The 66,927-nt window shown below is 50.4% G+C and overlaps 1 protein-coding gene and 1 long non-coding RNA gene across 2 annotated transcripts; both read right to left on the bottom strand.

The window, feature by feature from the left end:
* Positions 1-18,696: 18,696 nt before the first annotated feature.
* PEG3 (paternally expressed 3) lies at positions 18,697-39,454 on the bottom strand. Its single transcript, XM_070451650.1, has 10 exons — positions 39,299-39,454; positions 37,828-37,903; positions 34,855-34,930; positions 32,648-33,123; positions 32,356-32,445; positions 31,515-31,661; positions 31,333-31,433; positions 29,222-29,324; positions 28,655-28,747; positions 18,697-28,407 (listed from the first exon to the last, which is right to left on the bottom strand). Exons 1-10 carry the CDS (start codon positions 39,398-39,400, stop codon positions 22,199-22,201), a joined length of 7,473 nt encoding a protein of 2,490 aa, XP_070307751.1. The 5' UTR covers positions 39,401-39,454; the 3' UTR covers positions 18,697-22,198.
* A 10,315-nt stretch (positions 39,455-49,769) lies between these two features.
* On the bottom strand, positions 49,770-58,239 carry LOC139029999 (uncharacterized). The gene is made up of 3 exons (XR_011482339.1): positions 57,752-58,239; positions 51,745-51,875; positions 49,770-50,620 (listed from the first exon to the last, which is right to left on the bottom strand). It is a non-coding gene; the product is annotated as an uncharacterized lncRNA (long non-coding RNA).
* Between the last annotated feature and the right edge of the window lie 8,688 nt (positions 58,240-66,927).

Here is a 66,927-nt window from a genome sequence, read left to right as displayed (position 1 = left end):
TGAAAGTCGTTCAGTCGTGTCCAACTCTTTGCAACCCCATGGACTATACAGTCCATGGAATTCTCTAGGCCAGAATACTGGAGTGGGTAGCCTTTCCCTTCTCCAGGGGATCTTCCCAACCCGGGAATTGAACCTGGGTCTCCTGCATTGCAGGCGGATTCTTTACCAGCTGAGCTATCAGGGAAACCGTAGGGGCTCTGGTGTGATAATTCTGATAACCTAAGCCATCTAAGCCAGTCCTGACATAGACCCTCCAGGGACCATAGAAATGTTCTTTATCTACCGTGTTCAGCGTGGTAGCCACTGGCCACATCTGGCCACTGAAATGTAGCTGGCGGGGCTAAGAAATTGTTTGGAACTTAATGTTTAATTCATTTACATAGAAATGTCTTTTTTTGACAATCACAGGTTTCTGATAATCTTCAACTCATACCACTGAACTGAGTAAGAAATTGAAGAATTCTAATGGAGAAGCTGATGGCTTCATAAACTGCTAACAGAAGTTTAAGATCAACAAGGATTCATTACACAGGACCGAGTGAAGGGATGAATATCCTTTCAATTTTTACGGCTTTTTGTCTGAAATGCTGGCTTTAATCTTTGTTTTCTAGACGTAGGGAAACATTTCGCTTTCATTTAGTTATGACAGCAATTTGGTAAATTATACCTTTGTAAGCCAAAGTGAAACGTTTATATTGTCTCTCTACCTGATCCTTCCAGAATTTGGAAGCTCTTAGCAAGTATTCTTATCTGCATAAATTCAATAAGAATCTCTTCTTTAATAGGGTATAAATGGAAAAATAGTTGAGAATATGCATAGAGTATAACCAGACAGCTTTAAAGAACCTAGGTGAACTTTAAGGAGTCACAAAGCTCCTAGGAAACATAGCCTGGTACCTTGCTTCAGAGTTCCTAGCAGCACTCCCAGGTAAACAAGGAACGACAGCTGCTGGCAGACGCAGGAAACTCGGTGTATGTTGGAGGCCTTCCTTGAGAAGACAGGAAACCCCCCCAAATCTGAAGATTCTGCTATGAAATCTGACTCATCTATGGCGAGGACTGCTGGCCTCCAATCATCTCACAACCATGCTCAAGCGCAGGAGAAATTATTCTCAGACCAGGAAAAAAGGAGATGGCATCAGAAGTAGACAGCTATCCCAAGAGGCCAGACCTGACCCATGTGAGGTGAAAGTGTTAGTCACCCAGTCGTGCCTGACTCTCTGCGACCCCATGGACTGTAGCCCGCCAGACTCCTCTGTCCATGGAATTCTCCAGGCAAGAATACTGGAGTGGGTTGCCATGCCCTCCTCCAGGGGAGTCTTCCCCACCCCAGAATTCAAACCTGGGTCTCCTGCTTCAGAGGCAGATTCTTTACAACCTGAGCCCCCAGGGAAGCCCAGATCTGACCCATATAACTCTTTATCTTTTTTTTTTTTATTGTGAGGTCTTTTGCATGTGAATGAAATGTTTTTCTATCATGAGCAGAATCGTATGCAGAGTTTAGAAACTATTCCCGTTGTTGGGCTTATGGTCAGTTACCTATGTGGAGGAGGACTACTGGCTTACTTTGGTGGATTTCTCTTCGCCAGTGCTCTAATTGGATGGTCCTTGCGAAACTTATTCTAGAAGAAAGAAATTATTCTTCTGTTGGAGCCATTTTTTAAACTGAAGTATAGTTGGTTTATATTAGTTTTGGGTGAACAACATAGTGATTTAATATTTTTATAGATAATTTTATATTTGATTATTTATAGTAGATTATTTACGTGATTTAAAGTTATTAAAGTCATTGCAAACTAATGGCTTTATTTCACTGTGCTGCATAACACATCCTTGTTGCTTATTTGTTTCATACATAGTAGTTTGTGCTTCTTAATCAGATACCCCTCTCTTGGCCCTCCTCCCCTCCCAAGTAACCACTAGTTTATTCTCTACATCCATGAGTTTGTGTTAGTCGCTCAGTCATGTCCGACTCTTTGTCTCCCCATGGGCTGTAGTCCACCAGGCTCCTCTGTCCATGGAATTCTTCAGGCAAGAACACTGAAGTGGGTTGCCATGCCCTTCCCCAGAGGATCTTCCTGACCCAGGGATTGAACCCAGGTCTCCTGCACAGCAGGCAGATTATTTACCAACTGAGTTACCAGGGAAGCCTTGAGTCTGTTTCTATTTTGTTATATTCATTTGTTTGTTTTACTGTTTAGATGCCACATGTAAGTAATAATAGAGTATTTATCTGACTTATTTCACTAAGCCTAATACCTTCCATGTCCATCCACATTGTTGCAAATGGCAGAATTTCATTCTTTTTTTATGACTGAGTAGTATTTCAGTGTGTGTGTGTGTGTGTGTGTGAGATGTTATATGTGTAGGGATCCAACCCACAGCTCCTGCATTGGAATTTCAGAGTTTTAACCACTGGAGGAAGTCCCAAGAAATGTTCATTATTCTAAATATTTGCTTAAAGGAAGGAGATCCTCATCAATGGGAGAGAGACACAGAATTGAAGAGTAAATTTTTTTCACTCATGTGTTCATCACAGCCTCGTGCTGGGGATAAATGAACATACCAGACCCAGTCAGCAGTGAACACAATGGCCATTCTCCTTTGCTATAATAACAGGAGCTATTAGCTGACACAGGATTGCTCAGCTTCTCTTGCAGCTATGTATGGTCATGTGACTAGGCTCCAGTCAATGAGGCTTAAGGAAAAGTGGTCTGGGCATCTTGGAGGAGTTTCCCTTTGAGGGTCTAAAGTGTGTCTTCCCTTCCCCTCATTGCCTCCCTTCCCCCGAGCCGGAATGTGGACTTGGTGTTGGGGGGTGGGCCCTCTCCAGCACAGAGCCCCCAGGTCAGAGGGCCCTGGCCGCCCAGCTCCATGCGTGGCCACACCTTGGCCCCCGAGAGGTTGACACACAGACACCCACACGAGAGACGGCAAGTTGGGTTTATTGAAGCTGCTATTTGGGGGTTTCACATCACAGTAGCCCAGCAGGCGCCTCTCGGGAGAGCGCAGGTGCTCTGGGGCGGGAGGGGGCGGGGGGGCTCTCGGGATCTAGGAGAGGCAGAGGACGCTGAGACAGCACAGAGGACACCCCCACGCCTGGATGTCCTCCTGGTCCGCGCCAGGCTTGGAGGGGGAGGCGCAGCTCGAGCCGGGCTTCGAGGCGTCCGGGTCAGACTGCGAATCAGAGTCGGCGTCATCCGTTTCCAGGTAGTAAGCAAAGCAGACACTCGGCTGGAAGGAGAGAGAGCGGAGAAGCAAGAGGGGAATGCCACGCCCCGGGCATCCGCTTACCCTTAGTGTGGGAGCTGAGCCCCGGCACCCACGGGGGGACCACGGGGGGCTGGATTCCAACTTGATTACAAACAGCTGGGGGCTCTGGGGCAAGTGACCTGACCTTCCCCCACTTCCATTTACAGTTCTGTTTAATGAAATAAAAGTAACCGCGTCCTCAGGGCCGGCTGAGGACTGAACAGGATAATCTAAGAAAAGGATCGTGAATGTTTGATGCTTAGTGAGAGAGGGTTTTGCGCCTACTCAGTGTCCTCGTCTTGGCAAAACCATTCTGCCTCTCTTCCCGCGTGTCTCAGCCTCCACACTAAGGATATTTTGGGTCCAGATCATCCTTTGCAGTGGGGGGCAGGGGACCATGCTGGGCATTGCAGGGTGCTGAGAGAGATCTCTGGCCTCCACCCTTAGGGTTCCCTGGCGGCCCAGTGATAGAGTCCACCTACAATGCAGGAGACCCAGGTTCCATGCCTGGGTTGGATCTCTGGTTCAGGAAGATCCCCTGGAGAAGGGAATGCCTACCCAGTCCAGTGTTCTTGCCGAGAGAATCCCATGGACAGAGGAGCCTGGTGGGCTACAGTCCATGGGGTCGCAAAGAGTCGGACACAACTGAGCAACTAACATTTTCACACTTTCACACAAAGATACATTGCTAAGCACAATACCTGGCCCAGAATGGACCCTGTGGTCTGGGGAAAAGAATGAAAACAAGGGAGCATGTAGCTAATTCATGAAACAGGAATATGGACAGAGATTAGATGAAGGTGTGTCTCAAGGTGAAAAGCCTGGATGTTGCAACAGCCCACAGTTATGTAAGAGTATATTCTATGTCTAAGGTCATAAAGACTGAGGAATGCATGTATAAATATATTAGATAGAACATGGAAATAAAATATTAACAGTCGGTGAATCTGGATGAACCCGTGACTCTCACGTTCTTTTCTAATAAGATTTTCTAAAGAGTCCTCCCCGGGACTGCGGCAGGCACTAATAGGAAAGCCATTCTCGCAGGCATCTGACCCAGGGCCTCCCCTGACCTCTCCCCACGGGCCCCGCTGGTTCTCACCAGGGTCCCTCCAGCCTCGCGTCCTGCCTATTAAGACGCCCAGAGACAGAGCCGACGCCTCATTGGCCAAGGGTGAGTCACGTGCCAGCCCAGGACCAATCACAAGGAACCTTGGCACGGCCGGCTCTGATTGGTCAGGGGCGTACCTGGTGCTGGTCTGAGGATGAGATCAGATCCACCCGAAGTGCGTAGAGACACGTGGTCCCCCCAGAAAAGTCAAGGGGGGTTAGTAGGAGAAGGAGGACTGGTACCCAGGTGGACAAGGCCGCAGCTGCCTCCACAGGAGGGACCGTTCCCTAATTCATTGCTTCATTTAATCAGCCCGTGTGTATACAGTGCCAGACACGGGTTACATCTGCTAGGCAGAGGGGGATATGTCACTGAACAATGGAGGAGGGTCCTGCCCCCACAGAAGTCCTCTAGGAGGGGAGGCAGATGATGAACACACAGATACAAGTTATGTTCTCAGGCAGTAATAATAAAGCTGATGAAAATTCAGCAAGGCAGAGGGTTAGAGCCAGATGGGGAGGAAGTGTCTAAGGGAGGCTTCATGGAGGAGGTGACACTGGAAGTTGGAATTAGGAAAGAGAGGAGGCAGGAAAGAGGGCAGCATCTCCAAGAAAACCAGCCCCCAGAGGATGGGGCCACGTCGTCAAGGGTATAAGCGGTGCCTAGCCACCCACAGGTTCTCCTGGGCAGAGAGGGTGATGTATGTGCCTTTCTTCTCAGAACCAAGGGGGCTCCGGTAGAAGTGACAAAAGAAGCAGGCTTACCAAGGGACAGATGGGCAGGACCTTGGCTGACATCTTCCCCTCCTCTTTGTTTAGCAGATCATCAGGCTTCTCAGAAGGCAGGGCTGAGCAGGGAAGACAGAGGAGTGAGGCCATCGCACCCTATGAGGCTTGAGAAACTCAGTAGCTGGGCCTTCATCATGAAGCCAGTGATAAAAACTAACCCGTGCTGAGTACTTGTCATGTGCCAGGCACGCTTTTCAGCATTCTGTAAGCAGGGCAGTCACGGGACCTACTGCGTGAGGTCATGTCTGGGGGTTCATCCCCGGCACTGCTCAGGGCCCTCCCTCCTTTAGAGGAGCCAGGGACAGATATTTGGGGTTGGAGACCCATGGCCTGGACACTTCCCCACTCCCGCCTGCCCACACTTCCCACCCCACGTGGGTCTCACCTCCTTTCTCCGGAGGCTTGGTCTGCACCTCCTCGGTCTCCTGGCCCTCGATGGTGCTCAGAGGCAGCATCATGACACGGCAGGCCCTCCCTAGAAACAGGAGACACAGCAGTTAGTGCCTGGGCAGTGGAGCCAGGGGGCCCGGGTCTGGCTCTCGGAGGTCGGCTGGACTCAGACAGCCCCATCTCCTCTCCACGTCTCCAGATCCCCAGCATCCAAGGGGACGTGTTGGCAATGCCTCCTCCTGGTTTCCTCCAAGGCCCAGGGTGTGATCTGGGGAGAGCGGTTGTCATGGCACCCGGCAAGGACAAGGGCAGGGCTCGTGGTACCTGGGGCTTACCCCCTTTAAAACTAGAAAAACTGTGACATGAAGGGCCGGGACCAGGAAGCTGCAGCTCGGCTCACTGGGCACCAAAGGGGCCTCTGGGGCCTGGCATACAGCAGGCGCTCCGTAAGTGCACGCGTGAAGCAGTCCCAGTGCTGTGTTTCAGCTCCGCCCCAGGGTTACCAGGCAGCCTGACCCAGGGGTTCAGACAGGCCCGCTCCTCCTGTGCTCGGCCCATCCAGGTACAAAGCATCAGTCCCGCCCTCAGGGCCGAGGTGAAGGGGCGGGGCCCCAGACCCCCAGCACAGCCCCGGGGCGGGGCCAGCCCTGCAGGGAGGTGTCTCCTCACTGCCCCAGCATCACCCCCGGGCAGGCTGTGTGTCTCGGGTGAGAACTGGGGGATTCCACTCTTAACAGTCACCAGCTGGGAATCTCAAGGATCAAGTTCACCAGATTTAACATTATAACAAATATGCAGCAAACTGAGATTTGACTTTCAGACACACAAATCAGTTTGTAGTATGTCTCCAAACACTGCATGGGACGTGTCTACGTTTTAAAACTTCATTTTTTATTTATTTCAGTATATTACTTTTAAGTATAGGCAAATGCCATGAAATATTTGGGATGTACCTATACTAAAAGGTAATTTATTATTTGTTGAAAATCTAATGTAAGTATTCGTCCTGTGCCCCAGTTTGGGGGTATTTAACCTCTTGCGCTGTCCGCTTTCCCCTCCACAAAATGAGCAGAATGATGAAACGTGAGGATTAAGTAGGATTAAACGCATGTCAAGTATTGAGAACACAGTCTGACCCAGACTCAGGCAGTCTCGTGTTGGACCCAAGTCTATCGCTGTTGGGGGTGGTCAGGAGGCCTCCCCCCACCGCCTCCCACCCACCGTCCCTGAATCACTGTCTCTGACGCTGGGACCCTCCAGCCTGACCTCGGACCTCCCCAGCGCCCCTCCCCATCAGTCCAGGGCCTCGTCCTGGGCCAGGTGGTCCGGGGAGAGAAACCCTGCAGGAGGGAGAGGCCCGCGGGTCCGCTGAGGCCCAGGGGCAAGGGGCGGGTCACCGGGTCAGGGGGGTTCAGAACTGGGGCGGCCCTCCGGGGCCCGCAGAGCTGGGACGACCCCCCAGGAACGTGGTGGCCCCCTCGGGGAATCTCCCGCACTCCGGCTCTCCATGAGGCGCTCCAAGACTCTGAGGCACCCGGGGCGCCCAGAGGTGTGTTCGAAAGACGGAGTTACCAGAGGTGAAGACTCAAGCCGCCGTGTGCCCGCCGGCCCCGCCGGCCCACCCCGGACCCCCGGGCCCGGCGCCTCCCCGTAGGCCGCCCCCCTGGGAGGCGCTCCCCGGCCCAGGTGCGCGCGCAGGGCCCGCGGGGCCGGGGTCAGCCGGTGTCTCTCCTCAGGAAGCAGGCGGAAGCTCCCCGGCGCGCCCCCAAGCCCCACCACGCCCCGCACGGCCCCGGGCGCTCTCTGCGGCCCGCGCTGACCCCGCTGCCTGAGGTCCCCTGACCGCCTGGCGCTCACAGCACCCCCAGCCCATCTCTCCCATCTCCCATTTGCCGCCTCCAGCAAACCCCAGAGTCCCGGGTCCGCCCCCCGCCCCCCAGAACCTCGGGGGGCAGGACCTGAGCTCCCCTCCGCCTGCCCTGGAGGGGACCCCGCCTCCGGACACCCCAGCCTCCTGTGTCCCCTCCAGGCTCCCCTCCTCCCAGTGGCCAGACTCGAGTCGCCCCGCGGCTCACGAGGGTCTGAGGACGCCCCCCGCCCTCAGGGGAGACGGGGTTCCTGCAGGGCCCCCACCGCGCGCGCCCTAGGGTCTCGGGGGCCCCCAGGCAGCAGCCCAGAGCGCGCCCGCGCCTCCTCCCGGGGCGCCCCCGCCCTCCCCGTGGGGACCCCCTCGCCCCGCGCGGCGCCCCCTCCCCTTTGGCGCAGAGCCTTCGGAGCTGCGGCCCGCGGGACTGACCTCCGGACCCAGGGAACCCAGACTCTGTCCCGGCTGCTGGGCAGGGGCGGGCGGGCTTGCTCAGCGCGTGTCCTTGGCGCTGGAGCCACGCTGGCTCTGGAGATGCGAAGGGATGCTGTGGACAAACTCGCGGGAATGAACGCGGCTGAGTCGCTTACAGACACGCACAAACCCCCACCCCCGCCCCTAAACACAAGTCAGGTGGTTAACACGGTCTCTTGACATCCTCACAGGCGTTGGGATGTTCACCACAATTTCATTATTCATGGGGAGGGTCCCGTGCCTCTTCGTCCAGGAAGACCCCCAGCCTGCCAGCATCACTGTCCCTCTTCTGAGGCGTCCCTACTGGACCTCAGCGCACGGCCCCTCCCCCAGCGCCCCTCCCCCACTCTCCAGGCACAGAGGCTCAGGCTTCAGAGACCCAGGGGTGGGGGGCGCTGGGGACCCCTCGGGGGTGAGGGGAGGGGTGGGTCCTGCAGGATCACAGACACACAGTGACTCCCTCCTGCGAGCTGATCCCCTCCCTGGGACTCACAGACTCCCAACTCCTGGGACTCTCAACAACTCTCAGACACACCCCTGGCCCCAGAGCCCCAGGTGTGCAAATGAAGACGCACTTGTAGATCCTGAAACACACGCAGATGGGCAGTAACACACCCTGAGGCTCAGCGAAGCTCAGGCACATGCACACACACAAACACACACACAGATATGCAGATAGACACAGCTTCAAATACTGGGCACTTCTAGGCACACACACTGAGGACACACTTTTGCACACTTAGGACACCCTTTGCACTCAAAGGCACCCTATGGGACACTCAGACCACCTCTTTCTGACACCCCAGAGTCCACCCTCAGTCTCACCCGGGGGCCCATCTCCCCAGAGGCCGCCCCCTCTCAGACCCCCCCATCACTCCCCTTTACACTCTCTCCAGATGGTTTTCTTTAAACCTCAAAATCACTCGTTTGGGTTTATAGACTTGGAAAAAATTGAGACCTACTAGGAAATCAAATCAGACAGATATGCAAAATCCCATCCACAGAAATCCGGGCCTGCAGACACACACATACCTGGAAAATCAGTCACCCCCTTAGCCTTGCAGGCCTTTTAAAAACAGTAAAAGTCACTTGCGCCCCCACATACAAATATGTAGATTCAGATTCATACAACTTCAATCTGCATGGACACGTACACACACACTTGTAGAAACACACATTTTTCAGATAAACACTTTAGACACCTGGGCATAAAGACACAAAACGCACCAGCAGACATACCTCAGAAGCACCCCTAGAAACATGACCCCGTCTGGCTGACCCCCGGGCCCAACGTGGACCCAGCACCCAGGGCTGCCCCCTCTCACACGCGTGCACCAGCCAGGCTCCCAGCCCCCACCCTCAGCCCAGCACTCCTGGTCACACCCGCTGCAAGCTCAAAAACCCTTCTAATCCCCCAAACTTCACACCCACTCTGGGGAACACTCTGATGCCTCCTGAGGGTGTCTCTGCAGCTCCAATGCCCCCCACCAACTGCCTCAGGTGTTCCCTGCAAATCATTTATACTTGCCCCATCCTGCCAAGTTCATCACTGGCCCTCTTAACTCTCAATGCACCCCTCCAGCGTCCGGGAGGCCTGCCACCGCCATCAGATTAGCACGCCCTTCACAGAGTGAGCTGCCCGAATTCAGACACAGTCAGACTCTGCTCCACGCGCACACCCACACCCCCTAGGTGCCCACACACTCCACCTGTCAGAGCAGGTGCGGACTCTCACGGACGCCTCTCAAAGTCAGAATCCTTGCAGTGTGGAATCCCACGAAGTCTCCCGCCCTGGGACGCACGGGCAGGGCCACACACTCCGAGTCAGTCCCACGCACCCCGGGCACCCAGACAGCCCCCTCGCGCCCTGACACGCTCACCTCGCACCCTGACACGCTCACTCACTCACACCCACCACCCCAGACCCTTCACCCTCGGAGACACAACAGGTCAGGGAGGGCTGGCCCTAGACCCAGCCGCTGTCACCCCACCCCAGAGCGCGCAACTGAGCCACACCGCTTCCTCCAACCCTCTCCCCACGCCCCCGGACAGAGACGGAGCACCCCAAAACACACACACTCTCTCTCCCTTTGCCCTCCCCCCGCACCAGCCCACCTCCCATCCTCTCCGGCCGCAAACTCACCGCTCGCCCGCACTCCTGGCCTCGGCTCTGAGCCTAATGCAGGTGGGCGGAATTAAAACCTGGACTTAAGCGCGCCCAGCACCGCCCACCGAACTACAAGTCCCAGAAGGAACCGCGCCTCGCCGCCGCCAGCCTCTCTGTGTCTGCTAAGGAACCCGAGGCAGGGTGGCGCGCGAGGGACGCTGGGAAATGTAGTCCTGAAACCGAAGGCGTGGCGGAGGTGGTGGGGAGGAGGACCTTGTGGCTTGCCTCACTCCCTTCACCCTAGCCCTGGGTTCCTGCAGCTGGAGAGAGCTTTACCTTCATCTGCAGGTATGAAGGGGTAGGGAGGTGGGGGACTTCATGCTTAGTACCTCATCCGCTTCAGTTCAGTTCAGTTCAGTCGCTCAATCATGTCTGATTCTTTGCGACCCCATGAATCGCAGCACGCCAGGCCTTCCTGTCCATCACCAGCTCCCGGAGTTTACCCAAACTCATGCCCATAGAGTCGGTGACACCATCCAGCCATCTCATCCTCTGTCTTCCCTTCCTCCTGCTGCCCCCAGTTCCTCCCAGCATCAGGGTCTTTTCCAATGAGTTAACTCTTCACATGAGGTGGCCAAAGTGGAGTTTCAGCTTCAACATCAGTCCTTCCAATGAACACCCAGGACTGGTCTCCTTTAGGATGGACTGGTTGGATCTTCTTGCAGTCCGAGGGACTCTCAAGAGTCTTCTCCAACACCACAGTTCAAAAGCATCAATTCTTCGGCGCTCAGCCTTCTTCACAGTCCAACTCTCACATCCATACGTGACCACTGGAAAAAACCATAGCCTTGACTAGACGGACCTTTGTTGGCAAAGTAATGTCTCTGCTTTTTAATATGCTGTCTAGGTTAGTGATAACTTTCCTTCCAAGGAGTAAGCGTCTTTTAATTTCATGGCTGCAATTACCATCTGCAGTGATTTTGGAGCCCCCCCAAAAATAAAGTCTGACACTGTTTCCACTGTCTCCACATCTATTTCCCATAAAGTGATGGGACCAGATGCCATGATCTTAGTTTTCTGAATGTTGAGCTTTAAGCAAACTTTTGCACTCTCCTCTTTCACTTTCATCAAGAGGCTTTTTAGTTCCTCTTCACTTTCTGCCATAAGGGTGGTGTCACCTGCATATCTGAAGTTGGTGATATTTCTCCCGGCAATCTTGATTCCAGCTTGTGCTTCTTCCAGCCCAGCGTCTTTCATGATATACTCTGCATATAAGTTAAATAAGCAGGGTGACAATATACAGCCTTGATGTACTCCTCCACTTACCAGAGAGTAAAGTAGCATCACAGACTCAATGGACGTGAGTTTGAACAGAATCTGTGAGATGGTGAAGGACAGGCAAGCGTGGCAGGCTACTGTCCACAGGATCGCAAAGAGTCGGACACGACTGAGCGACTGACCAACAATGACAAAAGTATCATAGAAGTCCCTAGAGACCCTGCCTCAAAACTTTCAGCAACCCTGAGCAGCCTTGCCACCGCCAAGGGCAGTGTGTATCCAGTAAAAAGCAAAAACTGCATTCAACAAGATCACAAGTTTATGCAGATTTTGTATGAGAGTAATTTTAAAATAGATTTCAAACAGTACTTTAAAAATAGATGGTCGTATCTGATGTAGACATTTGAACACTTGGTATCTGGCAATATTAAGAAATTATTTTAAGGGTAATAGTGGTATTGGGAATAGTTTTTTAAAAACAGTTGTCTGGTGAATATGTCCTGGGATTCGAGGATGGTTTAACACATGCAAATCAATAAATTATACAACATTAAGAGACAAAGATAAAGATCATATTATCATCTCAATAGATGAAGAAAAAGCTCTGGACAAAATTTAATATCCTTTCATGATAAAAAGTCCCAATACACTGGCTATAGAAGGAATGAACCTTAACTTAGTAAAGGCCATTTATGACAAGCCAACAGCTAACATCCCTTAAGTGGTGAATGGCTGAAAGGTTTTCCTGTAAGATCTGAAATAAGACATGCATGCTAATTCTTACCAATCCTGTTCTACACAGGACTGGGAGCACTGGCCAGAGCAATGAGGCAAGAAAAAAGAAACAAAAGGCATTCAGATCAGAAAGGAAGAAGTGAAATAGATGTTTAAATGAAAGTCCTGAATACTCCACCAAAAATCTGTTAGAACCAACACACAAATTCAGTAAAGTTGCAGGGTACAAACATCAACATTAAAAAATCAATGGCACTTCCATATACTGAAAACCAACTATCTGAAAAAGAAATTAAGAAGCAATCCTATGTATAAAACCATCAAAGAGAGAAAATACTTAAGAATAAATTTAACCAAAGAGGTGAAAGATCTGTGCACTGGAAAATATAAAACACTGAAGAAAGGAATCACAGGCAGACATAAATGGGACAATACCCCATGTTCATGGATTGGATGAATTAATATTGCTTAAATTTCTATTCTATCCAAAACAATCTTCAAATTCAATGCTGTTGCTGCTGCTGCTAAGTCGCTTCAGTCGTGTCCGACTCTGTGCGACCCCATAGACGGCAGCCCACCAGGCTCCCCGTCCCTGGGCTTCTCCAGCAAGAACCCTGGAGTGGGTTGCCATATCCTTCTCCAATGCATGAAAGTGAAAAGTGAAAGTGACGTCGCTCAGTTGTATCTGACTCTTAGCGACCCCATGGACTGCGGCCCACCAGGCTCCTCAGTCCATGGGATTCTCCAGGCAAGAGTACTGGAGTGGGGTGCCTTTGCCTTCTCCCCAAATTCAATGAAATCCCTATCAAAATTTCATAGCATTTTAACAGAAATAGAAAAGAAATCCTGAAATTCAGATGAAACTACAAAAGACCTGACTAGCCCATTCAAACTTGAGCAAGAAAAGACAATTTTGGAACCATCACGTTTCTTGATGGGAAAAAAAAAAAATCCTTCAAAATCTATAGCAGTAACACTGGTATGGAACCAACATTAAAACAGACATAGAGCAATGGAACAGGATAGAGAGTCAGAAATAAATGCATTGATCTTCAGATCTTCAATAAAGTTGCCAAGAACACACAGTGGGGCACAAATAGTCTCTTTAATTAATGGTGTTGCAATACTCAGTTTTGGATAAAAATGACTATTCAAATACAAAATATTTGGACCTTCATCTCACAAAGCACTATACAAAAACTATTCAAAATGGATTAAATACTTAAACATAAGACCTGAAACCATAAAATTGCTAGAAGAAAACATATCAGGAAAGCTCCTTGACCTTGGTCTTGGCATTAGTTTTACTGGATCTGACACCAAAAGCAGAACTAGGGAACAGAATTATGTCGAACTAAAGATGTACAGCAAAGGGAGCAATCAGGAGACGGAAAAGAACCTGTGGAGTGGGGGAAAATACTTGCAAACTCTTCCCTGGTGCCTCAACAGGAAAGAATCCACCTGTCAATGCAGGAGATGTGAGTTCTGTCCCTGCGTCAGGAAGATTCTCTGGAGGAGGGCATGGCAACCTACTCGCAGTGTTCTTGCCTGGAGAATCCCATAGACAGAAGAGTCTGATGGGCTACAGTCCACGGGGTCGCAAAGAGCTGGACACGACTGAAGCAACTGAGCATCCACGAAGGCACACACACATCTGATAAGGGGCTAATATCCAAAATATATAAGGAATTCATGCAACTCAATGGCAGAAAGATAAATAACTGACTTAAAAAACAAACAGAGGGGCTGAATATACGTTCTCCAAAGACATACAAATAGTCAACAGATATATAAAACAGTGCTCAACATTATTAAATATTCAGTTCAGTTCACTCAGTCGTGTCCGACTCTTTGTGACCCCATGGACTGCGGCACACCCAGCCTCCCTGTCCATCACCAACCCCCGGAGTTTACTCAAACTCCTGTCCCTTAAGTCGGTGACACCATCCAACCATCTCATCCTTGTCGTCCCCTTCTCCTCCCACCTTCAATCTTTCCCAGCATCAGAGTCTTTCAAATGAGTCAGTTCTTCACATCAGGTGGCCAAAGAACTGGAGTTTTAGCTTCAGCATCAGTCCTTCCAGTGAATATTCAGGACTGATTTCCTTTAGGATGGACTGGTTGGATCTCCTTGCAGTCCAAGGGACTCTCAAGAGTCTTCTCCAAAACCACAGTTCAAAAGCAACAATTCTTCGGCCCTCAGCTTTCTTTATAGTCCAACCCTTACATCCACACATGACCACTGGAAAAACCATAGCTTTGAGTAGACGGACCTTTGTTGGCAAAGTAATGTCTGTGCCTTTTCATATGCTATCTAGGTTGGTCATGACTTTTCTTCCAAGGAAAAAGACATTGGAAGAAGATGCTTTCTTCCAAGCGTCTTTTAATTTCATGGCTCAGTCACCATCTGCAGTGATTTTAGAGACCAAGAAAATAAACTGTTTTCACTGTCTCCCCATCTATTTGCCAATGAAGTGAGGGGACCAGATGCCATGATCTTCGTTTTCTGAATGTTGAGTTTTAAGCCAGCTTTTTACTCTCCTCTTTCACTTTCATCAAGAGGCTCTTTAGTTCTTTGTTTTCTGCCATAAGAGTGGTGTCATCTGCATTATCTGAGGCTATTGGTATTTCTCCCGGTGATCTTGATTCCAGTTTGTGCTTCATCCAGCCCAGCGTTTCTCATGATGCACTCTGCATATAAGTTAAAGAAGCAGGGTGACAATATACAGCCTTGACATACTTCTTTCCCTATTTGGAACCAGTCTGTTGTTCCATGTCCAGTTCTAACTGTTTCTTCCTGACCTGCACACAGATTTCTCAAGAGGCAGGTCTGGTATTCCCATCTCTGTAAGAATTTTCCACAGTTTACTTTGATCCACACAGTCAAAGGCTTTGGCATAGTCAATAAAGCAGAAATAGATGTTTTTCTGGAACCCTCTTCCTTTTTCAATGATCCAACGGATGTTGGCAATTTGATTTCTGGTTCCTCTGCCTTTTCTAAATCCAGCTTGAACATCTGGAAGTTCATGGTTCATGAACTGTTGAAGCCCGGTTTGGAGAATTTTGAGCATTACTTTGCTAGTGTGTGAGATAAGTGCAATTGTGCGGTAGTTTGAGCATTCTTTGGCATTGCCTTTCTTTGGGACTGGAATGAAAACTGACCTTTTCCAGTCCTGTGGCCACTGCTGAGTTTTCCAAATTTGCTGGCATATTCAGGGCAGCACTTTCACAGCATCATCTTTTAGCATTTGAAATAGCTCAACTAGAATTCCATCACCTCCACTAGCTTTGTTCGTAGTGATGCTTCCTAAGGTCCACTTGACTTTACATTCCAGGATGTCTGGCTCTCGGTGAGTGATCACACCATCGTGATTATCTGGGTCGTGAAGATCTTTTTTGTACAGTTCTTCTGTGTATTCTTGCCACCTCTTCTTAATATCTTCTTTTTCTGTTAGGTCTATACCATTTCTGTCCTTTATTGAGCCCATCTTTGCATGAAACGTTCCCTTGGTGTCTCTAATTTTCTTGAAGAGACCTCTAGTCTTTCCATTCTATTGTTTTCATCTATTTCTTTGCACTGATCACTGAGGAAGGCTTTCTTTTCTCTCCTTGCTATTCTTCCCTTCATATTCTCTGCATTCAAATGGGAATATCTTTCCTTTTCTCCTTTGCTTTTCACTGCTCTTCTTTTCACAGCTATTTGTAAGGCTTCGTCAGACAACCATTTTGCATTTCTTTTTCTTGGGAATGGTCTTGATCCCTGTCTTCTGTACAGCATCACAAACCTCCGTCCATAGTTCTTCAGGCACTCTCTCAGATCTAATCCCTGGAATCTATTTCTCACTTCCACTGTATAATCATAAGGGATTTGATTTAGTCATACCTGGATGGTCTAGTGGTTTTCCCTACTCTCTTCAATTTAAGTCTGTATTTGAGGGAAATGCAGATCAAAACAATAAGAGGGCCTTTCCTGGCAGCCCGGTGGTTAAAGACTCTGGGCTCCCTGTGCAGGGGGCACAGGTTCGAGCCCTGGTTGGGAAGCTAAGATCCCACCTGCCTTGTGGCCAAAAACCGTCACGAGAGACAGCACCGCACACCTGTTAGGATGGCTATTATCAAAAAAGACAAAAGATAACTAGGGTTGTTAAGGATGCGGAGAAAAGAGAACTCACATACTTTCGGAGGAAATATAAGTTGATACAGCTCCTATGGAAAACGTGGGATAAACACTGCATGATCTCACTTATATGTGGAATTTAAGAAAGTCAGACTCTTAGAATAGTGGTTGCCAGTGTCTGGGAAGTGTGGGAAATGAAGGGGTGTTGCTCAAAAGGTATAAAGTTTTAGTTACGCTGGATGAATACGTTCTAGAGTTCTAATGTACAGCTTGGTGACTTTAGTTAATAATACTGTATTATATACTTGAAATTTGCTAAAAGAGTAGATCTCTCTTCTTGCCCCCCAAAGATAACCATGTGAGGTGATGGATATGTTATTTATTTTGATTGCAATAATTATTATACAATGTATATGGAATCAAAACATCACATTGTAAACCTTAAATAGAGAAAGCTTTTTAAAATTAAAGGTGAACACCAGGCTACTGGTATATTTTAAATTCATTCATTTTTTGGCTGCGCTGGGTTTTTGCTGCGGCTCTCAGTGGTGGAGAGCAGGAGCCACCCTCCAGTTCAGGAGCTTTTCACTGCAGCGGGTCCTTTGAGGGGCCATCACATCCAGGGAGCTGTCCGAACTCCCCTGCCCCCACTCCAGGATCTGACTACACCAGCCAAACTTCCTCTTCTTTTTTAAAACTTGTTTTGTGTTGGGGTGGAGTTGTGAAAGTTTCAGAACAGCAAAGGGACTCCGCCATAGATATTTACATGTGCCCACTCTCCCCCAACGCCCCTCCCGTCCAGGCTGCTACTTAACCCTGAGCAGAGCTCCCTGTGCTCTCATAGGTCCTTGCTGGGTCTGCATTTTGAATATAGCCATGTGTGCACATGTCCATCCCCAGCTCCCTAACCAGCCCCCTCCATCCTTTCCCCCTGCAACCGTAGGCTTGTTGTCTGCGTCTGTGTGTGCTTCCTCCTTTTCAGTACGGGGGTTCAGCTCACCCCAAAGGACATCAGAGAGCATTCCAACGGCTGCCGCTCCCATGGGCAGTGCCCCCTGCCTCCCCTTGTGTGAGAAGGAGGTGGTGGATGAGGAGTGTTTTCAAGGGCTTGGAGCTTCAGAGGGGTCCCAGTGTTTCCAGGTCTCCTGGACACCACCATTCCGATTGCCAGGATTCCATTTCTCCCGGGGCTGCCTAAGCTTTTCTCGCCGGAAACAGGGCAGGGCTCTGGACGTGGCCAAGCACAGTCAGAGGGGGACCCGCAGCGTCACGGTATGTGCATTAACAGAAACCCACCTGCGGCTCTCACCCGGACACCCTTCACAGTCTCGGGGGTTGCGACAGTTGCTGTCAAGCCCTCCCCTATTCCCCACGCCCCCACCCAACCAGAGGAGCCGGAGGACTGACGTCCGGGCGGTATGCAGAGATCTTACTACCGCGTGGCCTGTCTTCTGGGCCCCACTCCCCATCCCGGGGCCTGACCCTGAGCTTTTCAGAGTATCCGAGTTGCCCTCAGGCTTTACCGTGTCCAGCCCACTCTCTGTCTCCGTTCGGGCTCTTTGGGGCTACAAATGGCCGACTTTGGCCAAGTAGAGCGGGGGAGGAGAGGCCCGCAGGGAAAGAGCGTTCAGAGAATGAATGGGAGGCATTGATGCCTGGTCAGCGCTGACCTTGGGAGGACTCTGTGTTCAGGGGGCCTGAGCAGCTCCAGGCTCAGCCCTGGGGACAGGGACAGGGAGGGGCCGGGAACTGAGCCTTCTCACCAGAATCGGCAGTTCCCAGGCAGGCGAAAGGACTTGGGGCTGGTCACAAAGTCAGCTCGTGGGAGAGGGGTTTTGAGGGAGCCCCAGGTGATAGTGTCGCCAGGATCCCCAGGCGCTGGGCGCCCGGCCCGAGCCCTGGTCTGGGTCTGACGGGACCACGGGGACCCAGGAGCAGTCAGCTGAGGCCGGGGAGGGGTCTGACTCGGGGAATGGGCGTGTGACGGGGCACCGGGGGGCTGTCCGAGAGGGCCAGCACTGGCCAGGCAGGCCCCAGTGACCCTCGCCTTTTCCCTTCCCACAGGACGTCCTTTAGTGACGGAGCCTGCAGGAAGTCAGCCTTAAAAGAGAACTGACCCCTCGCTCTGACGGTCCGGTCCTGGGCGCAGGGAAGGACTACTGAAGCTGTCACTTGAGAGCTGATCGGCACCTCCAGACAGAACCACTCAGCGCAGGGGAGTGAGGGGCGCACACTTCACGTTAACAGGTCTTCCGGTCGGGGGATGGTTCTTGTTTGTGTTTGAGGGAGTACTGTATTTAGATGAGATTAAAATTTTAAATGCAGACTCAAAGTAAGTGAAACTTACTTAACGTTCAATGTCAAGTTTAAAACCATTATTGAGATGTATCTTTTAGTTTTATTAGTGCAGTTACAAACGTGGCTTTGTGTAGTACTGAGAGACCCCTTAGAAGGAGGCTCTTGAAATACACAATAATTTAAAAAGGTAGATTTCTAGGGCCTAAGGGGACACCAAGTGCTCGGATTTTGTTAACCACCCCAAACACTTCAAACGGACAAAAGAAGAGGCTGAGAGCTATCTTACTTTTAACTTTATTTTTATTGGTGACACGATTACAGATAGAACGACCACAACCATACTAACAAACCAAAAACCTGTGCACAGAAACAAGATGAAGAAAACATGTCAAGATGTTAACCATGATCTTTGGGTGACGGCGACAGGGGCACGCCTGTCTTCCACACTTCTGTAACTGCCAGCTTTCTACCATGAGCAGACAATGCGGTTACAATGGAGCTGCCCGTGATAAAAGGTCGGTAACCGGGACAAAAGGAAACAAGTCTTCTAGGAAAGCGAGCCCCACAGCCTAACGCCGCAAAGACCACACAACCGTTTCCTCACTGCTTCCCATGTTTCCTCTCCTCTTCGACCCTCTGCATTCTCACCTCAGACACCCCAGTCCTCAGACTGTGCACAGATGAAGGTTTAACAGCAATGATTGTTGGGTGTCGGGAATATATGTGAATTTCTTTTGCTTTACTAAATCTCCCCCAAAGTATGCCATGAGTATGTATTAAGAGTTTTAATGGAAAAACATACATAAGATTTAATACTCAAAACACCAAAGATCATTCAAGAAATTTGAGACAAGATAGTTAACCATAATCCCACAATGACAACACTACTTTAATTATTTTCTGTAATTTTTTTTTCATTTTAGACTTTATGCACACATAATCACCACGGTCATAAATCACAAGCTTGTGCACTGATACGAGATGGAGGAAACAGATCAAGATGTTAACAGTAGTTGTTGGGTGTTGGGAATATGGGCGACTTTTTTGTTCTTTTCTAATTTATTTTGTATTTTTCAATTATTCCTCTGGGTGTGTATTATGCTTGCTAACTGAAGCAAGCATAATAAACTTTGTTATCAGGAAACTATTTTAAGGGTCATCTGAAAACATTAAGATGAAAGTGTTTAACCGTAATTCCACAAAGATAACACTAATCTGAGTACACGTTTGGGACACAGTTATAAGCCTGTGCACAGAAACAAGGATAAACAATATCGTGAGGAGCAGGTCTGTCATCTTTGGATGGTGGGCATATGGGTTTTTTTTTCCTCCACTTTTCTGTATTCTCCGAGTGCCTGAATAATGATCTCAAATTATGTTCACAATGGAAACGTGATTATAAACTTTTGAGTAACACTATCATAAAGAACATTCAAGGAATTTAAGAAAATAATGCTCAACTATAAGCCTACAACAGCAACACCACCACAGCTTTTAACTATAAGCATACATTTTTAAACAGCTATAATTGTAGTATAAATATAATTCTGTGTCCTGCTTTTTCCACTTGGTATTCCGTAAATATATCTCCACGTCACTACATAACTCTCCATGATTATCATTTCTAGACAGCTGCATTCAGAGTCCACGGACACATTCCCTTCACCTTGCTCCTATTTTTGGCATTTGTCAGTTGTTCCTGATCTCTCACTGACCGAAGGACGGCTGGAATGGACACCGGCAGGCGGCTCTCTGAAAACACTCTACCAGTTGGGTGCCGCCGACGGCAATGAGCGCCAGGTTCACCCCACGCCGCCCAGGCTGGCTCCCAGCCCAGGACCCCCTGATGCTGTGCCTCGCGGCCCCTTGGGGCACTGGGGCGTCCATTCCAATGCCGTGTCTCGTGATGCAGCTGCCCTCAGGCCACCAAGTGGCCCCTTCTCCTAACTGCCAGGACACCCTGCTCATTCATTCACCCCCCCATCGGGCCTTCCAGTCCCTGCTTCCGATGTTCCTTCCGTCCGACACCACCCTCCCAGGTCTGGTGAGGCGTCAGGACCCCCCGCTTTGGCTCTCCCCAACTTTGGCGTTCCCTCCAGCTCTGACATGCTCTCCCCAGCCCTCGTGGCAGGGACCTAGGAGAGGGGGGTCCGGATACAACTCCAGAGCAGGCCTCCTCGCTCTGCTCTCCCAGATGATCTGCTCTCAGCTTCTGCTCACTGCATCTACAAGATCCTCTTTTTTTTTAAGTTTTTAAAAAAATTTTTTAAATTTTTTTGCCAGCCAACTCAAAGCCAAGAAATTTCTTAATAGTCATTATGCAAAGAGGGGGCGGGGAAGCAGAGGGAGGGCACAGAACAGGACGCAGGAGACCCCAGAGCGGTGAGGTCAGCTTGGGACAAGGACGCAGGAAACTGGGGCCGCTCTGAGGACAGCGGGGGTGCTTGTCAGGAGGGCGCTTCCTGAGAGGGGGGGACAGATGGCAACGAAACAAATTAAGGCTGCCGGGGAACCTGAGTCCATGTTGGGCTCGAGTTGGCTGTAAAGAGATTTTTTTTTTTTTTTTAAATGCAAGTTAGACACAGGGTTGGTTGAGGGTCAGACAGGTGGAAAGGAGGATTAAGTCTCAGGCTGGAAAGCTCTAAGGATACTAGCTCCTGGGCACCCAGGGTGCAAACTTGCCACGTGGCGGCACGGAAGGGCCAAGCCACGTTGCTACTTGTCACTTAAGGCAGGAAGCGCACAAAGGGAAGTAATGAAGTCGTAGCCCCTCGTCCGTATTTACAACAGGAGAGCCCCCCCTCCCCCCGGTGGTTCTCAACCTTCATTAGGCACACGTGATCTAGTGATGGTTACAACCCACTCTTTAAAGGCAAGGACGTAAGAGTCACAGGGAAAAGCTTCGGCTTTTGTAAAATTCACTATCGAAGAGACATCAGGGTGGGTTAAAAAAATAAAAATAACAAAAACTTGTAGTGTTTTTTGCATGAGAACCACTGCAAGGTTACAAGGTGGCAACCAACCAATGAGGTTACAAAAGGCCAATCCACATGCGGTAAAGGCTTACACAGCACGAGGTTTCCAAAGTGTCGGTGTAGACGAGGCGCCTGAAAAGGGAGCAGAGGCTTCCCTTCACACAGCAAAGCGGGCAAGACGCTCTGCCTTTCATGCCTGCACCGTGAGGGGGCTATGTAAAGAATAAGGAACCACAGAGTCAGTCAGAAAGATACAGACAGGGCTCGAACAGCACACAGTAAATCTCTCTAAAGCTCTGAAACGCTGACAAATATATTGTAGTTTGTTGCTCTCTTCCTCCTCCAAAAAAAATGAAACAGCAAGACCAGAGTACCAGGTGAGGCGCGGCTGCAGGTGAGCGCCGGCGAGGGCACCCTCAGTCCAGTTCGCCGTGCTGTGTGTGCTGGGTACATCGCGGGAGGCGGTGGCGGAGGTCCCGGGCGCTCACAGGTGGGTGCTCTCTGCAGCCGCCAGGGCCCCTGCGGAGGGCGGGCAGGTGCCGTGTCCCGCATGTACCTGCTGTGCTGGACACGGGAGCTGCCGGCGTTTGCACCTGGGAGCCGAGAGTGTGAATCCAGGCTGGAGGGTGCAGTGCAGGCCGGCTCGGGGGTCCGGTTGTGCGTGGGTGAAGGGGGCCGGGTCCCAGTGGAGGCCCCGGCCCACCGAACCGAGGGTCTGAAGTCCAGGTTGGGTGGGTGCAGTCCGGGCTGTCGCGGTGGGTCCGGTGTATGTGGGTGAGGAGGGTCGGGTCCCGGGGGGCCCCCGGGCCTCAGCCGGTGTGGGTGTTCTGGTGCCTGGCCAGGGACAGGCGGTCGCTGAAGAGCTGCCCGCACACGTCGCACTTGAAGAGCTCGTCGTCAGGCCGGCCGCCCTCGGGGCCGCCGGCGCCCTCGCCGTAGAGGCCAGCGGGCTCCAGGATGATGAGGCTGGCGTGCGCCCGCAGATGCTCGGCGTAGGCGGCGCCTGACGGGAAGGTCTCACCGCACTCGCCGCAGTCGTAGTAGGGCTCCTCCACCTGGATCTCCTGCTCCTCGCCCTCTTCCTCGGGGTCCTCGATGCCCGCGCCGTCCGGCTCGTCGGCGTCACCCTCAGGCTCTTCGGCGCGCTCCTCGGGGTCCTCGATGCCCGCGCCGTCCGGCTCGTCGGCGTCCATGCCGGGCTGCTCCGCCTCGGCGTGGGGCTGCTCCGCCTCGCCGCTCGGCTCCGCGGCCTCCCACTCCGGGCCCTCGGCGCCCCCGAGGGGCGCGGCCGCCTCCACGTCGGGCTCGGCCGCCTCCACCTCGGGCTCGGCCGCCTCCACCTCGGGCTCGGCCGCCTCCACGTCGGAGCCCTGGATGCGCAGGACCTCCCGGGGCACGAGGACGGCGGCCTCGGCCTCCTGGGCCGCGGCGGCGGCAGCGGCGGCGGCCGCGCCCTCCTCCTGCAGGTGCAGCTTCTGGTGCTTGGTGAGGATGGTGCTGTGGATGAAGGACTTGCCGCAGTCCTTGCACTCGTAGAAGGGCCAGTCCCTCTTGGGGGGCTCCGTGAGGAAGGACGTGTGCACGAAGGCGGCCCCGTAGTCGTAGGGCTCGGTCTTCTCATGCACCCGCATGTGCTCCTGGAGGTCGGCCTGGCTGGGGAAGGACTCGCCGCAGGTCTCACACTCGAAGCGCGGCTCCTCGCCCGGGTCTTGCTGCGGCTCTGTGGGCGCCGGGCCAGGCCCCGCCGCGCCCGCGCCCGCCTGGCCCTGATCCGGCAGCCCCTCGCCGGCGTGGCCCCGGGCGTGCTCGCTGAGGACGGAGGCGTGGATGAAGTCCTGCCCGCACACCTGGCACTGCAGGGCCGCCCCGAGGGGGGCGCTCTTCTGCGGGGCCTGGGGCCGCCGCGGGGTGGCGATCAGGGGCTGCATGAAGGGCTCGTAACGCCTGTGGCCGTAGAACTGGTCCTGCTCGTGGACCTTCTGGTGCTCGAAGAGGAAGGAGCTGTGCACGAACGACTCCCCGCAGGCCGGGCACTCGTAGAGCTGCTCTCCAAGGCAATCTTTCTGGTACTCGCTGACAGGAGGCGTGTGCACCGCGGGGTGCGTGTACTCACGGCTGTCCACCAGATACTCCCGGCGGTGGACCTTCTGGTGGTCGCGGAGGTCCGCGCGGTCCGCGAAGCCCAGCCCACAGTCCTTACAGCCGTAGATGGAGTCTTCGGGCTCCTCGGGCTCGTCCTGCTCTTCCTGCTCCTCCTGCTCCTCCTGCTCCTCCGTCTCTTCCTCCGGAGGCCCGTCCAGGCCCAGGTCCGGCATCACAGGCTCTCCAAACAGCTTCCCATCATGGAAATTCTCTCGGGCATAGATTTTCTGATGTCTGCCAAGCTCTTCAACGGTGGCAAAGCATTCCCCACACTCCTTACATTCATTGAGAACTGGCGGCTCGCAGTAACTGGTCTCACTTGTTAGCTCAGCATAGCTGGTCTGAGCTGGTGGTTCAGCGTAACTGGTCTGAGCTGCGAGCTCAGCATAAGCAGTCTGATCTGCTGGTTCAGAATAACTGATCTGAGCTGCTAGCTCAGCATAACTAGTCTCAGCTGGTGGTTCATCATAGCTTATTTGAGCTGCTAGCTCAGCATAACTAGTCTCAGCTGCTAGTTCAGCATAACTGATCTCAGCTGCTAGATCAGCATAACTAGCCTCAGCTGGTGGTTCCTCAAAGCTGACCTGAGCGGCTGGGTCAGCATAACTGGTCTCAGCTGGTTCCGTATAACTAGCCTGAGCTGGTGGCTCAAAATAACTGGTCTCAGCTGCTAGTTCAGCATAACTAGTTGGAGCCGCTAGTTCAGCATAACTGATCTGAGCTACTAGTTCAGCATAACTAGTCTCAGCTGGTGGTTCCTCAGCATATCTGGCCTGAGCCGGTTCCTCGGCATAACTGGCCTGAGCTGGTTCCTCGGCGTAACTGGTCTGAGCCGGTTCCTCGGCATATCTGGTCTGAGCCGGTTCCTCAGCGTATCTGGTCTGAGCCGGTTCCTCGGTATAACTGGTCTGAGCTAGTTCCTCAATGTAGCTGGTCTGAGCTGGTTCCTCAGTATAACTGGCCTGAGCTGGTTCCTCAGTATAACTGGTCTGAGCTCGTTCCTCAATGTAACTGGCCTGAGCTGGTTCCTCACTGTAACTGGCCTGAGCTGGCTCCTCGGTGTAACTGGCCTGAGCTGGCTCCTCGGCGTAACTGGCCTGAGCTGGTTCCTCGGCGTAACTGGCCTGAGCTGGTTCCTCGGCATAACTGGCCTGAGCTGGTTCCTCAATGTAACTGGCCTGAGCTGGTTCCTCACTGTAACTTGCCTGAGCTGGTTCCTCGGCGTAACTGGCCTGAGCTGGTTCCTCGGCGTAACTGGCCTGAGCTGGTTCCTCGGCGTTACTGGCCTGAGCTGGTTCCTCAATATAACTGGCCTGAGTTGGTTCCTCAGCGTAACTGGCCTGAGCTGGTTCCTCGGCGTAACTGGCCTGAGCTGGTTCCTCAATATAACTGGTCTGAGCTGGTTCCTCGGCATAACTGGTCTGAGCTGGTTCCTCAATGTAACTGATCTGAGCTGGTTCCTCAATGTAACTGGTCTGAGCTGGTTCCTCGGTATAACTGGTCTGAGCTGGTTCCTCGGCGTAACTGGTCTGAGCTGGTTCCTCGGCGTAACTGGTCTGAGCTGGTTCCTCGGCGTAACTGGTCTGAGCTGGTTCCTCGGCGTAACTGGTCTGAGCTGGTTCCTCAATGTAACTGGCCTGAGCTGGTTCCTCAATGTAACTGGCCTGAGCTGGTTCCTCGGCGTAACTGGCCTGAGCTGGTTCCTCGGCGTAACTGGCCTGAGCTGGTTCCTCGGCATAAGTGGTCTGAGCTGGTTCCTCGGCGTAACTGGCCTGAGCTGGTTCCTCAGCATAAGTGGTCTGAGCTGGTTCCTCGGCATAAGTGGTCTGAGCTGGTTCCTCGGCGTAACTGGCCTGAGCTGGTTCCTCGGCGTAACTGGCCTGAGCTGGTTCCTCGGCATAAGTGGCCTGAGCTGGTTCCTCGGCGTAACTGGCCTGAGCTGGTTCCTCGGCGTAGCTGGCCTGAGCTGGTTCCTCGGCATAAGTGGTCTGAGCTGGTTCCTCGGCATAAGTGGTCTGAGCTGGTTCCTCAGTATACTTGGCCTCAGCTAGTTCCTCAGTGTAATTGGTCTGAGCTGGTTCTTTGGTGTAACTGGTCTCAGCTGCGGGGTCAGTGTAACTGGTCTGAGCTGGTTCCTCAGTACAACTGGTCTGAGCTGGTTCCTCAGTACAACTGGTCTGAGCTGGTTCCTCATTGTAATTGGTCTCAGCTGCTGGGTCAGTGTAACTAGTCTGAGCTGGTTCCTCAGTACAACTGGTCTGAGCTGGTTCCTTGGTGTCATTGGCCTGAGCTGGTTCTTCGGTGTAACTGGTCTCAGCTGCTGGATCAGTGTAGCTAGTCTGAGCTGGTTCCTCAATACAACTGGTCTGAGCTGGTTCCTCAGTGCAACTGGCCTCAGCTGGTTCCTCGGTATAACTGGTCTCAGCTGCTGGGTCAGTGTAACTGGTCTGAGCTGGTTCCTCAATACAACTGGTCTGAGCTGGTTCCTCAATACAACTGGTCTGAGCTGGTTCCTTAGTATAACTGGCCTCAGCTGGTTCTTCAGTGTAACTGGTCTCAGCTGCTGGGTCAGTGTAACTGGTCTGAGCTGGTTCCTCAATACAACTGGTCTGAGCTGGTTCCTCGGTGTAACTGGCCTCAGCTGGTGCCTCGGTGTAACTGGTCTGAGCTGGCTCCTCAATACAACTGGTCTGAGCTGGTTCTTTGGTGTAACTGGTCTGAGCTGGTTCTTCGGTGTAGCTGGTCTGAGCTGGTTCTTCATTGTAACTGGCCTGAGCTCCTAGTTCAGCATAACTGGCCTGAGCTCCTAGTTCAGCGTAACTGGCCTGAGCTCCTAGTTCAGCGTAACTGGCCTGAGCTCCTAGCTCAGAATAACTGGTCTGAGCTGCTTCCTGGACATAACTCATCTGCAGTGACTGGCCTTGGTAGCTGGTCTGAGGGTCAGTGGAGGTCAGGCTGCGAAGGACAGACCGTAGGTAGTTTTTATTTCCGGGGAGCTTCTTTCTGCTGTGGATCTTCTGGTGTTCAGCCAGCTCAGAGCTACGGACAAAGAACTCTCCACACTCTTGACATTCATAAAATCTCTCTCTCGGGCGAAACGTTTGAGGCTCACCAAAACGCAGCGTGTGCATCATGGAGGTGTCGTAATTCTTGCGCTCGATGTTCTTCTTCTTGGCGCGTGCCTTCTGGTGCTGGCGGCCATCTGAGCTGGAGCCGGAGGCTTCACCATCTCTCTTCCACCCGCTGGGGCCTTCCCCAGCAAGGTGGTCCAGAGGGGCGGGGCGTGACGCACGGTAGAAAACTGAGCTCCTGAAGAAGCTGTGTCTACCTCCGGCGTAAGGGCTCTCCCAGGCCGGGGTCTTCTGAGGCGGGTCACGAAGGCCTGAGAGGTATGTGGAGGGCTCCCCATCCTCCCTGAGGCCACGGGGAGGCCGGAAGGCGGCCAGGCTGTGGAAGATGGCCCTCTCGTAGGCACTCCTCTCATAGGCCCGGGCCTCCTGGCTGTCTTCAGGGTTGCTGCTGATGGTGAATGCCTTCTCGTCGTCGTCGTCCTCGTCCTCAGGCGGCCTGGTGATTGTGTGACTCTTCTGAGACCCAGGCATGGACATGCTGTGGAAAAGCGGCTTCTCGTAGCCTCGGCTGTCGAAGCAGCTCTTCCGAGAATGAATTTTCTGGTGCTCCATGAAGTCTGAGCTCCGCCCAAAGGCATCCCCGCCCTCTCTGAAGTCGTAGAGCTTCTCCTTGGAGTAGGTCTTCTGGCGCCTCTTCAGGGACTGGCCAGGAATGAAGGTCTCCTCGAAGGCTCTGCCCCTGCCGTCGGACGGGCTCCTGCGGCTGTGGGTCTTCTGGTGCTCCCGCAGGGCCGCGCTGTGGTGGAAGGTCTCCCCGCAGACCTTGCACTCGTAGCGCTTCTCCTTCCCGCAGGCCCTCTGCAGCTCGCCGAGCATGGGGGTGCGCCTCACGGCGCCCGTGCTGCGCTCCCTCTCCCTGTCCTCACGGCTGTGGATCTTCTGGTGCTCGATCAGGGCTGAGCTGTGCAGGAAGGTCTCCTTGCACACCTTGCACTCGTAGAACTTGTCTTTGCCGTACATCTTCTGAAGCTCACTGAAGGTGGGGCTGGGCAGGCAGGGCTCGTCCTGCTCCTCGTCCCCACTGCCCCCGAGATGCTCTCGGGCCTGGCCCCGCCGACGCTCGGCCAGGCCAGCGCCCATGCCAGCGGCCTGCGCACCCTCAGAGCGCCTGGCACCCGCGGGCCTGCTCTGGGCCTCGCTGACGGCTGTGCTGTGGATGAAGGACTCCCCGTACTCGTACAGGCTCTCTCGGGTGTGCACGATCTGGTGATCCACAAACTCGGAGATGACCGGGAAGGACCTCCCGCACTCATCGCACACGTAAGGCATGGCCCCCGAGTCCAGCGGCTGCGACAGGGCCGCGGGCGGTGCGCTCAGGTTGCTGCCGCCCACCGCCCTGGCAGCCTTGCGGGCCTCACCGCCGCTTTCGAAGGGCCGCTTCCTCGCCCCGCCCCTGGGATCGTGCACTGGGCCCTGCCCCTCGGCGTCGAAGTGGTAGCGCCTTTTTCTCTCCAGAGCGCGCCGTTTGGAAACCAGGTCTGAGCTACAGCTGAAGCCTCCTCCCCCAAAGGCGCCCCCCTCTGAGGCTCCCGCCTCCCTCCTGCTGAAGGACGCTTCCTTCCAGTCGCCGCCCGGCCTCCGGGAGAGCCGGTGCGGCCGCTCACTCGGCTCCCGTGCCCGCCCGGACCTGGAGCTGCGCGCCACATCCTTGATGAACTTCTCCATGATCACCCCGTGGGAGGACTCGGCCTCACAGATACCCCGCCGGTGGGCTGACTTCCTGGTCTCGGGCCCTGTCTTCAGACCTGGAAGAAGCCCTGTGTGAGCACTCTCTGGGGCCCAGGGATGAACGCCTGTACCCTGTGCCCTGACTACGTGCCCCCAAGTGTCACTGCATGCCGCCACGTATCTATGTGCACACCCCGTGTGACTGTGTGTGCTGCTGTGTCTGTGCACACACACCCCCCCCCCCCACTGTGTGGCAGTGTGTGTAAACCACCGTGTCTGTGCGTGCACCCGGCACCCGCTCCTGCCACAGGGCCTCATGCTCACCTCTACTGGTGCTCGGGTAGGCACTTCTCTTTGACCTCGACGAGTGGCCTTGGGTCATGTGTGAGTGGCCGTCATCCTCGGCAAGCTGAACCCCTGTCCGCAGGAAGAACATAGCATGAGCCGTGTCACTGCGGACAATGGGCTTTCTCTCGGGCGCTGAGCGTGCCCTGGATGGCCTGTGTCTCACTCTCCTTTCCTCACTGTCCATTCCTTGGCCCCTTGCCCATCTCTTCTTGGTTAATTCCCCAGACTCTGCTAACAAGATTGCACAGAGGCCCCTGAGCGCCCCTAAACCCAGAGAGTCCTTGCTGGCTCTCTGGCTCCACAGGTTTCCCCACGTGTCACGGCCCGCACGACCCCTCACGGGCCCACTGCTGCCTCAGACCCAACCACGTGTCCCCTGGGGAAGCCACCCAGGACTGCAGACCTGCCTCAAAGCAGACTGGAGTCGCAAGGCGGCACTCTGGGGTGACAGTCGTGTGGGCATAGCCCCGCCGGAGGTCACAGGACCACTCCCTCCCACTCCTGCTCTGCCAGGAGCCGCGTGACCCCTCTTTCAGTGCTCACCCAGTGAGAGCAGCTTCCGGTAGTTCTCCATGTTGTCCTGAATCGGGTTCTGGAGTTTGTGATCCTCAGTGAGGGCCACCATGTCCTGGTACAACACCGCCTCCTGCAACAGCAGACGTGTCCTCAGTGGGTCTGCCCGGGTGCCCGCGGCCAGGACCGCGCCAGTGGCGCGGGAGCCACACACACACACAGTGTGCAGCAAGTGCTCGCAGCGCCGGGGGCTCCGAGTGGTCTGGTCAGGCTCTACTAGGGACCTACGTCGTACCTACCTTGGCGCTACACTCTGAGGAAGCTCCCAAAGACGGAGGGCACATATTCCTTGCCCTCATGCAGCTTATCATTTGGTTGGAGAGAAACAATCAGAGAACAGTAAACAACAAAGTGGGGTGCAGAGAGTCGGCGCTAAGCGGGCATGGCAGGGGGACAGCTCAGGGTGGGCTGGGGGGTGAGCAAGACCCGCAGGTGTGGGTGGGGCCAGGAGCGCTGCTGAGGCCCCAGGAGGGGCACGGAGCCAGAGGAACGCCAGGGTCAGAGGAGCTCAAGCACCTTCACGACCGAGCAAGCTGGGAACAGAAGTCCTCCCAAACCTCAGCGACCTCATCTGTGAAATGGAGAGGAGGGTGTCCACCTGCCCCCCTCACGCTGTTGGGGTCCTGTCACGTGGGCCGCTGACCTGGGGCAAAGTACTGAGGGGTTAACAGTAGGTGTGCATGTCCCGCCACGTGGTCTGCTGCGCGTGGGGCTAAGTGTGCAGGAAGCCTGCGTGGGCCTCCCTGGCGGGCCAGCACCTAGGACCCTGGGCTTCCACTGCAGGATGCCTGGGCTCAGTCCCTCGTCAGGGAACTGAGGCCCCACACACCATGTGGCCGGGCCGAAAAGTAAAACAAAAAAATTATGTAAAGAAAACAAGTTGTTGTCACTACTGAACTACTGTGTGAAGACAGCTGACATTAAATCTGCCATGGTTCCAGGAGCGGCACAAGACACGACAGCCATGTGCCAGTGCAGCAAAGAGAAGACAACGACGTTGGCACAGTCAGGCACAGCCCCCACCGAGAAGCACCAACAAGCACAGGCCCTGGGGCTGAAGGGGAAGGAAACCTCCTTCACACAAGTGCCAGAGTCCAGCAACTAGAAACAAAACCTGGCAAAACGAAGCAGGGCTTCAGAAACGAACCCCTCGCCAGGCCGAGGCTGCGGAGTCCAGGGGCACTCAGGGCTGACAGCGCCCCCTCCTGAGGCCTCCCCGAGTTATCACAGTGCAGGAGACGCCGTGGGGGTGGGCGGGGCACAGCTGTGTCTGCCATGGGACAGGAGGAAACCGGAGCTGCTAGCTCAGGGCCGGCAGAGAGCAGATGAGGTCAAGAAACTGGGGGGCCAAGGGTGCCACAGGGCACCACCCCTGGTGCTAACAGACCCCAACAGGCAATGGCAGAAGGAAATGGCACCTTCCACACCTTCCTGTCGGTCGAATCTGAGTGACACAAACATGCATTACCTTCTGGACTACACTGTTCCCAGAAAAGAGCACGCTGCTCTGACTTGAGCTGGCCCGACCACTGGACAGCCCTAAACAGGGTCCGCTCTCTCACGCGGCTGCACGGGTGCCCTCCCCCACATGGCCACGTCGCATGCGGCCATCTTTCTCGAGCCCCTCCTTGCCTGTGCCTCTGTCCCTAGTGCACAGGGGCTGGAAGTGACAGCGTGCCCCCTGCGTGCCAGGCCACACACTGTGCACTCCTCACAACAGCCCTGCTGAGGCTGTTGTCACACCCATTTCACAGATGAGGAAACTGAGGCTTGGTGCAGCTAGCGGGCTGGCAGGTGGCAGAGCCAGGCTGCAGACTCAGCTCTTCTCGGCTCCGGGACCTGAGTGCCCTCTCCCTCTGCTCTGTGCATGGGACAGCCGACCGCCAGGGGACATGAGTGCTGACCCCGTGAATGAGCTGGAAAGCAGGCAGCAGTCACTGCGGCCACTGGTCACCCCTGGGCTCTCTCCCCAACCCTGGTGGGCTTCTACGTGGCAGATAACTCAGACTCCCGAGAAAGAAAGGCACCTCCAACACGGAGTGAAGACGGCCCTCCCAGAACGAGAGGAAACCTGGGCGCACCTCGGATCTGGCGTCCAAATCCAGCAGGGAGTCCCTGCGTCTGTGCTCTCTCTCCTTGGCTCTCTCCGCCAGAGGAAGGGCGAGGTCCCGCTGGTGAAACCCTGGGAAGGGAGAGGTGGCGTGAACGGACGCAGCGCAGCAGGCGGGAGGGCGAGTGGGGGGGCCGTCGCAGGGACACGTACTGCTCCTGGGGCTCCGGACGGATGGCCAGCGGTCCCGTGACCCCATGTCCCGGCTCCGGCCACGGCGGCGCTCCCGCTCCCGCGCCCGGCCTCGCTCCCGGTCTCGCTCCCAGTCCTGGTCCCAGTCCCGGTCCCGGTCCTGGTCACCTGTGGATGCAAACGTGCGGAGCTGACCACGTGCTCTGCACACCCCTCCACACCGCTCTCCCCTGGGAGCTGGGGACCATACCGAGGGGCAGCTGCCCCCGACACCGGGGCCTGGGCCTGCTGCTGTGGCCTGGACCCACTTCCGGGGCCTCGCGCAGGCTGGCCTGGCCTCGGTCAGGCCGATGCCCTCTCAGGGGGGCCGATGCCCTCTCGGGGGGCCTGCTCCCACTTCAGGCTCTCCTGGTGTCCCGGCTCCTGCGGTCTAAGCCTTCAGGAGGGCCATCTGCCAACCCTCCATGGCCTAGCCAACCCCGGCCCGTCTTAACATGCTCCCCACTTGTCTATAGAGAGATAGAGCACCATCCCCAGAGCACTGCTGCTTCAGAAAGTTGTCTGGAGAACCCTGAACAAACGAACAGCTGTGCAGGCAAAGTGGTGATGAACTTCGCCTCCCAGAGGCTGTGGGCACAACCTGAAACAACCTACTGCAAATTCCAAATAGCTTCAAAATTTTAAATGTTTCCCTCATCATCAAACAATAAAAAGTTGTATTTCACTCCATGGATGTGTCTGCTCTGATGAAAACGTCTCATTCCGCCAACCCAGAATCCCCCGCCCCAGATCACCGGGCAGCAGCAGCAGGGCCCCAGCAAAGGGCTGCGCGCAGACCCCGCGGTGGTGGGCAGCTACTCACCACAGCAGGGGAGGGCGGGGCGCGGTGGCGGGGACTCCGCGGCCCTCCGGCTCACTCCGCCTTCGCTGTGGGTGTCGCTGCTGTTGTCGTCTGAAGGGACACCAGACACGGCTCAGGAGCTCAGCCACGCTTGCCCATTAGCTTAGCCCCTGAGGGCGCCTGCCACGGCCCTCTCCACCGCCCCTGGCCCCTTGCGGGCAGAAAGGCCGGGGTTGCCACATCCAGCGCCCCCCCCGGCCCCCCAGAATAATCCTGCCAGAGCAGTGGGGGCCCCGCCTTCCCCCTGGCTCACCTTCCGGCTCGTACATCTCCTCGTAATCTTCCAGCAGAGCAACGAGCTTTTCGCAGTTATCCGGCTTTCTTGCCTGCACCCAAGGCTTGATCTTTTCCGGAAGGATGGTCAGGAACTGCTCCAGAACCAAGACCTCGATAATCTCCTCCTTGGTGCGAGTCTCCGGCTGCAACCAATCGAGGCAGAGGTTTCGGAGTTTGAGAAGGGTCTTCCGAGGCCCAAGGAATTCCACGTAGAGGAAGTTCCGAAACCTCTGATGAAAGAACTCAGAGTCAGTGGCGCCTTCTCCTGGGACGGCGTCCGGCTCAGACAAGTCACTGTCTAGCTCATACTGGTTTGGGGCCCAAGACTTCTTGGGTTTGGTGGCGGACAAGGACTTGGGAGGCAGCATGTCTCTAAGGAAAAGTCTCACTGGAGGAACCCAACATGCGCCAACAGGGCAGATGCGGCAGCAGGGGCAGGCAGTGCTCAGGGACCTGCGGATCGTAAGGAGACACACATGTCCCAGGGGTCGGGGCCCGCCCGGCGGGGGGACAGGCCCAGGGCGGGCACCGCACCACACCCCCGACACACAGACACATGCGAGGAGTCGCAAGCAGCACGCCTGCAGTGGGAGGACTGCGCCCTGCTCCTGACTGCCTCTGCGACCCTGGGCCTGGGAGCCCGCATCCTGCAGTCTGTCCCTCCCCGGCAGACCCGGGGCCGTGGACCCGCGTGCCTCCTGTGGCCTCCGTGCACAGCACAGGAAAGCCACACACACGCGTGGCCGCGGGGTCCGGGGCCTCGAGTGCCCTGGGCGGCTCCTCTGCGCCTGCGCTCTGCGTGTGCAACGCGTGCTGGCCAAGCTGAGGGCCCCTGGAGTCAGCAGCCCAGCTCCTCTGTCACACTAGCCACGCCCCCGCCACGCCGGCCGCGTGGCTGCCCTGCGTCTGCGGGCAGCAGGCATGCCTTCTCCACGGCGTGCGCCCCGAGGGCAGCCTGGGCCCGTCTGCACCACTGCCTCTGGTGCCCAAACGGAGGGCAAGCTACTGGTATTCCGGGCACTTCTCGAATTTCGTCTTAAGTATCTGAGCCAACTGGCCTGGGCCCCACTGTGAAGGGATCAGAGACAGATGCTTCCCTCACTGGGAAAGTCAGGGATCAACACCGGCCCCGCCGGCGTTCCGTGGAGCTTAGACCCCGGTGCCCAGCTCGGCAAGCCGGCAGAAGGTCAGATGGAGCACCACTGAGTCCGTGGGAACCCCACATCTACTACTCACATCAGTGGTGATGACATGCCCAAGTGGCCAGCAGGCTTCTGCATGCCCCGCACCTCCTCCTGCTCTGGCCAGCCTCGTCTGAGACCCAGGGGTCTCCAGAGAAAGCAGCTTGCTACTCCCTTCACCCTCCCGTCGCTGCGGCTCTATTCTAGGGTCTGCCCACACCCTGCTAAGAGAACTTCTCAGGCCGAGTGTAAAAGCCGACTCCCCGTCCTCCTCTCGCTCTGGTGTCATCAGCTAAGGCTCCTCACCCCCCTTCACCTGGGCCACTCAGCGGCCCATGAGCTCTCTGGCCCCGCCTTGTCCTCAGTGGTCAGCCACGCTACAGCAGGAAGCGGGCGGCACAGCAAAGAAGTCCAGGTCGGGGTGCAGTAACTTACCTGACAGTTTTGTACTTCTGACTTTACTTCCAGAGAAGGACAAAACCACATGCAGCAAAAATTCTTTTTTGTTTTAAAAGGAAAACCAGTAAGTTTAAAAAAAATTGTTTTTAATGTCTAAAGAGAAAACAAAAGGGGTTTCAATTATTTAGTCTTACAGCAGCCTTCCTGACTGGGGCATGAATGCCTCACTGTGGTGGGCTCGCTCTGCCCCTGCACACACCCCCACTCTCTCTGTAGCGCCCTGCCCACCAGCTGGGCAGACCCTTGCCTCCGCCACTCCCGCTCTGCCTGCCCTGCCCTCCTCTCCTCCACAGCAGACAGGGTGCCAGGTGACAGCCTGCTGGGCAAGCCCCCAGGCTCTGGAGAGCTGCCGTGAGCTGACCTGGAGCCTGGCGAAGAGGGACTGCCTGACCAGAGCAGGGCCCTCAGAGCCCGTGGGCCTGGGGGGGACAAGGCAGTGAGCCCCGGTCTCTCCATGGCCTCCGATTCAGAGAACTTGCTCCCCTAGATGGCCACGGCCCCACCTCTCAAGAGGCCACGGGACACCCCTGGGTATGTAAATCACCTGGTGGGAACAGGGTCCCTTCCGGAACTTCTGAACAAGTAGCTATCCACAGGAACACAGTCAAAATGCCAGGTACCTGCAGACATTTTAAAGAAAGAGATACATGGACAAATCAACACAGAAGAAGTGTCAAGAGTGTCAGAGAATTCATTCTCCATGTGGCTGTGGACTGAGACCACGCTTGTGGGCAAGGCCTTTAGGTATCGTCTTCAAGAGAGGGCCCACTCCCCCATCATATAAACCAACCAGAGACAGGAGGTAGAAAGCTTTTGAGTTTCTGCTATGAAACCTGAATGATTTAAGAAATCTAAGACAAAGGGAGAACTACAGAACTCCAGACCAAACTCCCTTCTGAAGCAAACACACACTAGTCTGACTGCTGAGCCACACCCCCTTGAAACTGCAAGCCACACACCTCGATCCCATTTGTTCCTACACTAAACCTTTCATAGTCTCTACACATACTACATCGTTTCTAACAAAATGAGATCACACCAGGGGCTCTCTCTGTGTGTGTATTTTTAAACGCAGTAATTTTTGATAGACACCTTTCCAATCAGTACATATAGATTTACGTCATTGTTTCTAAAGGCCACACAGTCATCCTTTCTATGGATACAGTCAATTCACACTTGATGGAAATGACTAATGTAAAAACTGTTTAAAGCATTAAATGAAAATACTAGGGTATGAAATGGTATATAGCATATCTGGCATTCTTACTGCAAACATACTCATTTATATGTACAGAGAAAATGATAAAGATGTCCCCACATGGAATAAAATGCAGTTTTAGAAAGCAAAGCTATAAATGGAAGCATGTTTATACTGAAATTCTTACGGCTGTTGCTAAAGAGCTGCACAAAGTCATGTCCACACACAGAAACACACCCACATAAATGTAATGGACACAAGGTGCCAACTTTCACATCACGCCCCACCCCCAACCAAATGTTGCCTAACACCCCACTTACACTTCACTCTGGTGGCCTGAGTTTGAAGCCTTAATGAATTGGGCATAGTCTTATTAAAATAAAAAAAGCTACACAGGTACTTAAATGTACGGAGGTGCGTACAAACCAAGGTAGAAGCAAACTTCCATGTAAACTGGGAACTTCCCTGATGGTCCAGCAGTTAAGACTCTGTGCTTCCACTACAGGGGGCACAAGTCTGATCCCTGGTCAGGGAACTCAGATCCTGCATGCCACACAGTGGGCCAAACAACTACATAAATAAAACTTGCATAAAGACCATTAGTAAAGTGGGGAAAACTGAAAAAGGAAATGATTAATAAAAGACACTTTATTATACATTTCAATTTAGAATGTTATTTGAAGTTCACAATCAGAAAAAAATTTGAATATAAATTTGAAGTAAGCTCAGCAGCTGTGGGGCTTTCCTCTCCTTTCTGTTGACCAGTGCCCACAGTAGCCTCTCCTCCTGTGGCTCCCTCCCTCTCCCACCTGTAGTGCTCCATGGAGCATCCCCCTTCCCCCCCCCCCCAACATATTCTTCAGGGCAGAACAGCACTGCTGGGGCTCCCCACCTAGACCCTGACATCGCCATCTGCTGTCCCTTCTGCCTCCCTGAACTCTGGCCCCGAGGGAACCAGTGTGGTTTCCGGGCCTGGAGGTGGGCTCTCACTGGCCCTAGTTACCAGGCCCCCACCGCACTCTCTTTGGAGCAGGAATCCCAGAGTAAGTTGAGCAGTGGTCAAGGGCAGGATTTTAAAAGTCAAGGTCTGACCACATTCAGAGGATGGGGGCGAGGGTGGGGTCACACAGAGTTAGGACTCAGGCCATCTCTGGTTGTAGGGCCAAGGGGGGCATCAGCTCTGCGGGTGGGGTGGACAGGAGATGAACAAGGGCAGACGGCCAGGACGAGGTATCACCACCTAACCAGGCAGAGGGGTTTACGGGGCTCCAGCTCAGCTGTCCTCAAACACACTGGACAATGAGCGTGAAGCCTGTGCGCTGTGAGCACTGTGTGCAGATGGAGCTCAGCGCTGAGCCGGGTCATCCCACCATGGCACAGCAGGGCTGCCCGCAGGCCAACAGCGCTGCCCCTGTGGTCCATGTGGGGTACTTGGGCCGCTCTTTGAATATCTTACAGTCCTTTACTTCTACTTCATAAAAATGTACAGAAAACGAAAGCACAGCCTCACAATTAATGTACCTGAAACAAAGCTGGAACTCACATGTTCCTGCCACAGGTCAGGGGTGGTGGTGGGGGGTCTTTGGCCTCAATCAAAGATCAGTGGGTCAACTGTTGAACTACACGGGGAGGAACTCGACTACTGGGGGCTGGATCGCTGGCTGGGCCATGGGAGGAGAAGCAAGGCAGTCCGTGGCCCACTGGGACCCCAGGCTCCCCACATCCCACCAGGAGTGCCAGCAGCTCCGTCGTGTGGTCTCCAAGCCCAGTCCCACTTGCTCACTTTGGGGCCTCGTCATGGAGCTCTGAGACCCAGCCCCTGTCTCCTGCTCCCTACCTTATCAGAGGGGCTGGAATTGAAGTTACTGCCTTCATCTCAGGGGCAGCAGAGGGCACGCACTCTTCTCTCATGCGCTCCGTTCTCCTGCCTGTCTCTGCACACAGCCTTACTTTTTTCAATGTCTTTCATTACCCAAAAGACTATGAGCTCCAAGGAATCACTTCCTTTCCCACTCAAGGTCATGACTGATAGAAGACTCAATGAATTTCTCAGGCTTCCTTAACTACCCAATGAGAAAGGGCAGGCCTGAAGGAGTAGCTGAGTGCTGGGAAAAGAGTCTGGACACCCCAAAGGATGGCGTGAGACCAAGGAGAATCTGGTGAACACATGGTCCACCGGAACAGTCTGCACACTCTTAGCGAGCACGAACGGTGCTTGCGGTCAGATGGAGCGCGTGTGCAGCAGGGAAGTGTCAGGCTCAGGGAGCACATGCTCATCCCCAGGATGGCGTGACGTTGTCAGAAGGGACTTCAGCTCACCTGGACCCAGACACCTGGCGTTTGGACCGAGTCCCTCTTCCTCCCGCCGATCACCTCGGAGAAGAAGAGAGCAGAGCTGGGGAAGGAAAGGAAAACATGAGGCCTCAAATTTATTCTCCACATCCTGGAACTCCCAGGCTGGAGATGACCCCACACAGTTTCATCTCTACCTCCCACAGGGTGGGTGGGTCATCAACCTCACCCCTGGGGCGTACGCTGCACTGTGGGCTGTAATCACAGCCTTCCCCCAGTGAGGTCATGTCAGTGGGTGTGCAGTCAACTCTGAGTCTGTGTCTCAGAGACTTCTCTAACCAGCAGAGCAAAACAGTAAAAACACAGGACTTGGGGCTGAGAAATTCAAGACCCCAATTTCCCACTTAATAGCTCTGCTGCACCGGCCACCCTTTTAAAGTTGAGGTACACACACTGCAGGTAGAAACTGGAGGAAGAAAATGGCTAAGAAAATAGTACTATTGATTGTTAATTACGTGCCTCCTATAGTGCTTAGCACCTTACTTTCAGCATCTCTGTTAATTCTCACATTATTAATTTTCTACATATTTTACAAAAATGAAGCAGAGAACTCAACCTCAGAGTTCATGGCAATTACAGATCAACTAATGTCATTTTGGAAAACAGTACATCTACAGATATTTTCTATGGAAACCTTGTGAAACAATGATATAGACACCACCCAGAAAGATGAGCTGAAATTCTATTTTTGCCATGTGATAGCCAGTGATGCAATTCCAGAAGTTTTACTGTGCTGCACACCTATGCAGCATGAAGAGACTAGCTTATATTAGGACGTTAATAAACAGTCACCATCACTACTATGAGGTAACGGCATCATTACTTAACCTTCACAACATTTTAGGTTATCAACGAGATCCCTGTGGACGACACTGCACGTTTCAAGTCCCACTGTGACTCGGAGCATGAGTTCAATCAGAGGCCCGTAGGAGAAGCTCCTTCAGGACTGTGCCTCTGGCTTTTATTATCACTATCAGCTGTCAGCGGATGTATAATTAGGGCCCGCCCACCACACACTTGGCAACGCCCCCCTCACACTACCCCTCCCTGCTGGGGCCACCCCGCCCCGCCCCGCTTCCCAATCCCGCCCACCTGCTAGCCCCTCCTCCGTCCAACCAGGCCCCATGCCACGCCTCCCTCGTAACCTTCCGCCACCGCACATGCTCCAGGCCATCTACGAGCTTGAGTTTTTTTTCCTTCAAGTCACCGCCTACCAACCTCAGAGCCTCCCACCCTCAAATCTCACATGCACAGCCTCCTCCACCCTCTCACTTAGGAACCCACCCTCCCCCAAGTCTATTAAGACTCTGTTTCCCACGTGACCCATGGATGTGCACAGTTCAGCCCTGTCCCACAGCCCCCGCCCCCACCCCCTCCAGGGAACACGGCGCCATCGCGCGGTCGCTGAGATGTGGCGCAGAGGCAAGCAGCGGTCCACCTGGCGCCTGCACAGCAGAGACTGCAGGGCGGGCTCGGTCTCCCGGGACACCAGAGGCGGTGGCCCGCTAATCCAGCCCCGCTGGCACTCACCACGGCGCATGCGCAGCAAGCAAAGCCCACCCCCTGCCACTCAACATGGCGCCTGCGCAGTAAGCCTCACCGCCACCTGTCGGTCAGCCTAGCTCTAGGTGAGCGGAGAGCTCTGCAGCCCCTCCCCCGGCCCACCCCCTGAAGCCAGCCCCACGGTCATTCAAAACGGTGCCTGCGGAGTAAGCCTCGGCGCCCCCTGTCGGCCACCGGAGCACTAGGTGGGTAGGGGCCTGCAGCCCCTCCCTCGGGCTGCCCCTGCAGAACCACCGTCATTCAAGATGGCGCCTGCGCAGTAAGCCTCGGGCGCCACCTGTCAATCAACAAACAGCACTGGAGTGGGAGGGCTCCGAGGCCCCGCCCTCGGCCCGCCCCTGCGGCCAGCCCCGCTGCTATTCAAGATGGCGCCTGCGCAATAAGTCTCGGCGCCACCTGTCAGTCCACAGTGTTAGAGTGGGCAGGGCTCTGGAGCCCCACCTTCGACCCGCCTCCTGAGACCAGCCCCTCTGCCATTCAAGATGGCGCTGGAACTGGAAGCCTCGGCCGCCGCCTGTCAGTCAACAAACAGCACCGGAGTGGGCAGGGCTCTGCAGCCCCGCCCTCAGCCCGCCGCCTGCGGCCAGCCCCACTGTCATTCAAGATGGCACCTGCGCAGTGCCATCTTCTCTTGCCATCAAGACTTGGCGCCACCTGTCAGTCAACAAACAGCGCTGAGTTGGGCGGGCTGCTACAGCCTCTCCCTCTGCCCGCCCCGAGACCCGCCTCGCTGTTACTTAAGGCAGCGCCTGGACAGTAAGCCTCAGCTTGTCTGTCAACAAACTGCAGTGGGGAGGGCAGGGCTCCGCAGCCCCTCCCTCAGCCCGACCCCTGCAGCTCCGCCGTTATTCACAATGGTTCCTGCGCAGTGAGCCTCGGCGCCACCTGTCGGCCACCATATACATTGTCACAGCGGGCAGGGCTTCACAGCACTCTGCAGCACTCGGTCCCCACAGACGGCCGCGGCTCCATGCCCTCGCGGCACCTGTGCAACGCGTCTAGGCTGTACCCGCCGCCCAGTCCCCACAGCGCCAACCAAAGCATGGAGCCAGAAACATCCCAGGGTAAAAGCAGTGCAGAAGGGCGTCATGCTCTGCAACCCCAGGGCAGCCACGGAGAGGCAGCGGGCACAGTAACAGCCAGCGGCCCTGTCCTCAGGACGACAGCTTCTGAGTGACAGCAGTGTGGCCCCCGCGGGTCAGAAAGAAGCCCCCTCCCGCCACCAGACCACAAGCCGGTCGGGGTGACGCATCGCGGCAAGCGTCCGCGGCAAGCGTCCGCGGCAAATCTCCACGGCCGACCCGAGACCAGCAAAAAACGGGTGACAGAGGGCCCCCTTAGCCTTCAATCGCAGCTCAGACTCGGGCACCACGACCCGCAGCCCCGCCCCCGTGGCTGGCCAGCCGGACCGCGCCTGCCAAGCTTCTGCCGCCCCCATCAAAGATGGCACCGCGGCGGCGGGTTTAACTGGACGGTCTCTTCTGAGACCCACTGTCACGACAGCCCTCGGCCCGCCCCGGCCAATCAGAACAGCGTCCTTGCAGCCCATCTCCGCCGCCGCTCCAAAGACTGCTCCAGGGTGGGTGGGCCGCAGCGCGTCACCGCCCTGAGAACACACCCCGCAGGCACTGCCATCCTCGGCCCCGCCTATAGCTCCTCCCGCCGCCACTGCGGCAAGCAAGCCCCGCCCCAGACACCGGCAAGGATGCAGGGGTGGCCGGAGGGGACCTGGCTAGTCTAGGACCCCGGGGGATGGGGTGTCTTTTGCAGCCCTCAGGCCAAGCCGAGGAAGACGGGGGCACCCTGTGACTTCTGCTGCTCGTCAGGGACCGCCGCCACTGCTCCAGCACCCACCCCAGCGGACGCGGAGCCTGGAGCCCGTGGCCGTCCCACCCCTTGCCCAGGATGATCAGCCGTCCCTGTACACGCTACGCTCAAGACAGGTGGCATGGGAGACCCAACCCCAGACTCCGGCTGGCCGCGCAACATGGTGCGGCTGCGGCAAGCGCGGCAGCTCTCGCCCGCTGACCCGGGTCCCGGCTCTGCGGCATCCATCCCGGCGCACCATCCAGATGCGGTGGTGCGGGCCGGGGCAGCCGGACTCACCTCACCGGACCTCAAGGCACCACCCTGCCCCGGGCTGACAGCTCGACCACAGCGCAGCCTGTGCAAGGTCTAGTGCCCCCACATGGCCCCAGGCGCTCAGCGGCACCACCAGCCAAGGGTGGACAAGTCCGATCCTCTGCTCCAACCTCTTTCTCCCGCGGCTCCCAGCGTCTGCACGGAGCCCCGGCCGCGCGGCTCCTTGTCTGGTTCTCCGCAGAGGCGGGGCCGGGCACCGGCCAATCAACGGCTGTGCGCGGCGCCCAGGGCCCCTCGCCACACCCCCAGCCCTGCCCATCGGGCCGCGGTTGCCGTGGCGACTGCTTGGCGCGAAGGCAGGAGGTTGACGTCAACGGAGCCAACGCGAGGGGCCCTGAGGAAGGGTCTGGAAGGGGGGGGGGGGTGTTCGACCCCCAAACAAAGAAGGGGGGGTCACAAGGAGAAAGCCTTACCAACGACTCCCAAATGCAAATCCTCTGAAGAGACCACACAAACAAACAAACAAACAACCCCGTACATTTGTCTAAGAAAGTGAAAAGCTGGCGGGCAAAAACATGTATGTTGAAGTTAAAGACAAACGAGAAAGTGGGAGACGAGACTTTTCCGCCTGGGACACACGAAAGACCCGGGGCTAACTTTCCTAATAAACGAAGAACTTGGAAACCGATACGGTAAAGACCAAATCGCGCCTGAAAAATGGGCAAAAAGGGAGGACACTGGCAATTCACAGAAAAGCACAAATGGCTGACAGACCTACGGGACAGAACTCTTGACCCGACTTCCAAAGACCGAAAAACCGAGATCGCAGACCCGCGCGGCTCCGCAGGCGCTCTCCTCAAGCGGCCGCGCGCGCCGCCGCCGGGCCGGTCCACCGCCGTCCAGCCAGACCGTTGGCGTGCGGGGCGCACCGCCGCCTGCGGAGACCTGTGTGCGGCGGGAAATGCGGGCTGCGCCTCGCAGGACAGACCACCACCGAAGACTCGGCCGCCAGTCACACCGACGGTCAGGCCGAACCATGCAGACACGACCCGGTAAGTATTCGCACTTGTTTGTTAAGGGTGAACATACACGCGGTTAAACCTCTGGGGAAGCGTGCAAGAAATTGTCGGCCGGTCACTTCGGGGGCCACGGGAGTGAGGGGAAGGAAGATGGAGGAGGGCTCCTGCCCGTCTCCAGTCCATTCTGCCAGACTCCCCTTCCAGAAACACGCGTTCTGTCGTGCGGTAGCCGCGGGGCGTCTCAGAGAGCCTCCCGAGGCGCGGGTGATCCGGCCGCCCCACTCTCCAGGAATAAAGCGGAGAGGTGTGAGCGAGTCCATGCAGGCATGCTCAGCGAGCGTCACTTTTTATGAGAAAAAGGCACTCTGTGGAAGCACCAAACTGTACTCGGGCAAAGCCATACCGTGCAATTTTATGTGGCCGGCCAGTTAAAATGTAAGACTTGAATTTTAAAGAAGATTCATGAGATATAATTAATTACAAAACGTACGTTACCCAAGAACATAAAGAATAGGATATCCAAAATGAAAATTTATATTTACACTTCGTAAGTATAAATATTTATAAATCAGTGGTTCCTGGGGATACTGGAAGCTGCTGACCTAGGGCGGGGGGTGAGGGGGGGCGGTGTTTGAAACCCTCCAAGACTTCAACAGTCTCCGGTCAGCCAGCAGTGCCACGTAAACAGAAAATCTGAATGAAAATGCCTTTGCTCTGCACCCTTGAAATGTACTCCTCAGGTGCATCCACGGAAATTCTAGAGGTACCACTGAGAGTGAATGCGGTCCTAAGCTTAGGGAAGAGGTTTCCAAATCTGGCCACACACGTCAGGAGCCGCTGGGGGAGCTGTTGGACGCTGCAGGTGCCCAGCGTCCCACAGAGGTGTTTTTTCCGAACCCCGGAGGGGAATTTAAAGTCTGGCTAGGGTCTGGAAGGTGATTTAACACATTCAAGGGACCCCTCCATCCCCTCTCTCCTCAAAGAGCTCTATCTGCAACACAGGTTTTTCTCTGGATCCCGCATCATTCACTCCCATCAGATAGCACATGCTCTCAGAGCGTCTCCCCTTTCTCAGCACTCCCTTCTGGCACCGGCCAATAAAGCCTTCTTGATGGAGTGGTCTCTGTCACCGACTCAATAGACTTACTGCGCATTCTCTCCCCTTACCATGCCACACGGGGGGCTTCCTCCTTTCCACACTCCCGAAACCACTTGGCAATTTCAGCAGTTCTCTATGTGGCTAGGAGACTTGTTCTTAATCTCACTTGATCTTTCAGTAACATTCAACATCCTCATTAAAACAATGATAAAAACTCAGACCATCTTATTTTCAGAGACACTACACTACCCTGGTTTCCCCCTTCTGTTCTCTTAGCTGGCTTCTGCTCTGTTCAAGCTCCCAGTGCTCAGAACTCAGTCACTAGCCTTCTCCCTTAACATCTACTCCCTAGGCAGCAGTCTCACCTCGCGGGATGGTTTCAGAGCCACCTGCATGCCAACAGCTCCCCCTGGCACGGAACTCTCCACAGAAGCCGAGTCTCATATGCCCAGCGAGCTGCCTAACAGCCGAGTGCTCTACCAGGATGTCAAACGGGCAACTGAAAACACGAAAACAAACAGCAATGCCCCTTTTCCTTGTTTCTATAAACAGCACCAGCTGCAGCAGCCAAAAGTCTTGCAATTGTTCTGGATTCCTGGTTCCCTTCCCACCAACATTCACCTCGCCAGCAGGTCCTGCTGGCTCTACATCCAAGACACACTCCAAAGTTGTCCCCTTTTTGCTCTGCATGATAGTCCTAATCATTGCCCCCTAGGTATTAGCCTACTCACTTGACTACCTGCTTTGACTTCAAACCTTTCCCTCTAGTATTTTCTAGAGAGCATCTTCTTTAACCGTAAATAAGACATCATGTTGCAGCTTGAATTACCTTCTATTCTTGACCCCAATCATACTTCAATATGTCTAAAATCCATACCATGAACAAAGTTAAAAGGCATCAAAATCTTTTGGCACGGAAGAATGTTAAATATTTGTGCTGTAAAATTTAATCTTTTCCTTCAGATTTCTTCTTTTTATACCTTAAGAAATCCCTCTCCACGCTGAAGTCATAAAGATACAATACCCTTACGTTTTAGTCTTTTTAGGTTTAGTTTTATATATATTCTGCGGTATGGATCTATTTTTTCTCCTGACATATATCATGTTTCTATATGAGTGTTCCTAACCTCTAGTCTGTCCCATTGGTCCACATGTGTGCATTAATTATTGGAGCCTTACAATATCTTGATATCTTAAAGGACAATTGCCCTACCTTGTTTTTCAAAAGTGTCTTTGGCTATTCTTAGCCCTTGACATTTTACTGAATCCACAAAAAAATTTAAAGAGAACCAAAAACATTTTATCACAACATCTCATCTTTGCCTATGATCTGTGCTACCTGTTTATTCATGTCTTCTACAGCCAACAACAACAGTACATTGTAATTTTTTCCCATAAAGATCTTAGTTGACTTTTGGAGGTCTTTTTTCCTATTACTTACCTAACACGTTATTTTTGAGTTAAAACAGTGATAAAGCTTTTAAAAAATAATTTCATATTTATAGAAAAGTTGCAAAGATAATGTAAACATTGCTTCCTCAGTCCCCCCTGATGTTTACATCTTACCTAACTTCAGTACGTGGTCAAATGAAGAAATTACCACTAGCACAAAGCTAGTAATTATACTATAGATTTGCCATAAATGTCTTTCTTCTGTCCCAGGACCCCATCTAGAACACCACATTACATTTAGTTGTGTGTCCTTAGACAACTCCAGGCTGTGACAGCTCCTCGGTATCTCCTTGTTTTTCATGACTTTAGCAGTTTTGAGGAGTAGTGGTGAGGTATTTTGTAGAAAGTCTCAATTTGAGTTTGTCTAACAGTTTCTCATGATTTGTCTTGGATTATGGTTTTTGAGAATTATCTACTATTGCTTTTTGTATGTTTTTTTTTTTTAAATCCAGTGAATTTGCTGACCTGTCCTTGTTAGCTCTAATAGTTTCTCACAGATTTTCCTGGACGCTTTAAAAATGTTAATCTGTTTATGACAGTTTTTAGATTTTTATTGACAATTATATCTCATTTCTATCATAATGCATTCTCTAGGACCTCTGGGGAAATATGGAATAAATCTTGTTCTAGACTTGAAAGGGGATACTTATCCTTTACTATCAAGTAAAAATGTCCATAGTAAGCTTGTTTGCAAAGCCTCTTTGTTGGGGATTAAGGAAATTCCCTTTAGTTCTAGTTTTCTAAAAATTTTATCATGAATACATTTAATTTTTATGTAATGCCTTTTCTGTTATCTATTGGGAAGATTATGTTATATAATCTGTTAATGTGGAGAATTAAGGCAAATTTTCTGATGTTGAAACATGTGGCATTTGTAACCCCTACTTGATCATGATAATGAGGGTCTGATTTATATACACATGTAGCAGGATACTACTGAGTTATATTTTACTTTTGGTTTTTGCACCTAAGTTCTTATTCTACTATATTTGTTTCATTTTGGTATCAAGGTTATACTAGCCTTATAAAATTATTTGGATTTTCTTCCTGCTTATATTCTCTATAACAGAACATATAAAATAGAGTTTCTCATTTTTTGAAAGTTTAACATAACTCACTATAAAGTTAAATCTGATGTCTTTTTGCATGAAATATTTTTTACTTGGTTTCCTTAGTTTTGTTCTATATTTCTGCTTTATCTTGAGTCAATTTAGGTCATTTATATTTTCTAACAAATTTGTCCTCTTTACTTATTCTTCTTTTATATTTAATTTCTGCTCTCTATTTTATTATTTCCTTTTTTTCTCTTTGAGTTTCTTTTCCTAGCATCTTGAGTTGCACATTTAACTCATTTACCTTTAATCTTTCTTAATTTTTAACAGGTACATTTAAGGCTATTACATTCCTTTCAAGTACCACTTGAACCGCATTCCATACATTTCACTGTTGTTTGGTACTATATTCCATTGCTGCAAATAGATTTCCTCTTAGTCACACTAAGGAATGTATTTAGGTTTTCAAGTTCTTTAAAAGTCTTTTGATTATAGATTTCCAATTTAACTACATTATAGCCAAATGATATGGCCTATATGTTATTATTTGATATTTGTTAAAATTTCTTTTGTGATCTTAGGATGTAATCAATTTTTAATTGTTCAGTGTATTAGAAAAGAATAAGTATTCTCTAATTGTCAGGTACCAATTTCTATTTATGTCCATAGGATCAAGTTCTGTGTTTACATTTTCAGTATTCTTATTTTCTGTCTGCTTGATATATCAGTTCTAAATAATTATTTTTTTAAAAAATCTCCCATTAGCCTATGGCTTCATTCACTGCTCCTGGTAATTCTTTTTAGTTTTTGCTTTTATGTATTTCAAGGCCATGTTTTCAGGTAGGAACAAGCTCATGATTTCCTCTAAATCAGATATCAGAGAAATTAATCTTGAAGTCTGCCTTTAATAGGGGAGTTAATCTGTTCACATTTTATATTTCTGATATACTTGCTTGTTAAATGTGCCTTTTCCTTTGTTCCTTATTTTCTCCTTTCCTGCCTTCTACTGAGTTGATCAAGCTTATTTTTTTTCCCTTTGCTAATTTGAAAGCTTTCAATTAAATTTGTTATTTTATTGTCTAGCTTTAAATTCCTAATTATATGCAAGTACTTATTTTTTTAAACAGAGTATAAAATAATAAAGGAAGCTGGCATACCTTAGCAATTCATTGAAGTTCTTATTCCTACTTTCCTGGTTACTGTCTAGAATTTTAGCTACATATTTTTAAAACAAACCCAAAGCACAATTTTTGCAGTCAATGATTAATTACATTTATTGATAATTTATTCTCATTTCTTGAATTTTACTCCTCTCTAGGTTCTTTTTTTCCCCTCACTGTAATAAATCCTTAACTAAGCCTTTTAGTATAGGGGGCAGTCTATTTGTGTTTCTAAAAATGGCTTTAAGATATTTTTTTGAATGACAGTTTACTTAGGTATGGAATTCTAAAGAGACCCTTCTCTTATTTTGAAGATATTATTTTATTGTCTTCAACATCTAACATTGCTGATGAGGTTTGCTATGATCTAAATGTTCCTAATAGCATTGGTTTTTTCCTCTGTGGCTTTTCAAAAGGTGTTACATATGGATTTATTTTTGTTTCTCCTGCTCAGGACTTGTGTGACCAATGAAGGTCTTTCTGCCATTCTGCAGAATTCTTGGCCAGTCTATCTTGGCCAATATAGCTTTTCTGCCATTTCAACTTTATTCTCTTCTCAACCTAATAGAGTATATTTGCCCTTCTTAGTCTGTCCTTTGTTTATGTTCTCTACTTTTCATATACTTTTCTGGGTTGCTTTCTAAGTAACTCCTCTTTTGAACTGCATCCAATATAGTGTTTACCTTGATGTGTTTTACAGTGGCCATTTTTTTTTCATGTGTAAGATTTTTAATCCATACTTTTTTATATCCACCTTTGTCAAATGGATGAACATTTTATGAATACTATTCTTTATCTTTCAAGAATCTTAAAGTTATACTGAAATTATTAGAATTGCATTTTATCAGGAATGAATTCATCCTGACAGCTGATTTTGTTGTCTTGCTTATTAAGTTTTCCTATGTTTAACTCAGTGCTTTGTAAATCTAGTTTCTAAGTGTTTCTTAGAACACTTAGCTATCACCCCTGACCCCACCTGTCTCTTCCCTCCATATCTAGCTTTTTTCTTTTTTTTGGTTGTGTCTTCTTTGCTCTGAGAAACTTAGTCCTGAGACAAGTCAAATGGGGGCTCTGTGCCATGTGATAAACGGGTATGTCAGTCACTGAGCAAAATTTAAGCACAGGCTGGGTCTGCTCTACATGGCCATGTGTTCACTCCTGCCACTGCTCTTAATATAAGCTGAAGCCCTGAGTAACTATTACTGGCTTTTTTCCAGTCTCATTTCATGTCAGGAGAATCTCACCCCAGCCCCTGTTTGACACAGTGAGCCTGGGACCTCAATATGCATGGAGTGCTTCTGGACCTTGTTACTCCACAGCAGTCAAATTGTTAACTACCTCCACCTATTTAAAGATCAGAAGTCCAACAGGTTCAGCTCTTCAACCCCACAGATCCTTGTTTTTCTGTTCAGTTTTTGATCCATACAAATGTCACGCACTTCTAGATCACTGGAAGTTATATTAAAAAGAGGTTGAAGTGTGAATGCAGCATTCACAGCACCAACTCAATCAAAAATATTATCCTTTTCTTGTTGGGGGGAGGGCTCACTGCCTGGCAGGTGGGATCTTAGTTCCCCAACCAGAGATCGAACCCACACCCTTTGCACTGGAAACGCAAAGTCTTAACCACTGAACTGCCAGGGAAATCTCCAAAATACTATTTTCTAAATTATCTACAGCAGTTCTCACTTCTTTCCCAAGTGTACAATGGGGTTTTCCTGAGGCTCTATGACATGTGGTATCATCACCGAGTGAATGCTGAAGCAGTTGAGAATCTAGCTGTTTTCATTCAAGCCAGTTGTTAAAGAGATTTGTAAAGATTTAAAACAATGCCATTCTTCTCAGTAGTCTTTTGCTTTGGGAATTATTAACATTAAATTTAAAAAAGGTTGCTTATATTAACATGTAATAAACTTACTACCTATTTTAAATTAATATACATTTAAAATTTTAATTTCTAAAACTATATATATTGATAGGTGTAATCCACATAAACAAAAATTCTTTGGAGCCCTAAATCATTTTCAAGAGTGTAAATGGGGCTAATTCATTTCAATGTATGACAAAAACTACTCTAATGATGTAAAGTAATTAGCCTCCAACTAATAAAAAAAGAAAAAAAAAAAAAAGAGTGTAAATGGGTCTTGAGTTTGACAACCCCTGGTCTACAATAAATCATTAACAGATTGGGTGATCTGGGTATTATGATCCCATGGATTTGCATAGAGTTTAGTACATGGTTAAGTCTCTTCAACGAATGCTTACTCATCCATTCTTTAAGAACTATTTGAGTGCCTTATATATATATATATATATATGGACCAATGCTAGGCCAGGTTCTGGCTCACTGCAATTAAATTCGAAATGGCCCCTGCCCTAAGTCATTTATTTCATAAATATGTCTTTAAGCTTCAGTCTAGCTGGCAAAATACATAAAGTTGACAAAATAAACCTTTAAAAATTGCAGTGAGGAGTCTGAAAAAAAAACTGGCAGCTGCAATGAGGTGGAGAGGTGGGTAAGTGTTTGTGTGGCAGTTAAATAGAGCAGTCAGGGAAGGCTTCTCTGAGGAAGAGAAGCTAAAACTAAACCGTGAGAAACAGCTAGCCCTGGGAAGAGCAAGGGGAAGAATATTCTAGACAGATAAAATAGCAATATACAAAGACTAAAAAGGAAAAAAATAGACACCAGAATGCCTGGAGGATAGCAAGAATGAAGTAGAGGGGCGTAAAATGAGGTTTTACAGGTGTGCAAAAGCCAGTTCTTTAGGAACTGGAGGCCAAGATAAAGATCTTGAATTTGATCTAAAAGGTGATACGGAGTCATTAAAGATGTTTAAATAAGGTCTGACATAATCCATTGAAAGACAATTCATGTTGCTGTGTGGAGAACTAGGGGACTAGAGATTGAAAAGAGAGGAGGCCCGTAGACCAGTTAGGAGGCAGCTGTCTAGGCAGGATGACAGTGCTCTGAACCAGCAGGATGGTAGTGGAGAGATAAGGAGAAGTGGACAAATACAACGGGTGTTTTGGAGACAAAATAGACAAACCCTGCTGATAATTTGTGTATTTGTGGCAAAGGAAAAAAACATCACAAATGATTCCTATATTTTTGGTTTGAGCAGCTGGGTAGATAGAAGTGTTATTTAGTGAGTTGTAGAGTCACAGGTTTGGGCAGGGGAAGAGCAGAAAATCCAGAGCTCTCTTTTTGATATGTTACATTTGAAATGCTTACCCTCACGCAAGTGGAGATGTTGAGTAGGTACTCTGGAGAGGTCGGCTAGAGCTCTGACTCTGGAAGTTTTCCACACAGAGCTGTGAAGTGAACACTGTACTCTACAAAAACAAATTCAAAAATGTGTTCTTCAGTATTTAGTGCTCTTGCATATATATTTAGTACTCTTGCATATTCAGTGCTGGATAGGTAATTATCTTAGTACACAAATTTGTATACAGTTCCTCAGTAATGCAAATCTAACCAATTTTCTTTGAGAGTGAACTTAATTTTTTAACCCCCTCTAGGAATTTCAAGACAACAGAAAACCAAATATCCACATAAAGGCAACAAAGTCTATCACAAAAACTGCTTCTAAATTCAAATATCAAACAGTTAACTACACATAAGATTAAAGACAGGCAAAGGAGAACCCCGTCACAAATCTGATGTTAGCAGAGAAAAATTCAGTGTCAAATCTGGCTGACAGTGTTAAGGTTCAGAACTACGAGACTTCCTATAGGCCAGGAAGGCTCGCCTACCCACAGTTCTGCTCACACCCCCCTGTCCAAGAGGGCAGCAGGCGCCTTCCCTCACAGGGAGCACAAGCACTCAGAGTCAAGTTATCACATGCCAAGCAAAATACTTATCTAAAAGACAAAAGGTTATTCACATACTTTTTTCTCATATTGGTTTGCCAGGCAGAAAGCTCTAATCCTGAACTGGCAAAATGGTAGACACTCATTTATTCAACCATTTAATAAACAGGTATTATCAAACAGATCCAGACACTAGGGATAAAATGATAAAGGAGATGCAGTTTCTGCTTTCACTGGGGTGTATGGTTCACGGTGACACCAAACAATTATAAACAGCCACATAAATAAGATGAATGACACGCAGTAAATGTGACGACGATACACTGTGCTATAAGCATGTATATGAGGGAGTCTGACTTGGACCAGGTGCTGAGGAAAAACATTCCATGTCTAACAAACAGCATGTACAAAGGTCAGGAGGCAGAGAGGACTATGGAGAATCATGCAGCTAGAATACAGACCGGCTTAGGACAAAGGAGGGAGAGAGAAGTCGGACCTTGCAAGGCCTTGGAGGCCACTTAAGGAATGGAGATCCCTGACAATCACAATCTCTAGCTTGCCACAAAAATTCCCCCCAGGGTGATCAGCCAGCACTCGAATCTCACTCAAGTCTCCCAAAAAGTGGCATGATTTCCACACATACTCACATGTCAACACCTCAGGATGTGATGAGAATGTTATGGAGAGGTGATCTGGCTTTCACAACGCAGATTGTCAGCCCAGGAGAGAACCCACACTCTTATCTGGTTCATTTTGCCAAAGGCCCACCAAAATAAATCTGAAGAGAATAGGAAAAAGACCATCATCGAGATAAAAGTAAAACATGAATCAGAAAGCAGAAAAACAGCTGGAGATTAGAGAAACATTTTATAAATTCTACACATTTCACGTAATAGAAACTCCCATAGCCATAAAAAAAAAAAGATGAGAAATACCTTATGGAATGATCTCCAAGAGACACTGTTAAGTGAAAGTCAAGGTGCTGAATACTGAATATAATATGCTTCATTTGTTAAACAAAGAGGCAAACAATATACACGTTTGCTTCAATATACATGAAATAACTTTGGAAAGAAAATACACAGAACTAGTGACGCTGGTTATCTACAGGGAGGGAAACTGGTGCTGAGAGAAGGGATGTGGGAAGGAAATTTTCACTGTATACCCTTTCTCCTTTTTGAATTTTGAGCCACACAAATAAATTACCTATTCAAAGTTAAAGTGAACATGTTAATATTAACCAAGGTTTTAGACAAATGATACAAAAATTTTAATGAGAATGAACACTGTCAAGGAAAATGCTGCTGCTGCTAAGTCACTTTAGTCGTGTCCGACTCTGTGTGACCCCATAGACGGCAGCCCACCAGGCTCCTCTGTCCCTGGGATTCTCCAGTCAAGAATACTGGAGTGGGTTGCCATTTCCTTCTTCAGTCAAGGAAAATAAGAATTACTAAAACTGACTACCAATGGAATAGGAAAAAATTTAGGAGAAATCTTCTTACAAAGAATTCCTATGTGCTAAGACTCTCTATTTTATAATTTCTATGCGAAGAGCTGACTCACTGGAAAAGACCCGGATGCTAGGAAAGACTGAAGGCAAAACAAGAAGGGGTGGCAGAAGATGAGATGGTTAGATAGCATCACCAACTCAATGGACATGAATTTGAGCAAACTCTGGGAGGTAGTGAAGGACAGGGAAGCCCTGCATGGTCCATGGGGTCAGAAAGAGTTGGACATGACTGAGCAACTGACAAGACTCCACATTTTAATAGCCTAGCACAACGATTTTCAACCTCACAGTCTCTATGAGATTAAAAACTAATATTTATTTAGCACTAACAAATTGGAAAATCTTAAAGGAATGCATCACTTTCTAGGGAAGCACCAACAAATTGGAAAATCTTAAAGGAATGCATCACTTTCTAGGGAAGCAGAAATTATTTGAAATCTCAGTTTGACTGGAACTGTCCTTCAAATGCTCAAGGAGCAAATTATTCTTATTTGGTACACATTGTTCCAGAGCATTTAAAAAGACAGAAGGTTTGCAAGTTTATTCAGCTAAATTAGAAGAGTGGCCTTCAAGAACACATTTTTTACAATAAAATGGCTATCTTGTATGAGGCATTTGCTCTATGTCAAGTTTTAGGAGTCAAGTTCTTTAAAAATGATCTGGGTGCTGCTTGGAAAACAGTCTGGCAATTCCTTAAATGGTGAAATGAAAACATATATTCACATAAAAACTTGTACATGAATGTTCATAGCAGCAGTATCACACGAGTGATACTGAGTTTCCACTTCAAAAAGTAGAAATAACTCAACTGCCCATCATTTGATGGACCCACTGTTTGATAAATGGATAAATAAAAGGTGGTATATCCATACAACAGAGTATTTGGCAATAAAAAATGAAGTACTGATACATGCTACAGCATTGATGGACTTTGAAAACATTATGCTAAGTGAAAGGAAACAGTCATAAAGGCCCACAATATCGTATGATTCCATTTATATGAAATGTCCAGAATAGGCACAGACAGAAAGTAGATTAACAATTGCCTAAGGCTAGGGCAGAGGGGAATGAAGAGTGAAGGTTTCTTTTTGGGGTAATGAAAATGTTTTAAAATTGATTCTGATTATGGTTGCACAATTCTGAATGTATTAAATACCAGTGAAGTGGGTGAACTGTATGGTAGTGAATTAATTACATCTAGATGAAACTGTTATTTAAAAATATGTATCTGGGTGAGTGCTCCTGATAATCTTAATGAAACGAGAACTAATATACTTGTTTTATAAATGGGAAATCTGCAGCTCAGGGAAGATGTCATTTACTCAAGTTCATAATCTGGTTGAGACAGTCAAGACTCAAACCTAGGTCTGTCTGTCTACAGTGCTTTCTACTTCCCAACACAACTCTATGCAAATAAAGTGAGAATCTTCAAGAAACGGCCCCCTTGTTGAGAAACATAAACTGATGGCTAACAGGTTCACAAGAGCAATGTCCTAAGAACAGAAAATTCCTACAATATTATGAAACATTCCAAACTTAGAATGAGAGAGAAGGTACCCATTAAAAAACCTAGCAAGTGGTTTTCCATCTCAAATGGGTCTGACTTCAGTGAGAGTGCCCTGGAGGACAACAGAAGCAATAGCTGTCGTTTATTAAACCTTCACAGTGGGCAAGGCCTGGCGCCGAGCACTTCACATGCACTAGTGTGCTTAATCTTCACAGAAGCTCTATGAAATAGACACTATTATTATCCAGGTTTCATAGATCAGGACTGAGCTATGGGAGGTGGGCAGCTTGTCCCACGTCACATGTTAGTAGACGGTAGAGTCAGCAATCAAATCCAGATCCTCGAGACACCCAAGCTCTCACCACCGAATACACTTCTGAGATATGAAATTTGAAAGCCATAATGGAATGGATCATTCTTGAGAGGAAGGCAGATAATAAAAACTTGGCAAATATCAAGGGAGCGCTTTCTTCAGAAAGTGCCCTAATCCCTTGCCATTTACCAGCAAGTTTCTTCTCATTTCCAAGGTACAATTCCTATGCTTTATAAATTGCACCATTTCAGGGAAAAGAGGCAAAAGTCTTTCATTTTAACAACACAGCATAGGAGTTTTTAACCCCAAATATATCTTGTGAAATAGTAACAGCTAATATTAATGGAGAACTTATATGTGTCAAATTTTTCTAAGTGTTTCATTAAGTGTTAGCTTACTTACTAGTCAAGACAATTGTCTGAAGTAGGTACAATTTGGACACAGAATAGTTGAATGAAAAAGTGGTTAATTGATTGGAAAAAATAAAAATAATACTTTGTGACACATGAAAATGGTATGAAGTCCACATTTCAGTGTTCATAAATACGGTTTTATTGGACACAGCCACAGCCATGCTGACATCCTCTCTATGGCTGCTTTCACACTCCAGTGGCTCAGCTAAGTGATTCGGAGAGATACCACATATCCCACAAAGCCTGAAATATTTACTGTTTGGCCCTTAGCAGGGAAGATTTATGGACCCTCATTCTTTTGGGTATTAAATTTAAAACTCTTAGTGAAAAATGGAGGGGGAGTATATAAAAAGTACTCCCTCAAAGGAAGAAAAAGCATGGCTTTAAAGGGTGACTGGAGTAGGAATGGAAACTTCCTTCCAAACTTTCAAGGAACAAATTTCTATGTTCCAGAACGCGTTCCAAGGCCTCAAAAACAGTGGAGGACGTCCCAGTTCCTTTTAATGACTGGTTCATAAAGGTTTACAACCCCACAGCTGTTTTAATTGGAAAGAACTCTGCATAATGAAAATAACAACAGCTGACAGTTACAGAACTTTCCCTACGATTCCAGGTGCTTTGCTAAATACAAGATTTCCATGTAATCCTCAACCAAGGAAAGCAGGGTACCATTGTTATCCAATTCTCTGGGTTAATTGGAGACTCAGGAGGTTAAGCACATTGCCCAAGAAGCTCAGGCCTCTAACCCTTGCTTCTGTCTTCAGAGTCTACACTCTTAACATGACACCATTTAATTTTAATCTGGTCTGCAAATATTGAGGAAATGCACACTTTCCTGAGAAAATAAAAGTACCAAAACTACCAAAATAATCTTGAGGTGGGGAGGAGTATATAGAAGCTTCCTACTGACTTCCAAGGCTTCCCTGGTGACCTGTACGGTAAAGAATCTGCCTGCAATGCAGGAGACCAGGGTTCGATCCCTGGGTCGGGAAGATCCCCTGGAGAAGGGCATGGCAATCCACTTCAGCATTCTTGTCTGGAGAATTCCATGGACAGAAGAGCCTGGCAGGCTACAATCTATGGGATTACAAAGAGTCGGTCACAACTGAGCAACTTTCACTACCACTGCCGACTCCCAGGGAACAAACAGTTCTGTGCCATAAACTGATTTGAGGGTGTGGAGAAGGGAGCCCTCCTATACTGCTGGTAGGAATGTAAACTGGTGCAGCCACTAAGGAGGACAGCATGGAGACTCTTTAAAAACTAAACACAGGGCTACCGTGACCCTACAGTCCCACTCCTTGGCATGGATCTGGAGAAAACCACGGTCCAAAAGGATACGTGCACCCCCAGCACCCCCAGTGTTCACTGCAGCACTGTTTACAACAGCTAAGTTCATGGAAGCAACCTAAATGTCCCCCCAGAAATGAATGGGTGAAGAAAATGTGGCGCATATGTACAATGGAGTATCACTCAGCCATTAAAAAAATAGAATAATGCCATTTGCAACAACATGGATGGACCTAGAGACTGTCACACTGAGGGAAGTAACTCAGAGAAAGAAAAACATCTATCGCTTGTATGTGGAATCTAAAAAATAAAATAAAATTACAAACTTATCTACAAAACAGACACAGAGAAGGAACTTATGGTTACCAGTAGGGAATTGGGGGGGGTCAGGGATATTTAGGGAGTTTGGGATTAACATTTACACATCACTATATTTAAAATGGATAATCAACGAGGACCTGCTGCAGAGCATAGGGAACTCTGCTCATTACCGTGTAACAACCTAAATGGGAAAAGAATTTGAAAAGAATAGGTACAACTGAATGTGTCTGTACAACTGAATCACTCTGTTGTACACCTAAAACTAACACAACATTGTTGATCAACTATACTCCAATAGAAAATAAAAAGTTAAAAGAAAAGGCTTCTCAACCTAACACACCAGTGTTATACCCTAGCGGAGTCGGTTGCAATAGCACTCGTCTGTTGACTCACCACCCTCTCTCCCCTGGAAAGGAATCCCTGTAAGATAAGGAGAGTTAACATTTTCAGCTGGAGTGTGTGTCAGGGAACTACTTTAAGACTTTCTATGCAGTAATTCATCTAAGGTAGGAATGATTACTTCCTGAACTGAGAACCACAGAGACTAAATGGCTGTTGACAGTCTCACAACTAAGAAGTTAAAAGCCAAATCAGGCAGCAAAGTCAGCATCCTTAACAGACTCCCTACCATTCCATGGTAATAAATCTCAAAATCCTAATCAAACATGTTCGACCCATGGAAAAGAGAAATTGGAAAACCTGAGCCAAACTTATGGCAGGGGTTGTGGGGGCAACGGCATTCCAATAGTGCCCAGTCAGCTGTCTTCACAAATTATCTAAACTCCCAGCAGAGCGGTTCTGAACCAAAACCATCTGACTTCCCAACTCTTGATAAAGAGACTTCAAAAGCCTTATGCTAAGTTTAAGAAGCCAGCCGCAAAATACCACATACTGCACCACTTCATTTTCATGAGACTTCCAGAAAAGGGAAATCTAAAGAGACAAAGTAAACTCATGGCTCCTCAGCGGCAGGAGTGCAAACGGGCGGGACCGAGGGGAACTGTTCTAAAGCGGCCTTGCAGCGGGGCCTGCACAACTCCTCAGTGAAGTCAGAGCCGCTCAGTCCTGTCTGACTCTCCGCGGCCCCATGGACCATACAGCCCATGGGGTTCTCCAGGCCAGACTACTGGAGTGGGCAGCCTTTCTCTTCTCCGGGGGATCTTCCCAACCTAGGGATCGACCAGGTCTCCCGCTTTGCAGGCAGATTCTTCACCAGCTGAGCCACCAGGGAAGCCCGGCACAACTCTTTAATTGTGCTTTAAAAAAAAGAAAAAGAAAAAAAGTTGAGTTGAACACTTACAGTGGGTAAGTTTTAAGGTAAGTTAATTTATGTCTCAAGAAAGCTGTTTCAAAGACAAGAGGCTGGCTGTTCCGACAACCGATTCCTAATCAAAGGCAGTTTCCTAGACTCAAAGCTTCCTCTAGTCAAGTCAATGGTGGTCACGGGAAAGCCCAAATTCAGAGAAAACACGAGGGTGGAACAGAGGTAGGGAGCGGGCCCCGAACTTCAGAAGCTCTTCCTGGAAGGTTTCTCGCTGTTTGAAGAAACCTGGCGGTGAGGCTGGAGGTCTTCGGTGGGCCCGGCCGAGAAGCAGCCCCGCAGCGCGGGCAGGCAAAGGGAACCGAGGTTGTGCGGGCACCGAGGAACGCCTCATTCCCGACGGCTTGAGTCCAGCGCGAGGCCTGACAAGGACGCCCGCAGAGGCTTCGCAAGGGAGGGAAAACCGACGTCCCGAGGGGCTCCACAACGCGAGCCCACCAACCTCGCAGCCCCGAACGGCCAGGACGGGGATGGATCGCCTCCCGCGACGGCTCAAGATGGTGCCCGGACCCCGAGGGCCCGCGCGCCTGCGCCCTGGACCGGCTTTGCAATTGGGCCCAAGCCGGGCCGTCGGCCTTTCAGCGGTTTTCCCACCGGTGTGGACTAGTAGCCCGATCCCTCGGTAGCGAACGGACAGAAGAATCACGCCCTCCATTTACTGCGGCTTTAGGGTCGCAGGTCTCTAAGCCGAGCCCGGCTCCCTGAGGAGAACCGGCGAGCGGCCCGGGAACAGGCGTAGCCCTGGCCAACGCGCCGGCACTTAGTGCGCAGGCGCGCGGTGCGGGGCTCAGCGCAAAGGCGCCTGGGAAACCGCCCGGAAAGCGAGCCGGGCCTTGCCCTCAAGGAGCTCGCAGCGGAGCCAGAAGCAGAAAGAAAGCGACAGGAGTGTAGGTGTCCGTTAGCGCTGCCTGAACCGTCCGTTGTGGAGTCGGGGAAATGTGCGTTCAGACACAGTGGTTTTATTTCACGGTCTAAACAATGAGTTCATCTTTTGTCGGTGAAGTTCAGTTTCAGAATTCTGTGAGGTTGTATTTTGAATAGATTTCACTGTGTTCTGGGCAAGCGATTCCGTGACCAGAATGAACGCTCTGAGAGGGCAGGCACTTGGCGGTACACGTACTCACTGCACCTGAAGGGCACCTGGCACAGAATGAGTGCTCAGTGAATAGTTTTCGGGTCTCTGAGGTCTGCAAAGGAGCGTTTTGTTTTAGTCACTAAGTCGTGTCTCACTCTTGCGACCCCGTGGACTGTAGCCCACCAGGCTCCTCTGTCCATGAGTTTTCCCAGGCGAGAATACTGGAGTGGGTTGCCATTTCCTTCTCCAGAGCATCTTCCCTACCCAGGGATTGAACACGCGACCCCTGCGTTGGCAGACTGAGCCACCTGGGAAACTCTCAAAAGGGCATGCTGCACCAAAAGTTAGAGTTCCTGGTAAGTGAACCATCCGCTAGCTTGGCTGATAAAACCAGAGTTTCATTTGTTAAAAAGTAGTCTAGTGTGCGAAGTAGGGTTGCATGATATAGCAAGTAAAATTACAGGATAACCCAGTTAAATTTGAATTTTAAATCAATGACACTTTCTTAGCGTTAGTATTGTCCCATACTGGATTTTCTATATTTTATCTGGTACCCTAGTGAGAAGGCAAGAAGGCAATATGTTAAGGTGGAGAAGGAAGATGATTTCATTCCTCCAAGAAAGAACTGGAGAAGGAAAAAAAAAAAAAAGGCACATGGAATTTATAAATAAATACCTCCAATTATGAAGCAGACCAAAGACAATGCTTGAGAAACTTTGATTTAAACTCCCCCTAGCCCTGTGCTAAGGATTGTATTTACATTATCATAATTGAAATGTTCTCTGCAGTAGGATAATTATTATTTTTATTTTACAAATGAAGAAAGAGGCTCAAAGATAGGAAGGAGGTGGCTTGCCGAAGTTGCCATATTTTCATTCAGTCACCCCCAAAATAGTTACTGAGAATATTTTTGTGTGCTGTTCTGGTATTTTTATTCCACACACAGGCTGCCTCCTGAGCTTGAAAATTTCAGTCTCTGCTCACTCCTCAGGCGCCTTCTCCTTCCCCACGCCAGCTGTTGTTTCCATGGTAACTGACCCTCTTCTGCCTCTGTTGCTAACTAGAGCTAAGAGCTCTTGAAGGGGAAGAAGAGGAGCCAGTGACGTCAGAGTAACCTGCCTAAGGAATGGGAGGAGTGCCTGGAGCCCTCAAGCTGCCTCTCTCAGTGGTTTGTGCTAGGTGCCTGTATGTGTTCAAATCTGCCTTTGGGTGGGGTGTCTGCAGAAGAATAAAAAGTTGACTGCATGAGCCTCTTGTAGACTCCATGGAGTCATAGATTGTCAGTTCACAAGCTGCTGCGAGCACTAGTGACATTAACATTTTGCATGCTTAATACTTATTAATTCACTTAGTCTATCAGTCAGTAATGATCTGCAGAGAGCTGATTTCCTATGAGTGCTGAATGCTAAAGGTACTACTGCTGTCAATACCCTTATGGTCTCTACTGCCCTGTTCCTTAGAGTCCAGCAGGAAAGATACTTATTTATTTGTTTATTTTTAATGATTTTTTAATTGGTGCATCTTTGATATACAATATTATGTTACAAGTATATGATATAGTTATTCAGAATTTTTAAAAGTTATACTCCATTTATAGTTATTATAAAATATTGACTATATTCCCTGTGTTATACAGTATATCCTTGTAGGTTAGTTTATGGTAATAGTCTGTACCTCTTAATCCCCTACCCCTGTTTTTCCCCTCCCTGCTTCCCTTTCCCCATTGGTAACCACTAGTTCTTTCTCTACAAGTCTGGTTATTTGCTGTATTCACTAGTTTGTTATATTTTTTAGGTTCCACATATAAGCACTATCATACAGTATTTGTTTTTCTCTGACATTTCACTTAGCATAGTCCCCTCCAAGTCCATCCATGTTGTTGCAAATGGCAAACTTTCATTCTTTCTTCTGGCTCCGTAGAATTCCATTGTATATATGTAGCACATCTTCTTTATCCATTCCTCTGCTGATGGACACTTAGGTTGCTTCCATATCTTGGCTATTATAAATAGTGCTGCTGTGAACATTGAGGTACATATACCCTTTTCAAGTTAGTGTTTTTATTTTTTTTTTCAGCTATGTACCCAGAAGTGAAATTGCTTAGTCAAATGGTAGTTCTATTTTTAGTTTTTTTTGAGAAACCTCTGTACTGTTTTCCGTAGTACCTGTACCAATTTACATTCCCACCAACAGTGTATAGTTCCCTTTTTCCCATATCCTCGCCAACATTTGTTTGTGTTGTTTTGTTATTTATTTGTTCCTTTTGTTATTTTGTTACTATTTATTTGTTCATCACTATATTCTGAGAGCCCATTATGTGTGAGACATATTAAGAGTCTGGGAGAAACAGAGTGAGTTTAAAAAATAAAACAAAATGCTGTGCTGCATGGAAATGAGCATGATAGGTTTGAGGTCAGGTATTAAACAGATAATCACAAGCATGGCAAATATTTACTAAGTACCTACTGTGGTGCCAGGCACTGTTTCAGACAAAGGGACTGTAGCAATGAACAAAATAGACTTTGTATCTGTTCTCATGGAGTTTACATTACGGTGTAAAGGGAAGAAATAGATGTGAATGAATCAATTAGCATCTTTCATTTACAACACTAGAGAAGGAAAATGGCAGCCCATCCCAGTGCTTTTGCCTGGAGAATCCCAGGGACAGAGGAGCCTGGCGGGCTGTAGTCCACAGAGTTGCAAAGAGTTGGATGTGACTTAGTGACTGAACAGCAACAGCAGCAACAGTTACAATGTACAAGGTGTTCCCCTCAGACTGACTTAAATAAAAAGGAAAACTTATTGGCCTAACTGATTGAAAATGCCAGAGATATAGGTGGTCTCCTCTACTTAGAAACATGATCTCTATTATTTTTGCAAATCTCTGTGGTTTTTCTGGCCAGTATTCCCTCCTCCTGTTTCTTGCCACAGAAGCCTTCATTTTCTATGGAGAACTGATGAGTGTTTGACCCAACGCTCTGTTCTGTTGCCGTGTCCACCGTGATTGGTTCAGGAATGAGCATGTGACTCCTGGTGAGGCATTTGGAGATAGACCTGTAAGGAATGATAGCTCTTTGCTAGGATGCTAAACTGGTCCTGTCTGCCTGTTAGGGACAAAAGCAGGAGAATCAGAGCCTCCCAGTGCCTCTTCTGATGTGTCAAGGGGATAAGGTATGTACTGGACTTAGCACAAAGTGGGCTCTCAGTGACTGTCAGCAAGCGTTGTGGGTGAGTCACAAAGGGAGCGGTGAGAAGAACGTCTTCCACGGGGCCGGAAGCTCACGAGTTTGTCGACCACTTCAAAAAGTCAATCAGGAGGTTTCTTGGAGGGCATGTTGCTGTTGTGCAGCCTCGGAGTCATGTCTGACTTCGACCCCCTGGACCGCAGCACACCAGACTTCCCTGTCCTTCACTCTCTCCCAGAGTTTGCTCAGATTCCTGTCCGTTGAGTCAGTGATGCCATCCAGCCGTCTCATCCTCTGCCTCCCCCTACTCCTCCTGCCCTCAATTTTTCCCAGCATCAGGGTCTTTTCCAGTGAGTCAGCTCTTCACATCAGCTGGCCAAGGTATTGAAGCTTCAGCGTTCGTCCTGCCAATGACTATTCATGACTGATCTCCTTTAGGACTGACTGGTTGGATCTCCTTGCAGTCCAGGGGACTCTCAAGAGTCTTCTCCAGCACCACCGTTTGCAAGCATCGATCCTTTGTCGCTCAGCCTTGTTTATGGTGCAACTCGCACATCTGTACGTGAGCATTAGAAAAACCACAGCTTTGACTGTACAGACCTTTGTTGGCAAAGCGATGTCTCTGCTTTTTAATACACAGTCTAGGTTTGTCAGAGCTTTTCTTCCAAGGAGGAAGCATCTTTTAATTTCGTGGTTGCAGTCACCATCGGCAGTGATTTTGGAGCCCAAGAAAATAAAATCTGCCACTGTTTCCATTTTTCCCCTCCATGTATAAGTGTTATCATGGAATCTTTGTCTTTCTCTGACTTATTTCCTTAATATGATTGATCTTTTCTAGGTCCGTCTATGTTGCTACAAATGGCATTACTTCATCCTTTTTAATGGCTGAATAATATTCCATTGTAAATGTGCACCACATCTTTACCCGTTCATCCGTCGGTGGACACTTAGGTTGCTTCCATGTCTTTGCTGTTGTGAGTAGTGCTGCTGTGACCATTGGGGTGCGTGTATCTTTTCAAATTAAAGTTTTTGTCTTTTCAAGGTGTACGCCCAGGGGTAGGATTGCTGCATCAAATGGTAGCTGTTTTTAGTTTTTTAAGGATCGCCAGACTGTTCTCAATCGTGGCTGCACCAAAGTACATTCCCACCAACAGTTTGGGAGGGTTCGTTTCTCTCCACAACCCCTCCAGCATTTATTGTTTGTGGACTCCTTGATTACGGCCATCCTGACCTGTGTGAGGTGGTACTGCATTGTACTTTTGATTTGCATTTCTCTAATAATTAGTGTTATTGAATGTCTCATGTGCCTGTTGGCCACAAATATCTCCTTTGGGGGAAGTGTCTAGGTCTTCTGCTCAGCTTTTTATTTTTTTTCTTTTGATAATTGAGTTGTAAGCTGTCTGTATTCTTTGAAAAATAAGCCCGTATCAGTTGCATCATTTGCAAATACTGTCTCCCATTCTGTAGGTTGTCTTTTTGTTCTGTTTATGTTCTTTTTGTCTGTTTGTTCTGTTTTGCACAGTTTTGCTGTGCAAAAGCTTTTAAGTTTGATTAGGGCCCATTTGCTTACTTTTGCTTCTGTTTCTTTCACCTTGGGAGACTGATCTAAGAAAATATTGCTACAGTTTATGTGAATGACTGTTTTGCCTGTGTTCTCCATTAAAATGAAAATCTGACTGTTTTCCTCTTCCTAAAATCCTCAAAAAGAGTCCTACAGCTTTTTAGCCAAAGACCCAGCTCCTCACCAAGGCTTGCAGGGAGTGGAGACTCCAAGTTCTCTTTGGAAGGTCCATGTGGTGGCATTTGGCTTAAAAATAGGTGAACGCAGGGTGTGCCTGAATATGTCTGGAAGCTCCACTTGCATCACTTTATGAATGACTACATCATACTACTATTCAAAAAACCAGTGTTCCTCAATGTATACTTATGTTTTGGGGTGTGTGTGCATGCGCTAGTGTGTGCGTGTGAGCATAGACATGGTGAGGTGACAAACAGTAACACTGAAAATAGGGCTTCCCTAGTGGCTCAGTGGCAAAGAACCCGCCTGCCAATGCAGGGGTCAGGAGTTCGATCCCTGATCTGGGAAGCTCCCACACACTGCAGCACGCCAGGCTTCCCTGTCCTTCACTGTCTCTTGGAGCTTGCTCAGATTCATGTCCCTTGAGTTGGTGATGCCATCCAACCATCTCATCCTCTGTCGTCTCCTTCTCCTCGTGCCTCCAATCTTTCCCAGCATCAGAGTCTTTTCCAATGACTCGGTTCTTCGCATCAGGTTGTCAAGGTATTGGAGCTTCAACTTCAGCATCAGTGCTTCCAGTGACTATTCAGGGTCAATTTCCTTCAGGATGGACTAGTTTGATCTCCCTATGGTCCAAGGGACTCTCAAGAGTCTTCTCCAACACCACAGTTCAAAAGCATCAATTCTTTGGTGCTCAGCCTCCTTTATGAGCAGTTCAGATCATGTTCCTGTTCCCATGGAGCTGACAGTCTTGGGGGCCACCACCATCCTGCAAGTGGAGTGTTGGAGAGTTCCCACAAGCTTCAGAGAAGCAGGCTGCCAACCAGAGTCCGTCAGAAGCACAGTGGCTCATGTCAGCGCTCTACCCTGCAAACTCAGCCAGGGAAAGAGCCCATCAAGGGTGGACTCACTCTGATAAACACGCCTCCGGGTGCCAACCAGTCAGCGGGGATCTCACTTGAGAGACCACAGTCCTACAGACGGCACGAAGCTGTTGATGCCTCCAAAGGTCCGCCACCCTTCCAGCGCCAAACCCCGCATGAGATCAGTCCATCCAGGACAGAGAGACTGCCTGACTAGCAGAGCTCTCCCTTGCTAGGGGAAAAAGTAAATCTGGCACTGTCCTTTTATTTTATTTTATTGTTTACCTTTTTGTTTTGTATTGGAGTGCAGCTGCTTAACAACGTTGCGATAATTTCAGGTGGACAGCAAAGGGACTCAGCCATACATACACATGTACCCAGTGTCCCCGAAACTCCCCTCCCATCCAGACTGCCTCATAACATGGAGCAGAGTTCCCTGAGCTGTACAGTAGGTCCTTGTTGCTTATCCATCTTAAATACAGCCGTGTGTACATGTCTGTCCCATACTCCCTAACTGTCCCTTCCTCTGGCAGCCGTCCGTGCGGTTCTCAAAGACTTGTCAAAGTCTGTGAGTCTCTTTCTGTTTTGTGATAAGCCTGTTTCCATCATTTCTTTTTAAATCCCACACATGAGGGGTGTCATGTGATGTTTCCCCTTCTCTGTCTGACGGACTCCGCTCAGGGTGGCAGTCTCCAGGTCCATCTGTGTTGTCGCATCATTTCATTCTTTTTAGTGGCTGGGTAATATTCCATCGTGTACGTGTGCCCCGTCTTCTCTGTCGGTTCTCTGTTGATGGACATTTAGTTTGTCTCAGCCGTTGTAAACGGTGCTGCAGTGAGCGCCGGGGAGGCACTGCCCTTTTATTTGGGGTATGAAGTTGTCTCAGTCCGCTGGCGCCGCCGCAACAGAGCGGCACAGACCAGGGGGCTGAGACAGCAGAAGTGTCTCGTCTCCTGGCTCTGGAGACCAGAAATCTGAGATTAAGGGGTCAGGGGCGCAGGTATCTCCCGAGGCCTCTCTCCACGGCGTGCAGACGGCCCCCATCTCCCAGTACCCTCGCGTGTTCGGTACCGCGTGTGTCCAGACCCCGTCCTCTGGCAAGGATGCTGACCGCTGGATCCGGGCCCTCCCTAGTGAACTCAGCTTACTTTAACCATCTAAAGACGAGAAAGACTACATCTCGACGAGCTGTCTGAAGACCGAAAAGACTGAATCCCAGCTCAGGCACAGTCTGAGCTGCTGGGGGTCCAGGGGGGTCAGGACTTCAGTGAGTGAATTTGGAGGCGTAGAGCTCAGCTCATGACAGAGCAGCAGTCTCACGTGACTGTTTCGGTTCTGTCTTGTTTCTTTCTAAGGACTTTTTGCTGTGGCCCACTGGGCTTCCCTGGTGGCTCAGTGGCAAAGAGTCTGCCTGCAGTGCAGGAGGCGCTGAGTTCAACCCTGGGGTCAGGAGGAGCCCCGGAGACGGCACTGGCAACCCGCTCCAATGTCCTGGCCTGGGAAATGCCATGGGCAGCGGGGCCTGGCCAGCTACAGGCCGCAGGCTTGCAACAGCCAGATACAACCGAGAGACTCAACCACCACTTTAAAAATCTTTGTTGAATTTGTTACAGTTTTGCTTCTGTTTTATGTTTTGGTTTTTGGGGCCGTGAGTCATGTGGGATCTCAGTTTCCCAACCTGGGATTGAACTCTCACTCCCTGCGTTGAAAGGTGAGGTCTTAACCACTGGACCGTCAGGGAAGTCCCCGCACTGTGTTTTTTTTCTTTCTTTAAATATTTCTTGTCTACGAGGGTAGAGCCAGGCAACAAGCAGTGCTGTGATAGTCTCAGGTGAGCAGCGGAGGGGCTCAGCCACCCATGAGCACATATCTGTTCTCCTGCCGAGTCCCACGCCCGTCCAGGCCTCCCTGCGTTTTGCCGGAGTCAGTTCACAGCCACACACGTGGGAACAGGTGGCCTCCGCCTTCCTAAGCTCTCTGCTCTCCCAGGCGTGTCTCTTTCTTCCGCTGGGAGACACGAAGCCCTTCTCAGCCCTGGGTTTTGGACATAGGCCATGAGTTCTCCGAGTGCACACACGTTCTCTCTCCTGGAATGCCCACTCACCGATGGCCGGCCTGCCCCCTCGCCGAACCCTTACCCCGCCCACCCGGTCGGCCTCGCTCAAGGAATGCAGCTTTCCACTGGAGAGACTCGGCCACACTCCAGCCTTCGCCTCCGGGTGTTAACTAGCGCCAGGAAGCTGGGGTCATTTCTCGCTACACATCCTGTGCTCCCAGTTGGAAAGGAAAGACCC

This window comes from Odocoileus virginianus, chromosome 20 (genome assembly GCF_023699985.2).
Source record: "Odocoileus virginianus isolate 20LAN1187 ecotype Illinois chromosome 20, Ovbor_1.2, whole genome shotgun sequence".
Taxonomy (NCBI): domain Eukaryota; kingdom Metazoa; phylum Chordata; class Mammalia; order Artiodactyla; family Cervidae; genus Odocoileus; species Odocoileus virginianus.
This window is presented reverse-complemented; position numbering and strand designations above follow the sequence as displayed.

Excerpts from the sequence above, each read along its gene's own strand:
- PEG3 (XM_070451650.1), bottom strand. The coding sequence starts at position 39,400 with ATGCGCCGTGGTGAGTGCCAGCGGGGCTGGATTAGCGGGCCACCGCCT. Across the intron at positions 37,904-39,298 it reads CTCTGCTGTGCAGGCGCCAG|CTCTGCTCTCTTCTTCTCCG; the intron begins GTGGACCGCTGC and ends TTCCTTCCCCAG. Across the intron at positions 31,434-31,514 it reads CGTCCGGAGCCCCAGGAGCA|GGTTTCACCAGCGGGACCTC; the intron begins GTACGTGTCCCT and ends CTCCCTTCCCAG.